The sequence below is a fragment of the Pholis gunnellus genome (genome assembly GCF_910591455.1).
Source record: "Pholis gunnellus genome assembly, chromosome: 23".
NCBI classification, from domain to species: Eukaryota; Metazoa; Chordata; class Actinopteri; order Perciformes; family Pholidae; genus Pholis; species Pholis gunnellus.
Window position 1 is genome coordinate 14,034,382 of NC_136550.1, and position 72,089 is coordinate 14,106,470.

At 42.8% G+C, this 72,089-nt stretch overlaps 3 protein-coding genes across 3 annotated transcripts; 1 reads left to right on the forward strand and 2 right to left on the reverse strand.

Moving 5' to 3' along the window:
• Nucleotides 1–5,471: 5,471 nt before the first annotated feature.
• htra3b (HtrA serine peptidase 3b) lies at nt 5,472–16,508 on the reverse strand (the record flags this gene model as incomplete). The annotated part of the gene is made up of 10 exons (XM_079184477.1): nt 5,472–5,640; nt 5,763–5,858; nt 6,954–7,011; nt 7,101–7,215; nt 7,396–7,428; nt 7,550–7,744; nt 10,465–10,554; nt 11,363–11,495; nt 11,615–11,714; nt 16,094–16,508. The coding sequence occupies 10 exons, from the start codon at nt 16,506–16,508 to the stop codon at nt 5,472–5,474; spliced, it is 1,404 nt and encodes a 467-aa protein (XP_079040603.1).
• Nucleotides 16,509–22,497: 5,989 nt separating this feature from the next.
• Nucleotides 22,498–38,645, reverse strand: sh3tc1 (SH3 domain and tetratricopeptide repeats 1; the record flags this gene model as incomplete). The annotated part of the gene is made up of 19 exons (XM_079184639.1): nt 22,498–22,749; nt 23,253–23,449; nt 24,852–25,002; nt 25,512–25,634; nt 26,107–26,257; nt 26,937–27,117; nt 27,204–27,425; nt 27,837–27,977; nt 28,763–30,118; nt 30,201–30,239; nt 30,949–31,079; nt 31,163–31,358; nt 31,772–31,848; nt 31,941–32,139; nt 32,430–32,570; nt 34,077–34,182; nt 34,384–34,514; nt 37,527–37,598; nt 38,549–38,645. The coding sequence occupies 19 exons, from the start codon at nt 38,643–38,645 to the stop codon at nt 22,498–22,500; spliced, it is 3,963 nt and encodes a 1,320-aa protein (XP_079040765.1).
• A 3,104-nt stretch (nt 38,646–41,749) lies between these two features.
• znf16l (zinc finger protein 16 like) lies at nt 41,750–45,026 on the forward strand (the record flags this gene model as incomplete). The annotated part of the gene is made up of 3 exons (XM_079184423.1): nt 41,750–42,500; nt 42,965–43,201; nt 44,281–45,026. The coding sequence occupies 3 exons, from the start codon at nt 41,750–41,752 to the stop codon at nt 45,024–45,026; spliced, it is 1,734 nt and encodes a 577-aa protein (XP_079040549.1).
• Nucleotides 45,027–72,089: the final 27,063 nt, after the last annotated feature.

Here is a 72,089-nt window from a genome sequence, read left to right on the forward strand (position 1 = left end):
AGCACAGCATTTAGAGGCAGTCAGTTCTGCAGGTTTCAGGATCTTTAATTAAAAAACTCCAAGTAACAGAAAAACAGAAAGACCTAGCTCAGTCCAGAGCTCTAGCAAACAACTAGACAAACTAAAGTGCTTCAGCCGGGACGCTAGCCGGCTTACCGGTCTCAATTCTCTCCAACCCTGGAGACCTTAGGGAGGCGCGACCCTGCTCTCCGCAAGTTCTTTCTGATCAGCTTTCCTGCGTCACCTTTATTCATCTCCCTGATGAGGAGATCAGCTCCAGGTGTGTCCTTTCCCACACCTGATCCCAATGCTCTCCTGAGGGAGTGGGTGGAGCCTTCTAGCTGGAACGTATACGCTTCTAATTACCTTGGACCCTTACAATACCTTGAGATTTAAAAAGAAAATGTTTTTAATTTCTCCTTATATTACTTCTTTATGACTTCAAATATGGCTATGACACATGACAGGTTGCAAGACTATCGCAAGGCTGAGACAGACAACCATTCATGCTCACGTCCACACCTACAGGCAATTTAGAATCATCAACTAACATAAAAATATGAACATAAATCAAATGAATACATTGTTTGTAAGATTTGTCTTGTGAGTACTGAATATATTTAGGATTCCTACTTAAAAGACACGACCTAATGTTCTACATCAGACATTTGGAATAACAAAGACAGTTCTAACATATTAAGTTCAAAAGTTGGTCTTTTTACTTTTATAATGAAACACAACATGTTGGCCACGTCCCTGTGTGAGACTGCTTAACATGAAGTCACGACCTGTCGAGAGCTGGGAAGCAAAGATCGATTATGTCTGAAAACGATCACCGTCTGTCTGCAGAGACTTTATCTCTGAACCCCAAAAAGAGTTTCCTTCGTGTTTTCCCCTCTACATTCCAGCACGGGAGGCTTGTTTCCACTCAGGAATGTTTATGGCTGGCCATGAGGAGAGCTCAGCCTTGTTTCCACACAGCCAGGTATTGTACTACTGTGCTGCAAAGAGAGTCCCACGAGTCGTTGCCTGTGACCTAGATTTGAAGGCTAAATGATGAGAAATTTGGAATTCTGCACCATCAAGACTACAGATTACAGATAATAATAATAAAACACTTTTACTTTGTGAAAACTTTATTTGGTGGAAAAAGCAACTGCCAAAAGCTGATATAGAGAAATGCCTGGTTGGCAACGTACATGTAAACATTTGGTTTGAGTCTATTCATAAAAGCACAAAGAGTTATGAACCAGAGCAGCAGCAGTGGTGAGACTCTGTCAAAAAATGCTCACATTTTCTGCTCTTCATTCCAACAGAGCACATCATTTAAACTGAATCGACACATGTGGTTCACATTTGGTTATGGAAGGACGACGTACAGCAATAAAGAAACATGCCAACCATAAACCATAACATCACAGTGTTTAATATCTGCTTGAACACTCTCTCAAACGTACACGTTGAGTTCACTGTGGTGCCTGAAAACACAATTTGAACGAACTGCACTCAAATGAATATTAATGTTTTACAATTTGGAATTCAACCTACTAAATGTTTACCGTGTGTTTATTATAGAGGCTCAGCAGCTGTGGTACAGTCTTTTGCATGTGACAACGTCATGGAAAATGACCCATTCCCTACTTTTGGTAACATAAGGGGACATGCCTTTGTTGGCCAACAATTAGATAAAAGTTCAATTTCATCTCTGTGTCCAGTACGGAGATAAGTCTGGGATGTTTCTTAGCTTGAGCACAGTCAGTCTTAAGCCAAGCAATGAATGTTAAAGCTATGCTAAAGCAGTCGTTCTATAGTAACATGGATCAAGCGACCTAATTATTTAAATAATGGCTATTCATTTGTTCGTACTGGGCAGTTGGTTTACCTAAAAACGTGACCCTGGAGGCTGAAGCAAGTCAAGCTCACTGGGGGTCAGGTAGGCCCACAACCTTTTGTCCTCTCATCCTCAACCACAGGGGCGAGACATGATGTATCATTCAAATGGGGATAACGGCACAACCAATCCTCAAAGACATCCGAAGTTTTGTCCTCAGTTGTTGAAAAGTGACTCACATATTTAAGTAAAAATGAAGACAGGGGGTTTGAGGGAGAAGTTCAAACCCTGCCAATCCCTATATGAATTGTTCATACTTTTACAGCCCACCTAAATCAGAAATAAAGTTGGGGGAAGATGTTTCAGGCAGAGGTGAGACCAAGTCATTGTCTCACTCACAAGAGTGTCTAGTCTTTACACTCAAGTCCCAAGTCAAGACAGGCAAGTCCTGAGTCAAGTCCAAGACCTAAACTTTGAGTTTTGAGTCCTAAAGAAGTCCTTGTGTGCTCTTCGCCCAATGAAATGCCTTTTTAACAACAGAGTAAATGGCACCAACTGGTGTTGTGTAACGTGTTGTTAGATCTTCATGGTTTTCTCCTGAAACTTGTTGTCGGATTGGTTGAAACAAAGTGGATCTGGGGAATTAGGTGTCAACTTCTGGGAATGAATAGTGTGAACGTTAGTTGATTCAGTAAATGAATTGATTCGTGGTGTAGAGGATGTTCATCCAACAATTTAGTGTTTGAGATTTTTTTTATGGTTAATCCCCCACATCACGCTTCTCTGAGATCAAGTAAAACATTATATCAGAATGCACTCAAATAATCAAGCAGTAATCAGAGCCACAATGCAAAGCTGTACTGGAGGTATAATGTAAAATGTAAAAATGTAAGTCCTAATAATATTCACTAAAAAACGGAGTCTAGAGTTGAGAGTTCTTTTTCAGGGATTTGGCAATACACACAAACATAAGTTTGTTTAGTTATTTCTCCATGACTAAATTATCGTTCTAAACAAATCAAGTAAATTAACCCAACATCTCCAAAGCAGTCACAGTTATCTACCGGTACCGGGAAGTTGATCACTTTCGTGCACACGCTTTTTAAATAACATCGTCTTTCATCTGTGAGCTTGGGGGAAGTTAACCATTTTCAGGTCCGAGTGAAGTCACTTGGAGTCGTTGGTGTTAAAGTCCAAGTCGAGTTGAAAGTCCTTGTTAAGTCATTTTTAAAGTCATCAGATGACTCGAGTCCAAGTCATGTGACTTGAGTCGTCACCTCTGGTTTGGGGACTGTTAGATGATCTGACAAACACAACATACTGATGCCTTAACTTCCAAAGAAGTGTAAACTCAAGTGCCATGATATACAAGTTTACAAGTATGAGTTGTCATACGTTGTCAACATGATGGAGCATTGCCAAAATAAATATTAAATCAAGGACCCTATGCATTGCCTGTCTCACATGTTTTTGTCAGATTATTTCTGTAAAGGTTTTTAGGATTGAGACCTAGAACAAGGAACCCCATTAGAACCAATGTCTTTCAGCGGTGATACAACTTCAGGGCTCGGATTGGATGGACTCCTCTGGGATACACCCTCATCCAGCCATACTCAAGCTGTACTACAGTACTTTGTTTGGGGCTATAGGAACTTATCTTCCAGCAAAAGATACAATGCAAGTCATCGCCATTTACAATAAAGGGTTTTAAAGTTTTGGAATGAAAGCTGCCCATCCTAAATTCATTATCTTTTAATCAAACCATTTTAATACCTAAAATAAATCAGGTTTCATTGCAGGTTTCCCCAACTGTTAAGCAACCCCCCCCCGCAACACTCTGGAATGGTTCCTCTGATTATACAACTGACATACAGTACAAATAATACAAATAATAAACACAACACTCACTCGTTGAGGTCAGGGGCCGTCCATCATATCTGCAGTGGACCACACTGGCTGATGATTAAAGGCCAATATTAACAAAAGTAAAACCCTTTCTTCCTTTTTTTTTGTGAATAAATGGTGCAAAGTGTAGTCCACTGTGCAAGACACAAGACACTTTGGTACACTGTTAAGAATCATCTCTAGTCTATGTGGGAACTCAAATGATAAGTGATAAAAGCAGAGTCGATGAAGGTGACTGAATTGTTAAGATTACACGACGTTTTTAATGGATAATGACTTGAATGTTTTGACGAACACAGACTTGATCTTATTAACCTCTTTATCATTCAATACAATTCTGTTTGTTCATTTGAAATTGAAGTTGGCATGGGTGCATTTATTTTTGGGTCAGACTGGCAATCACAAGCCACACCCAGTGACTCTCAGTATCCATCCATCCAGTCAGCAAAGTAGCCGATACATTTGGTTCCCCAGGCACGTCCTCCTAGTCAACCGAGGGAAGCGCAATTTGTACCAGGCCAGATGGGATATATAATCCTTCCAGTGTATTCTCCTTCTGCCCCCTTTTATCTCCTCTCAATTGGACAGGGCCAGAACCGCTCAAAAGAGAGGCATCCTGGAGATGGCCTCATCAGATGCCTTAACCACCTCAACTAACTCCTTTCAACAAGAAGAAGCAGCGGTTCTCCTCTGAGCTCCTAACCCTGCCCAGACACCTTCCAAAGGAAACTCATTTTAGATGCTTGTGCCCACAATTCTTTTACTCATCATCCAAAGCTCACGACGTAAGATGATGGTTTGAATGTAGATCGACTAGTAAATCAAGAGCTTTGCTTATTCCAGCTCAGTTCCTTTTGGAGGCAAATTGAGAAGCAACCTACCTCACATGGATTTGGATTAGGGAGAACGGGGGTCCTGCCTTGCAAATGCTGGCCCCACTTGAACATAAGGGTCAAGTGCAGGCTGTCGCCATGGCCGTATACATGAATCTTTGTTGCTTCTCTCACTCAGGTGAAGGTCAGGTGAATTGCCAAATGGGTGGCATGTGAGGCTGGGGGCCTCGGCGTACTGACCACAGGCCACGAAAACCAGTTCTAGTGGGAAGCAACGCAGATTCTGGATGGATACTAGAGGGGTCATGGGAGTTTTGTCGACTTATTTATGGAAGCTTTTGACCATGTCTACCACTCAGAAAACTGCTTTAGAGCAATTTCACCATAATCACCATCGTTTTTAAAATAAAATTATGGGAAATTATCAATTCAACTGTACATTCATCAACATTGCTTTTATCTTTTTGTGATGTGAATGATGTGAATGTGAGCCATGATTGCCTCATATCAACATCAGATTTCTGAGATACTTGTACAGCAAATGTGTCTACTGGTTAAAAAATGTATAATCAAAGTGAAACATAACATAGTATAGGGTTTGGGTTTATGCAATTCTGTAGGGTGTACATGTATGGACCTGTTCCAACGTTGACCTGGTCTGAGCAGATGGAAGGCACAGCTGTACATCCTGGGTACCAAAACTGCATTGCACCATGTCGCCCATGGGCTTCTTTTACTTTGGTACTGTTAATAGCCAGTTCCCAAAGTACCAGAAGAAGTGTGCGCTTGACAAAAAGTTCCACTGCACTGATGCAGAGCTTCCACCATCCACCGTGTTCTTTCACAAAAATAAGGCCTTACATGTTGATCTAACTCCACATGAGAGAGGCGCTTCCCGATGTCTACTGCATGATAACGTCAGGTTCGATGTTGAAGAGCAGATCGTCATTGTCCCTCCTGACCTCCAGCAGAAGGGCTGTCTCCTCCTGCAGTGCCCCCTGCAGGTCGGCCGTGGCCATCAGCGGTTTGCCATTCAGTTTCACAATAATGTCGCCATCTTTGATCCCGCCTCTGGAGACAAAGAGAGGAGTGAATAGAGCCTGTTAGAGGTCAAGCATTCATTTCACTTCAGAAATGAGGAACACACTGGATACTGCTTTGGTTTGAGGAATGAATCAATAATAAAAACCTACTTCTGTGCAGGTGAGTGAGGAACAACTTCATGAACATAAATCCCACTGGTAACATCGGGGAAGTCTGGGTTCTGTTGTTTAAGCTCTGCAATCAACCTAGAACCAACAAATATTGTCCTTATCATTATCATTCATTATCATCTAAACAAAGTTCAGGAACCACAAGGTGTATAAATACTAATACATACTGTATCTTTATTTAACCTTTAATTTAATTTGAGCCTCATTGCCTTGTTTTCAAGAGTCAGTGTCCTGACTTAGACCGCAAAAAGTTAGTCATAAAGCAAAAGACAGATAACACAAAATATGCCACAAAATCTGAATTTGACAATTTAATTTTCAAATTCAACACATAAAAGATTGTCCTATCTAAAGTCATAAACCAATGAAGAGCACTCGTCTAAAACACACACAATTCAATGTACACAGAGAGAGAAAATGTTGCAATTTAAGATAACTTCTAAACACAGAGGGTTTCGGGGAGAGGCAGCGGTATACATGAAGCTTTTACCAAGTTTACAATACACAGAATCAAAGGCATGTCAGCACTGATGAGATGCGTGTAGAGCGCATCCTCATGGTCACACAAAGACGAACACAATGTCTGAAACAAGCTACCATTAAGCTGAGATAAGCCTTGTTTCAAAAATAAAAACTGAATTGCCTATAAAAGTAGAAACATTCCTAATAGTTAGCCACGGCCTGCTACAGTAGTTGGGTGGTCCAATAACTTCTTCTTCGAATGTGTAAATAACATAACGCAGCAATACAAGCTTCAAGTCTTTTTTAGTCACTGTTAAAAGAAAATTCATGCTGCAAGAGAGACGATACAATAAATAATTGTGTCAACAGCATAGAAAGGTGCACTTCAATGAGGCTAAATAAGGAGGGAAGGGATATTATTTAGGGAATTGTTTTCAGTACAATGTGAACAGAAGAGGACCGAAAATAGATCCTTGTGGGACACATTTGCTACTTTCAAGAGCTGTGGATTTAGATGTTGCTTTGAGCTGGACACCTGGTTTATTATGTAACATGCTTTGAATAAGTGCAGCAGGTGAGTATTTTGACAACATTGATAATTGATTATTCAATTAACAACATAAGATGCCATCACTCTATATTGTTATCTCTTTTCTCTATTTACTATATTTCCTATTCACACAATGATTGTCATTAGTTTAGACTTACGCCGGTGTGATGGTCAGCATCCTGATTCCAATGAAACGTTTCTTCATTGACCTTACATCTGAAAGAGACTCCAGTTAGTTTCTGTCTATTCAGCGGGACACTTGAAGAGGTTTAATCCCGGCCCAGTGACATCGCTGTCAGACACACCTTTGCTGTGCTTGTCGAGTGAATCGTTGAGGAAGCGAGTGATCCTGTCGGAGGGAATGGCAAATGAGATTCCTGCTGCAACCTTCAGGGTGTTGATGCCAATCACCTCCCCATCCTCAAATACAGACACAGCAGGACAAAGTCAACGGCTAGTTACATTTTCAGAATCTTAGGGTTACTTTTAGCCAAATGCAGTGGTTGTGCAATTTGTATTTGAAGTGAACAACCAGACCCAGGAGAGAGAGAAAGGTGTTTTACAGCAAACAAGCTCTGAGGTAGGAAACCAAAAGCTCACCAAATTGACAAGAGGTCCTCCTGAATTCCCGTACTGTGAAGGACAACACAAAATAACAGTACTGTGGTGTAAAAACTGGACAATCTCACAACGTACAATATGGCATTTTTACAACCTGCTGCACCGCTAAACAATAACTTTGCTGTATTCTCACGTTGATTATAGCGTCCGTCTGGATGTAGTCCATGTCGGAGTCCCTGAGGCCCAGCTCCTTGCCGTCTCTCTGGGCGGTGCTGACGATGCCTGTGGTGACGGTGTTCTGGAGGGCGAAGGGGCTGCCGATGGCAACCACGAACTCCCCGGGCCTCAGGTCTGCACTGTGGCCCAGAAACAATATCGGCAGTTTCATCTGGGAAGAGGCACAGAGGGCAAGATAACGCTATAGGATATTTGTTTCAAACCTTAAAACTAGCCAGGACCATCCTGCTGCACATAAAACAGCGGTGTGCACCGTGTTGAACCCAGAGGTCAAAACCAGAGGTACTGCAATGTAAAAGACAATCATAACACATTATTGAGGTAATAACTTTTAATGTTCACCTCCATACACAGGTGTGTTTTGTTTTTTTTCGTTTCCAGAGGAGCGAGTCTCTTCAACATTATTGGTCATAAAATGTGCACGCTTATAGAGCAAAGGTACACAAATGTAATTCTGGTTGTGAGAAGTTGAACTTTCCGTTACTCTGTGCTGCATTCCTCCTCATCAAACCTCTTTCACAGCTGTGAAGCTGCTGCTCCTCTGCTCATGAATCTTCCATACGCACAATGGCCTCGTGCCAGAAGCCTGTACATTTACACGTGTCACACTCAGGAAATATCACCCAATGTGTGTTCAAACAAAAACGGCAATGTCGATGACTTCAGTTTGTGACACACACAAGTTTTAACTGCTAATGTAACAGTTCCAAGAACCCAGTGTGCAAGTACAGCAAATAGAGCTTATAAAACAACAATCTGTCTGGAACATGAAGGCAAATTAAATCAAGAATGGAAAACCATGAATAACAGCCTGATGATGATGATAACGGCTGTAAAACATACACAGTCAATAAAAGTACATCTGTAAAGTCTAACATGACCTTAAGTATCACTATGCAGCATTAGACTGTGCAATATATACCAAAACAGGAGACACAAGGAAAGAGGGAGGGGATATGACGAGAAGACGGGAAAGGGAGAGAAAGAATGGAGCTGAGTAGAAACACATGCTCAGCAGACAGATGGTGTGACTGAAGGAGAGGAGGAATGGGCAGGAAGGCTTTCTTTAAGGTGGAGCACTTTTGGATCGTGTTTCTCTCTCTCTCTCTCTCCTCCCTGTGTTGGTCCCGATCCAGCTCGCTCAGCTCCAATGCAGAGACGTCAACTGAGGTTCAACTGATATTGGTTTTCGAAAGCAGATATTTTTGTACTGGATAACCCACCCATCGGTGTCAGAACCTCTACAAACACATCTTGTGTGGCGAAGAATTGGCCAATGATTGTTCAGTGGTGTATATATATATATATATATATATATATATATATATATATACACATTATAGATACAAGTTTCCAAAGATACCAAATCAGGCTCTCCCGTTGAGCTTTGGGGAAATATTAAAAAAATGATTCTCAAGGCATTTAGAATATTTCTATTTGATGAAACGTGAAAGTCATATAAAAAATGTCTTGATTCCAAACATACTTTCACTAAACTACTGGAACAAGATAATAGGGTGATCAAGGGTGAACTGGTCAGAATGTGGTGGTCAAAGTAACTGTGACTGCACGTCCGTCCCATTCTGGTGGACGTGATAGCTCAGGAACGCCTCCAGGGAATTTCTTCAAATTTGGCACAAACTTCCACTTGGACTTAAGAAGGAAATGATTTTGGTGAATTTGGTGGTCAAAGTTCAAGATCACTGTGACCCCACAAAACAAGGTGGTGGCCATGACTCAAGAATTCTTATGCAGGTACAAGTGCCAAGAGCCAAACGGTGCCATCTTTTACAGCACAGGCATTCCATGCTCCAAAACCTTGAATGATACACTGCCTGGCCAAAAAAAAGTCGCCACCTGGATTTAACTAAGCAAATAGGTAGGAGCCTAGGTTCAGCAACAGTATGTGCTCAAAGAATGAGGTCAGCTCACTACCTGAATATACTGAATGACCAGGTTATTCCATCAATGGATTTTTTCTTCCCTGATGGCACGGGCATATTCCAAGATGACAATGCCAGGATTCATCGGGCTCAAAATGTGAAAGAGTGGTTCAGGGAGCATGAGACATCATTTTCACACATGGATTGGCCACCACAGAGTCCAGACCTTCACCCCATTGAGAATCTTTGGGATGTGCTGGAGAAGGCTTTGCGCAGCGGTCAGACTCTACCATCATCAATACAAGAGAAATTAATGCAACACTGGATGGAAATAAATGTTGTGACATTGCAGAAGCTTATCGAAACAATGCCACAGCGAATGCGTGCCGTAATCAAAGCTAAAGGCGGTCCAACGAAATATTAGAGTGTGTGACCTTTTTTTTGGCCAGGCAGTGTATTAAGTAGGAGAAGACAAGGAGCACCACCCAATCTCTGAACAAATGTCCAAGGTCATGACTGCACCTCTGGCTTCCTGGGATAGGGATTTACTTCTTCAATATTCAACCAAAACTTGAATTATTTTTTACAGCAAAACTATACGCAGGATGCAATCTTCAAAAATATTATTGGACAATTAAATAAATATCTAACATGAGCATAAAATGCATGGTTTATCCGCTCAGTAAATCAGCAAACTAATACAACTTGGGAATTGATGTAGGAGCAGCACACGTGATCGACACCTGTATCTTTTCATCTATATATCCCTTATTGGACATTCATCACCCTATAACGTCTATGCTGTGGAACATTCACCCCGATGCATATCCCCACTTTACCTCCACAAGTACTTTCTTAGTTGAAGGTTCTGTGTTGCTTGTTTATTCTCATGTGACTAGAACGGTCTGGCTCAGAGTGGCAGCAAAACTCTTTAATTCTATTCTTATCTATTGCTAGTTGAGAACATCCCATAAAGCTGTGCACTTACCTGTGAATTGATTTTGATGGTAGCAATGTCTGACTTTTTGTCAATGTCTTTGATGTTGGCTTCATATACATCACCATTATGCATCTGGACCTGCAAGGAAGAATGGAAGAAACATCTCAAATGAAATCTAATTCATATTTGTATTTTTGAAGTTAGCTTTGTATTGGATATAGTATATCCAGCAGTGCCCTATGCATCTTCTAAATAACCTAGCTAAGTTGTGTTTGAGCCAATGGTGGTTCAACCAGATATCATGTTTTAAGGTCATTGCCAATATCTTGAATTTGCAAACAGCCAGTATTTGGTGTCAATGTTAAACGCTGATATATTTGTCCATTTGAGTGCCAAACATTGAAAGTATTGAGGATTTAACATCAAATTCTTAATCCTGTTACAGTGGATGAATCCACGAAAGAAACCCGAATAACAATTAACAAAACGTGCATTCTCATAATTGTTTTCTTTCTGAGAGTAAGAGGAGAAGATCCATAGGACGTGGTTAGCCTAGCATAGCATAAGAAGTGGAAGTAGAGGGAAACTGCTGGCCACTAAGATAAACTGATGTTTTTTCAGAAAACAGCGTGTAACTCCTCCTTAAACCAAAATGTGTCGTTTTTACATTCCTGTTTGTGTGCAGATTACATGCAAGATAAACCATGTTCATCAGTGAGCCTTAGAGGTATGGGTAGGTGTATCTTTTAACTTTGGATGGAGTCAGGCAAGGCCGACCACGTCCTTACTCCAGCTCTGTTTCTTTAAATTCATCCTCTCAGCCTCCTGAGGATAATATTGGCAAATCAATTTCAACACAACTTGAGTTGGCTTAGTAAGGATTAAGCATGTGGGAAATGTGAGCATTTAAAGTGAAGCATAAATTATGAAAACAGTATTTCATTACCTTGAGGTGCTGTTGACCGGACACTGGTGTGGTGCTGGATACTACGTGGGCGTTGGTAACAATCAGTCCGTTGTCTGACATCACAAACCCAGATCCACTAGAAAGAGGGATGTTCCGACCGAAGAGAGGATGCCTGGGGTGTGAATAAAACAACCGTTTAAACTAATCTACCTCATAAAAACCATTTGATAAACCTAAAAGCAAAGTTATACAAAGTTATAACCCTCAAACACACGTCCACACAGTCAGTACCTGAGGAAGAGTTCGATGTGGACCACAGCAGGGGCGATTTTCTCCACCACGTCGGCTATGAAGTTGAACTTGTAACGAGGACTGGCAGCATGTGAAGGACCTATACTGGCAAGAAGAATTATGTATTTCAACACTTTGATAGAGGTATAATCAAATAACATGAAGACTGATACAAGCAAGAAGAAAGCCTGTTCCAGTAATCTAACCGGGGAAAGTCCAAATGGAGTCCCAAATTCTTTTACGTCAGCATTAGACGGTTAGATAAGAGAATGTTTTGACAATAACAGTAGAACGATTAGCAAAGATGAATAAACACTTGACTGGAGGATGTTTAGGTTCATCCAGTCTACTAAAATGATTCGGATTAAAAGAAAGGCACACCTCCAATATTAGCATGGGAATCAAGGATTGAACCCTGCGCTACTCCATAAAACACTGAGTGTAGGAATATCACCAATCAGAAACCCTCATGTCAGGAAGGTATGAAGTACACCGTGTACGAGCAGAACCACAGCACTGACCCACAGCACATCCCCGAATGCTGCATCCATCGGACTGTCATAGTGGCACAAAGCAGTGTTGCTCGTGTTGTACTGTGATGTTGCCAGACTGAGGTTTTGAAATGAATTGTTTGATTGTGTGTGGTTCCTAAGGAGCTGCTCAGAGAGAGCTGCAATAGTCGGGGGCCGATTCAGACCAATCGTAATAACTTCCGTTGATAAAGTGTATTGGCAGAATCCACACAAGATGATACAAACTAGGCCGCTCGCTCATTTTGACCCTTTAGGGCCTCCATACTTGACCTCTGATGGTGGCAACTAAACCCTTTCTCACAGAGTTCTCTGACTGACTTCCTGATGTGCAGTGAACACAGTCGAATGTAAGGAGAGCTAATCTAGGTCAGGACGTTGCAAAGCAGTCCCCTCTGTTCCACTACCCAGACATTAACAAACCCACCTGGTGGCACAAACCTGGCAGCACTGATGGAAAACCAAGTTAGCTTTGCCAGGATCATAACCTCCTTCACTGCTCCAGCAGTAATAATGAGGTACACGTTCCTAAAGCTGCGCTGTACACCGCTGAGCCAAGTCGGCTTTCAGGGTTTGTGAGTTTAGACTGAAACAAGATTCTCAAATGACAGACACAATCTGTCTGTAGCCAGCGGGTTTACGTTTATGACATAACTGGTCTTTATCATTCAATCACCATTCAAATATTTCCTTCAAAGGGAAAAACCTAATCAATTAATACATCTCTGCAGAGCTGAACGGCAGTCTGCGATTATTTCGCTCCAGGCCTTTCACCTCACACGCAGTCTGTTCATCCACTGGTATTAAGTGCAGCTTCAATTTCCAAATTGCCGTGGATCACCATAGCAGAGTAAAGCTCTGCCCCAAGTCAAAATGTTTCTTTGTTTCCATTAATAAGGTAATGTTCACTTTCATAAGAAAGAGAGAAAACACTGCTGTTGCTGCTGGTAGAGTTCAAATACACGAGCAGAAGGGCGGGTGTTTAAAACAACACATGTGGAAACTGTCATGACATGACATGGAGTTGGAATCACTTTACACCAGACATTTGGGAAAGACCCAAGAATAAAACTGTACTAAACACATTTACGTTGATTAATTAGGGTTTTAAAGCTCCGCTACTGATTTGGGGGAGAAACTTTCTTGGTAAAAAGAAAATGATGCTGAATGATTTACCACAAGCGATTTGGGAGTTGGGACTTGCAGGTCAGTCACCCATATATTTTTAGTTAGCCACGCCCGTAAGCATGCAACGCTCCAGTGACATGGTGTGCGTGTGTGTGTGTGTGCCAGCCACATACCCTTTAAAACCTTGACAAAATAAAAGGTTTGTGATCAAAGGGAAATGTAAATAGAGTCTGCCACAACTCTGGGCTGCAGGGACTTCCTGTTTCCTCAGTTGATATCTCCCATTGGTATGTGTGTGTGTGTGTGTGTGTGTGTGTGTGTGTGTGTGTTTCAGATGATTGTAACCCCTTGAGCAGGGGATTGTGGTGATTATTGTAACAGTCAGCAGCAATCTGTTTCATTCATCAGCACCGAACAGACGGTCTCTCCCCGTCTGTCCGTCTAACGCACCGTATCCTGGCCCCACATGTGCTGTGGCTACGTGTTGTCCTTAAAAGGATGCTTTCAAATGTTTTCTCTGACCGTTCCTTTAACATCAGCATCAGGCAAATGTAACAAATGTAACAATTAATTGCAACACATAGCTACGTTTTGAGCAAAAACATAGATTATCGCCTGACATATTGCAGGACTTAGTCAGCTGATGATGATCACAGATAGAAGTTTGATTTTATAACTGCACATGTTACGTTCGTATGTGTATTGCAACGTGTGGAGTCGAACTGTAGAATTCTCTGGGGAATCATTTTAAATGTAAGAAAATACAAGCTTGACGAGTGAAGTTTGCGTTTAGTCTTTTAGCTTCAACACACGAAAGCTCGTAAATGTAAAAGACAACTAAAGTGTCTCACAGTGGACTTTCACAGTGTGCAGAGCTGAACTCAATGGCTGGAGGAGATGCAACGGACCCTCTCCCTTTGTTTGGAACAGCGTGGTGATTTTGTTTAGCTGCAGTCTGTGAAACGCTTCCTCCGAGCAGCCGTCGTGCTCTACTTTTACAAGTTAAGCTCGTGAGAGGGAGAGATGGTGAGAAAGTAAAACAACATGTAGTAAAGGAAGGATGATTATTTAACGGCCAGTAACTTTTCTCCCCGCTATGTTTTGAATGGAGACGGTAGTCTAATAAACTGCAGAGCTGCGGGCAGGAGCATGTATATCAGTGTGACAGAGGAAATGAGGAACATGTGCAGAAGTGTGGACAGGAGAAGGACTGTAAAACAGCAGATGCTGGAATCGGTCCACAAGATACTGGCCATGTGTGTGCTTTGTATGTGTGTGTGTTTCTGCCATCATGCGCACCATATTTATTATCTCTGCCAGGCCGTAAGCCTGTGGGGAGATCATGCGTTCGGTCATGTGTGTGTCTGTCAACAGCTAATCTCCCATACCGCTGGACCCATCAGCCTGATGTATTTTTGTAAGCTCCTTTCAATGGTTGCGGTGATTCACAATGTTTGTGACATTTTATTGACTGTTTAATACCGTCATTGGCTGCTGACTCCTCACTCCTCTTAACCGGCCGGTCGGGGTCGCACGTAATAAACAATCGCTGAGGTAGCAAAAGGCATTTCCTGCAATCAGCTCGGTTAAAAACAACAGTTAGGCACACAATGGTATGTATAATTCTGCAACTTCTCAGTGCTAGTTAATGCTGGGAGATCATCGAATCAGATCAGATCATCTTTAAGGTTCATCCTCTGGGGACAACCAGTGTATGTACAAACGTTATTGGCAATCCGCCCAATAGCTGCCAAGATATTTCACTCTAAACCAAAGTGGTTCGAATGTACCAACTAATATTGCTGTCCGTTATAAACTTCTAGAATGTAGATCTGCCCCCCGCCTTACATGAGGAACGTTGTTTACGGAGAACGGCCTGCACATGAACTCTGTGTCTGGGTTGAGGGAATTATCTAGGTCAGTCTGCAGGACAGAAGAACATCTCTTCACAAGAGGTGTGGTTAATTCCAAATGACTGGTTCTGGGCCGCTTTGACAGGCTGTTAAACCTGCACCTGCCCTCTAACCAGTGTTTACTGCTGCTGTGAATCATTACTCTGGTGACCAAGCCTTATTAATCTGGCTCTAATTAATGTGGAGACAATTGAGAAAAGCCAAAGGGCGGTTTGTTGAGGTGGGGGTTAAGGCCCGGACCGCACACTCTCCCGATGAGTCAACATGATTGTGGGAAACACATTTCGACTCTACTAACAGCAGACTGAGGTTCACTTTTGGCCTTAGAAATAGCAAGTAAAAACAACTGTTATTGGTGTAACTAAAGTTTCTTTTTTCTGGTGTTTTTTGTTACCAAACAGAGGAGGGCCAACCCTGACGTACCACAGAGACATACGTATGTGGCTCAGTGTAAATGAAATGGATTTTATCCGGATACATTTAAGATGACAGATGGATTGGCACATATTGTTTCTTTTAACGGAGACATAACATAATTAGTTATAAAGTCAACCGGTTGTCTACTCTACTGGGAAGGCCAAAGCTCTGCTCTGTTGATGCCCCGATGACTTATTGGCAAACAAGGCAACTGTTGTACTTTGATGCAAACACCGAACCACCTGAGAAGTATTGGAAGAAGCATTTTGGTGCGATAGAAAAAATGTTGATGAAGGTCTGGCTGTTTTTCTACAACATATATTTCTATTTTTATTTTCAGGTTTTGTCTCCTTTTTGAATCAAAATGTTGGCTTATTAATATAGTTTATTTAGTAGTTTTTGGACTCTGCTTAAGGTCTTACAAATATTTGGTCCGGCCCTGTCCAGTGCTTCTGATTCACCAAATGAAGCCACCAATGCATAAATCGTACCTGTGCTGTTCTCACACGGTCCCTTCTGGACCTGGGTGATGCCCGTTAGTCCCTGCTGCAGCGCCTTCCAGCTGGTCGCCTTCAGCTGGCACACGTTGCTGTACGTCTTCCCGTCGCTGCCGCACACGTCCTGGCGGAACCTGCACCGACAGAAGCCCTTGGAGAGCCGCTTGCCCCCCGGGTGTTTGCACTCCAGTCCGTCCCCGCAAGGCAGGTCGTCCTTGCGGCCGCACGATTCTCCCTCTGCCTGGGCGCACACCAGGCAGCAGTTGCAGCGGTCCGGCACGTAGCCGCTGGGGCAGCCGGGGCTCGGACAGGTACTCACATCGCACCGCGTCGGACACTTGTCTTTTGGCTGTGCGCCGGCGGACTCCTTGAGGTACAGGAACACGGCTGTGTACAGGAGGACTTGCATTCTTAATGGAATATTTTCAGCGGATAGAGAGAAAGAGAGGAGAAGTTTACGCGGAGATCACAATCCCTGGCTCCGCACTGCTCATCACTTTCTGGGGACGTTGCAGAAGGAAATCCACACACACGGAAGACAGAAAGATAAACGTCCCCTTAGTTTTGAAAAATACATCAGAATAAAGCGATCCTGATATTTAAAATTGGACAATGAGCTTGTTATTGTTATTTTGCAGCCGTGCGTAATTGCGCGTCCAGGGGCGAACCAGCTGTCGGTAGAAAGCATCCAGTGAAGTGAAGCTGGGTGTTTTCTGTCTGTCCAATGCACATCCACTCAGTTGGCAGGATGAGCGCCTCTAGCAGCGAGGCTGGAGAGAGGGAGGAGATGTGGGAGGGAGCTGCGCTCTTGGAGGGGTGGCGACAGAGCTCAGATGCTGATGTTTGCAACACCGCTGTTACCATGTATGACCTCAGAATCATCCTGCCTTCATACATTTTTGGCAGGTCTAGTGGGTGCAGTAATGAGGGAGGCTGTTAAAGTTCTAGAAATACTGAGGTCCCCTTAATGCATCAAGCATTTTCTATCAATTTTAATAGATTGCATGTGTCTTCTCATTATGAATTACCATAGAACATATTTTTATTGCATTGATTGTTTTATAGTGTTTTGTATTAAAAGTTGTGAGAAACTTTTAACTGGTTATGAATCAGTCTCAGTTTAATTCTGATCCTCTATATGACCTCCATCAGTAAACGAGACCACGGTCTATTTCTATATAGTTATTCTTAATTCTCGTCATCGGTGCCACCGCGTCGGATTCCGCCCAAAATCAAATGAAACCCAGGCCGTATTGCTGGGCCTGCTGGAGGGAAGGGAGGCACTGGGAGAACCAGAACCAGGACTGAGCATGGAACACTGTCAGACATAGTGCAGTAAAATGAGAGTTTTTCTAAAGGGAGTCTGGTGCTCGAAAACACCACCATGGGGACGGACAAAATCATCACAAAAGGAAAGTTTTTCCTTTTCCATAAATGAGGAAATGTAATTTCCAGGTTTATCTTTCCACTGATATTAATACTGGTATTTGGTTGGCGGGTCAATGCACCGACATACATTATTTTCCTTTAACCCCAACTCCAGTCGTTCTTTTGATGGTTCTTCTGTTCGGGAACATTTGAGACATCCTTAAATGTTTGACGTCAGCAGCCCATGTGAGCCAAATTATGGCGTAGAACTGTAAGCCCTCTCAACCAATGAGTCGGCTACACTACACAGACCCTTGAATCCCAGAGACAGAACTCAGCTTCATGAGCTTGCTGCTTTTCCTTTTTCCCCTTTTTTTCCAAAACATGAAGTCATTCTTTGGTGCAGACTGGGGATATGTGGACGTGCTTTCACACTGTCCCCTTGTAAGGGCAATTTAAGACGACCAGACCATGCAGTCACACACAAGCACACACACACACACATTTAAACCTGTCTTTCTACTTTTGGAGGTGCTGGTTGACTCCAGAGGTGATTCCGACTTTTGTTTTTCTACTTCCTGTGACAAGGAATGGTAAGCAAGGAAACCTAGAGCAGCTGTGGCTAAACCTAAAGGTTTTTCATTTACTATTACAGACCGTTATCCCAAGATAACAATGTAGCTATGTTGAGTCAGAGTTTGATGTGGTGTGAAGGTCAGTCCTGCTGCCACTTTGTGGTTTATCACCGTGCTGAGACGAAGAACAAAACAACCTGGGGCCCAAAAAGCATTTTTCCCATAGACCTCCATTATAAAAAAGACATTTGTAAAATTGTTGACAGCAAACCAACAGCAAACAAAAACATTCATATTTATTTGTATTACCATTCAATGTGTGCATCATGAAGGTTTAGTGTCATTCAAAACTTTACAGACGCTAGAAAAACAAGAACCAGGAAGAGAGAAAATCCTTTAGCGTACATATGGACTCGCAACTTCAACTGGAAGAAACGGGCGCCATCTTTGAGTCCATCCAGTTCTCAACATCCACCATGAATATGACCACAGGAAACGTGTGGTCTGGTCAAAGTACAATGTGTTCGACATTTATTCTCATATCAAAGCCGGCAGGGGAGAGGCCAGCTCAAATAAAACAAGGCCATGTCACTCGTTACGGCCAGGTGAAGAAACATTCACCGGGGTCACGCAATACTTCCTTTTTAACAAAAGAAAGGTATAATCTTAATCTTAATAATCTTAATTCCTATGTTGAGTTACATTGATGGTAGCAGAACATCGAAAACCGCAAAAGTGATGTTTGTTACAGGAATAGTTTGACTTTTGGGAAATATATTTTCAATACTTTCTTTCTTGTTGAGAGTTAGATGAGAAGATTGATGTCACTCGTCAAATACGGTAGCTTGGTCGGTAGCCCTACGATTCAAACTGTGATGCTCTACGTACCGCTCTAGCATCAGTTTTTCACCTTCAATTGACGCTTGTTGCATGCAAAATAACGAACCTTTCAAAAAAAACTTCCAAGAAACAGCTTTGTTAATGTACATAATGTAACGTAACGTGACTTGAACGTCGACTTCAATTTAGTGACGTTTCATATAAGACACCAACAGCGGTCTACTGGGTTCACGTGTTTCCTTTTCAAACTATTTCTTCAAAGGAAAAAGTGTTCTCAGCAGAGCGGAGAGTATGACCTGACTGTTGTACTGATGGAATTAAGTGTTGTGGAAATGTACCAATGGGCAGAATAAGGCTGGAGCAGCAAAACCCCTGAGTGGATCACATTTAGTAAGGGTGTGTTTTATTGCTTATATTCACAAGAGAAATAGTGTTCGTTCTATTTTCAAAAGTTTAGTCAAACGTTTCACTTTAAGATGGTTTAGATATGTTTAAACTGTTTTTTCAATTGCCACGTGCACTCTGCCTCACAGAGTCATTGCGTAAATGAAGGTAAATGAAGCTGATGTTATCGTAGCAGCCGAGAACGACGGTCAAATCTACAAAAACAATACTTGGGTTATAAAAAAGATGAATTTCCCTTGTTCCAAAATGACCTCACTTAGCAAAAATGTTGTTTCTCTCTGGGACTTTAAGCTGCTTCTCACATGGATAGCAGCATATTGTCCGAACCCTCCCACCGACACGCTCTCTACAGATGTGAGGCTGTTTTTAATTCTTGCTTCCCTCCGACAGGCTGACGGTCACGGAGGGGAGGCTGGCTGTGGACGGCTCATATATACAGAGAGATGACCGTCCAAGTTTGTTTGGACAGACAAGAGGGGTGTCGATGGAGACATGTGTTTCTCACCCAGCCGTGGGTGTGTTTATTTGAAGCAGTCACCTGAGAGAACACTGAGCTCCTTGTTCAGCAGAAACACACAGTTTATGAAGGTCATGGAGGGATGCAGACAGCACTTGGTAATATTTATCCGGCTATTTGACACATTATGACTCATTAACGAAGCACTTCAGCTGATCCTTAAGTGATCATACCAAACCAATACCTATATGATTCAATACTAAATAATAAAATAGTTAAAAGATAAACAAAAACTTAAGCCAAGTCTTCTGGTATATTTTTTGAATCATTGTCACGACTCGTGGAATCACAGGGAAAAACAAACGCACGACCCAGACAGCAGGCTAAGGCTACTGTCTCCATTTTAATACGCATAACCTTTGCTGCGTTTACACCGAGCATCCACACTACTCCGGAGCTTTAACCCCCAAAAACAGAGGGGTTTGGAAATTCAATTGATGCTAAGTTAGTTTGATAACTCCAGGGTGTACCCGTAGTGTGGACCGTGGAAACGTAGACCTTCAAAAAAACAATGGTGTGGAGTGTTTGCTACTTGATTTGGTGTCAGCAGTCATAACGTGTCCTTCACTGATTTGTCACGGCGCCGGAAGAAAAGAAACAATAGCCTTGATTATCAACATGGAAAACAGATTACAGGCGTTGCTGATCTTGTTGTCTGTACAAGCAGCTAAATTCTATATTTTTTAAATCTACTACTGCCAGCATGCAGAGGAAGCCTGTTGTTGGAGCAACGTCTGAAGTCACGGGTTTCTTCCTTTTCTTATTTATTGTGAAATCCAGAAAGAAACAAATGCTTTCAAGTACAACAGGGACTTCAGCCAGCAGCAGATCTACGCGTGTGAGAACAAACAACGAAACCCAGGAAGTGTTAATTTTAGAGTGAATTTAATGTGTGTGTGAGTGAGAGAGATTGAACAATACCTGCAGCTTTATAACCAAGTTTGAAAACTAAAACTTGTTTTTTTTGTTCCACGGAATTTGTCCGTTTGAGTATATAGAGGAAGATTATAGAGGAAGATCTTAAGTATCGAGCACAACCTTTTAATATGAAATAAAACTACAACACTCTGTAACTAAGCAACCAATCTACTTCCTGCTTACACCAGCACCCGCATGCCCAGTGTACGTGAATAGTCATGTGATATTGGTTGTCAGGAGTGCTGGTATGGATGGAAATCATGTCGTAAATGATGGTCAAATGGCCGTGTGGACGAAGATGGTTTTCGTTTTAAAACCCTGTTGATGAACATGTTCAGTGGTTCAGCTGTCAAATGTAGTTGTAGTTATGGTCATTAAGTAACAGTCTGTCATTAGCGTTGCATAATCCTGTAATGATTTTGCCGTCCTCTTTCAAGAGAGTAGACCCACATCTGGTCTTATGCTCGTTTATGATCTTGTCTACAACCTAGAGCAGAGACCTGTTTGTTCAGATGGTTCATGGTGCTGAGACAGAAACAGACTAACATAGACAGCAGGTATCATTCTGTGTGTTGTTATTCAAAGGCAGCAGTGAAGAAACAGCATTGTTGCTCTTACAGACTTATTCCATAACTGCAGCTCAGAATAACATGAACATTTGCGATGGCCTTTTGATGAGAAAAACTCCAACACACTGTTAATCAGCTGCAGGTAACTTAGAAACTTTCTGAAAAAAAGACCATTTCAATTATTAACTCGTCTTCTCCTCCTGCAATGGCAAGAGGAACAATCTTATCAAACTAAATAGCAAAAAATACTCAAACTATATATTAGAGAAGTAATAACTTATTTTAACTTTACATTTTATTAAGCGGATAAAACCCGGATGAACGAATCTGCTCCTCACGGTTTGCGTATTCAATATATTAAAGGTGTCACAAAAGTGTCTGAAGACCTCTTTTGAACACTATAGTCATTGAACTCAACACTATAAGAGGGACACCACCAGAAATCATGAAGCATTTGACTGTATGGTGTGGGAGTACTAACGATGCAAGGATTTGCTTTGGGAATATTTCCACTGATTGAGTCAAGTTACATTCTGGTTTTATTGCCGAATGGTTGTCATGTCGCGCATTTCCAACAGTAGAACAGAACAGGGTCGTGTCTCTTACTTTTTGCTTTGATTCAAGCCTCAGAATAAATAATCAGCTAAAGGGAATTCAGACAAGTACCAGAACATAAGATTTCATTCTATGCAGATGGTGTACTATTGTTTATGAGTGATCAGTTGTAATCAGCAGTTTTTTTTCTTGTTTAAAGAATTACAAAAAGAAACTGAAAAAGTAGAAATCATCAATGACACATCTATCCAATTTTTAAAGACAGTAACTGTTTTCTGGTTTAGTATATTTATCTTTTCCCTGTGAATATTCAGAGGCCTGAGTAAAGTTGAATCGTGAATTCTGAACACACAGTTTCACAATGCAATAGATGAGTTGATTGGACATCTTGGGCACCCTGGTCCCTTAATTATCAAAGTAAAGTCTTAAAGATGGGTTTTCTGGGAACAGTTGAATCAGTTCTGTAGTCTTATTGCTTAAGGCATAATAATTCACAAGGCTTCTCATGAAACATACATTTCTGTACCAAAAAAAGATTCATCCTGCCATTCAAACATTCATCCAGCCATCTGCTGAAGTTTTTGTTGCACTAAGAAAAAGAATATTTTTTCTTGTAAAACAAATACTTGACTTCCCAAAGTGTATGTCCTATTATCCGGTGGTCTTGTACTGTGGGGTGCTGCTATACTGCTGATCCGGTGAGATATTTATCCTCCTCACGTTCAGCTCTGCAGCAAAGGCCCGAGCCTTCTGGTAAAAGAAGAGAGAGAGCTCCCGGTCTATTAGGAAGTTGTGGTAGATGGTGGCAAGGCGGGTGCACAGCTGAAGCTGAGACTTCTTGTTGCCCAGATCCATGGCTGCAGCCAGAGCCAGGTGGTAGTAGCCTGCAGCATCAAATGGGTCCTGTAGAGATAACAGCAACATGTTAGCTAGCTTTCAAGCTAACAAGACAATAGTCCCCTTTACTACAGCAGCTCATCTCAGGAACTAAACTAGTAGTCCTCTTTGTGCGTTCCTACGTTCAGCACCGAGCGTTCCCTGATCCTTGGCCATCAGAAAGCACAAACCCCACAACAGGTATTCTTGGGGACAAGGAACCACGGCTGATGAACTATAATAAGACCATGTTTCCTTTAATGGAAACTAACTAGAACATCTAATAGAGCTCTAATCCAGGTAAAAATAACAAATAAGAAATGTCACATATTTGCAAGGATTGAAAATGAAACGTTAAGAAGCTCAAGAGCAACTATTTTCAACTGATATTCTAAGATATATATATATATATCTTTTTTTTTTTAAATGTTTCACATAATGAGAGCACTACCTCTGAACTTCTGTCTGTGCGTGTCACATTGTGCTAGTAGTAATTAACAGATTAACATATCTATAATTTAATCCCTTACCTTCAGGTCATAGAATATGATGTCCCCCAGCGTCTGGTACACCCGAACATAGTACAGTGTTTCCTCATCAAACAGCAGAGGTGTTGGACAGAGGGTCAGGGTTTTCAGGTAATAGTGTTCAGCCAGTTCATACTGGTCCAGACAGTGGTACAGAGAGGCTAGACGATGGTAAGCCACACGCTCATTCAGGTACTCACCTGTATGTACAACCACACACAAAGATAGACACAGTTATTCTGTTATGGCACATGACTTCAAACTCTTCAGGATATCTGGAAGTTCAGTTATCAATTTGCCTGTGCACCACTGGTTTAGAGCAACACATACCAACAACTACTAGCCAGAATAGCATGACATTTCATACTGATGTTTGTGGTTCAGAGAGGAAGATTTCTAAAGGCCCAAATGCACAGAAAGCATCTGAAGTGCACGTTTTGAAATACACATATTGTTTTAAATGGGCAAACACGCACCGAAAGCTAGCTGGTTGTGGTTGGCAAATTTTTATTTTACGAAACTAAATGTAATCTAATGGACAGGAAATTTGCAAAGCATGGTCCCTAGAGGATGAACCAGTCATGAACTTTCCTTTTGCATAAGATATCTTATAATTTTGTTTATGAATTGCCATTCAACCTGTTGATCACATTCAGGGCCCCAAAGGACTGACCCTTTAGATTTTCTTTTTGCCCCACCAGCAGGATAAACTTGACATTTTAAGTTCCACTGTTGGCAATTAGCTAAATCATCAGTATGTTGTTTATTCCTGAAAACGTAACTGTTGTGGACTGTTAGTGGATTTTATTGGTGATTTAGTGGACATTTGAATAGGTCCCCCCGACATGGAAACAACATAGGATTGAAAAATAAAAATAAAATTCATATTTTTATGAAACTTCGTTAAAGGATGTAGCATTAGCGGAGGAAGAACTCATTAAATGTTAGAGCAGAACCAAGTCACAGGGCGGATACATGCATTATTTTTTACTCACAGACACAACCTTAGCAGGGATCTGCGCTTGCCGAGTGTCCTTCTAGTTCATTAATACTTTTAGGGGCACGTTCACAAGCCAAAAGTCCATTCGGCTAGACCGTAACAGCGTGCAATTGATACATTTGGTTAATTTTCTATTTATTCTGGTTCGGTTTCACAGTGCAAAATTTGAATCAGACTAAATAAGAAAATAATTTGCCACTTTCTACGCAGGGAATCAGGGACTATAAAACACTGCTGTCAAAGTTGGTTCACTTTGACGCGTCACTGATCTACTTTGCACATGTTTCCCTCTCCAGATTTATGTCCAATGACTTTATACACCTCACCAACTTTGTGGACTTTATTTAGCATATTCTGTATGTTCTCTTTGACCCAGATGTCAAGCAAACATCAGACTTTTGCAGAAGTGAACCACACCACAGTTCCATTAAAATCGACTAAATGTCGGCTTGTGAAAGCGCTTAAAGTAGGTCTTTCTACAGATAATCAATGTAGTACTGATGGATGACAGTAATTGGACCATGTCTTCCTTTAAATAAAGGGTAAATACAACCTTAAAATAATATAGAAAAATCTAATCTTTGTGTTGGAGGTTTCCGTACCCAGAGTGATACTGATGTCCAGTGCAGTCTGAGCAAACTCCACAGCTTCCTCATAAAGCTTGAGACTGAGCATCAGTTCCGTCAACTTATTGCACAACCTCAGCCTGGAACGTACATTGCTGCTCTTCACTGCGATGGGCAGAGCACGGTCCTACATGGTGGATAAACAAAGATGCACAGAATATTTTAGCAGGCTTCTTATTTTCTTAGTTTTGATCATCATACCAAACAATAATAGTAATACTGTGATAGCACAAAAAGGCTATAGAGTGTATGTAAGAAGTGGACGTAGTCACGATGATATTGGTTTGTTGAATGCCATTTTGAAGCCTCGAGTTCGGCATTTTGTATAAGGCCAACTTGGTTTTTGGTTGTCGCCATCTTGTTTCTTTGCAACCAGAAGTGATATGAGAGTATCATAATTTTATCTTCCATTCAATTATAATTCTTTTTGGACCCCTGCTCTAAAACATGGATAAATAGTACAAACCTACATCCGAACTAACTTGGATTGTGATAAAGGATGCTGTATTATGCCGCCACTGGAAGATGAGACCAGTAGTAGTGATTGTAAATTGTAAGGTAAGGTAAATTGTAAGGTAACGATAAAGTAACATGTTTAAATATTTGTGTCGACTCAGTGTTTTATCCAGTCCATACCCTGTAGAAGGTGATAGCCTTGTCCCGGTCCTGGCTACTGTTGAAGAAAATGTCTCCTGCAGCTTCCAGAAGCTTCAGGATGAACCCAGTGTCTCCTGTACTCAGAGCGACATCCTGAGCTACCTGACAATGAAATCGACAAAAACACAGTTTTAGTTTATCCGTCAAAGACAGCACAAAACTGAAACTAACTGAGCAGCCACTTCAATAGGACACCAAAAACACAAATTACAACCGTGACAATCTCTTCGGGCGGTCGCTGAGACTAGAAAAGTGCTATATTAATTTAGGAAGCGTTTATCTACTCACGGACAAGAGGCTCTTGCTCGTGACGTAAACATTAATGGTGTCATCCTCAGCTGTGTTGTAACGTTAGCTAGCTCAGTGTGCTAGTTGAGCTAGCCTCATCGAGTATAGATGCATGCTTCCTTCTGCACGGTGATATGGTGAGTGTCATTTGATAGAAAGAAAATAGTTCCTAGATGAAACTGCTAACAACCAGGTTTACGATTGAGTTATAAAGGTTTCGTAGATTGTGCCTCAACTGATAGACACGATCACAATAGTTGCAATGCCTACACAGCTGCTCTCAGACCTGAACGTAAAGGTCCACAAGTTCAGTCTGGTCCACCAGGCGGTAGATGTTTCCCGCTTGCAGCCAGCCGTACGCTTCCTTCTCCCTGCAGCCCAGGTCGATGAAAATACCCAGACTGGTCTTGGTGTAGTCGAGAGCCGCCCTGTATGCCCTGAAAACAGTCAGAGACTTAGATTAGTCCTGTAGGAGCCAATATGAGTCTATTTTTCTTTTTCTTTTACATTTGTCGCCTATATCAAGTGTGACCACAGGTGGCAGTGCAGATTAGTGTGGCAGGTGAAGTGTAAAATGGTAAACTCAAGTTTAAACTCATCATTAACAATGTCAAACTAACAGCTGAGGTTCATTTTCATAATGATTGCAATTTGAAAACACAGTCTATTAAAAGATAGTGGCTTAAATGCTTACACTTTTGTATACTCTCATCTGAAAAAACAACAGCATTGTATTTAGCTGTTTTATCGGAAAAACCCTCTTTGACAGGGGCAAATAAGAGCATAAGTACATTTTGTATTGGATCTATTCCAGCTACACACACACAAACACACACACAACCCTATACTTCAATCTTTGTGAGGAAACTCATTGACATAATGCATTCCATAGCCCCTTACCCTAACCTAATCTGAACCTTAAAACCCTTTGAGGTAGTGAGGACTGACCAAAACGTCCTCTCTATAAAAAATGTCCTCACTCTGAGGGTCTCAAACGCACACTGGTCCTCACAAAGATAGTTGTACAGGTACACACACACACACACACACACACACACACACACACACACACACACACACACACACACACACACACACACACACACACACACCCACCTTTCTGTGCCCAGAGTGAGATAGAGCTGACTGATGGCTACCAGTGCTTCTCCCTCCTGTCCTCTGTCTCCTGTGTGTCTCAGCAGCTGGACCTGGTGCTGGCTGTAGACGATAAACTGGGCCTGGTCTGGACTCTCACACCCATACAGATGGCACAGGTGTCTGGTTGCAGTGAGCTGGCCTGGCAATGAGTGAAAGTCCAGTCCAGTTCATTGAGAGGAGCTCAAGTAATAAAAAAGACGCACAGTGTGGGACTTACATACTTACAGTCTAACAGGTTGGCATTGATGGCCAGCAGCAGAGCCCATTCGTAGCATCCTTTCCCAAAGTCCAGCTGGTGCTGCTTCACATAGTGCTGACCCAGCTCCAGCAGCACTGTGATGAAGTTCGCCTCGTGACCTTCTTTGTCCAGCTCAGAGAAGAGCTGCACGGCCTCAGTCAGGTGTCTCTGTGCCAGTCCTTTAGCTCCAGCCTTTAGACATAACAGCCCTTCACAAGGAGGAAGCAGAGTCATTTCAGAGAACTGAAGTTCATTGGAAGAATCATGAGTTAAGGGGAGATACTACAGGTGAAAAAGGTAAAAAAACAACAACTAATAGATGAAACTTCTCCAGTTGATTACTTGCATTCAGACAATATTTTTTGTATTACAATTTTTCTAAAATGTTATCTTTAAATATGCAAATGAGGCATTATCTAAAATTAACTTTTTGGTGAATTTAGAAGAAATTTACTGACGCAAATAGACAAAGTAGTAAAATAAACACCAAACTGTGTGTTTTTGATGTTTTCTTTCCACTAGTCTTAAAGAAGACATGTTATGGAAGCAAAATTGACCAGTGCTTGAAAAACAATGTTTTGCCGGTAGTGTCTCCCTTGAAGAAGCATTTACTTTCTTACCCAGGTTAGCCTGAGCTTCAGCCCAGTTTGGTATGTCCTCATACTCTTGGCAGATGTCCACAGCAGCCTGGTAGCTCTCTGCCGCCCTCCGGAGGTCACCCATGCACCGAAATGCCACGCCACGCATGTTGAGGACCACGCCTTTGTGTTAAATCAAACACATTTACTTTAAGCGTAATGAAATCAGTTGTTGCCTGCCGATCGACACTGATTATTTTATTTCAATCAATCATATGTTTACATCTTCAAAAAAGTTGGCCAATTTCTTCCGTTCAAACATTGTCCTACCGCAGCCTATATTAGAGTCAAAATAATACCAGGGGCACCAGTCATAATATGTTGAGCGTTGAATTAGGAAGTAGTTCAATTAACATTAATAACAGGCAGTTAGGTAACAACTTTAATGTTTGAATTATTTACTTTCAAATTAGTAGTTTAATTTCTTAAAACAGATTACTCCTGTGGTTGTCTAGTGCACTCTTATTTCCACTAACTTTTCCAGACACCTTGTCTCGGACTGGCTTAGTTTGCTAGCTTATCAGTGAACATGAAAAACCAAACATATGTATTTCAGTCGGTCAAATACAGTTACGTTCTAAATGAATAACAATAAAACAGCCGCACTGCAGTTCGGAGACAGACGAAAGTTTTCAGTGCCCTTTTCCAACTCTGCATGTCTCTTTTAACGCTCAACAGTAAGTACAAAAAATGCACATGACGTGTTGAAAATTGCGCGTCAAACTACATTTTTTGCTTAACTGTCAAATTCCTAGATTGTTGTCACGGAAATGCAACCAGGAATGGCCAAATTAAACTTGTCGAGTATCTGACTTTAGTTCCTGTGGCTTATGATTAGTTCTTGGAAATATTTGCTTTTAAAACACACTGTAACTGTTAATTTTTTAAAAACAATTAAGCCCACCGACCTTCCTGAGGGGTAGTGCAGTGTTCGGGCATGGAGGCGAGGACTGAGTCCAGGATATCCAAAGCAACATCCGGCTGCTTGTTGTCAATGTGAAGCCATGCCAGCCAGATGAGGGTACCGTTTCTCTCTGGGACTGAGATGGGGGATCTCTGCGACGGTGGATTGCTGTCGATGAGAGTATGCATGTGGCCGATAGCGTGCCCGACCATTCTGTGCTTGCAAAAGAGTTGGCAGAGACAAACAGTAAGCTGGTGGCTCAAAACATGGTGCTGATCACTTGCTCCTCCTTGAACTTTGTTAGAAGAGAGGGCTTGGTGTAAATAGGGAGCCACTTGAGGTGGGATAGTGGCTTCCTGTTCTGTGATCCCATTCAGTCTGTTGACATTGTCCAAAAATAGAACCATGCTGCTAAGGCAGTCTGTCAGTGTGGCAGAGGGCTGCTGAGAAGCTCTCCTGGCTGAACTGACACTGAGGTGGGGAAGTTGGAGTTCGGTGTAGAGCCTTCCCAGGGCGAGGTATTCATGACTGGGTGAGAGGCCCCATGTTCTTTGCTCTTCAGCGCAAAGAACAAGCAGTCTCTCAAGATAAGGAACAACTCGTACCCCTTCAGCACGAGTCCAGTGGTGCTTCGCCAATAGATGACAAGCCCGGGCCTCAGCCATCTTGTTGTGAGACAGAACAGCTTTCTTGAGGATGTATTTAAGAGCAGAGTTGTCCTCTAAGCATTCCAGGCAGTCTGGGATGCCCAATAGCAAAGCAACAAGTCGCTCTGTCAGAGCAAAGAAACTCTCTGTATTTTTCTGCAAAAGGTATATGGTGACCAGGTTGGAGTAGATGCTGGCCAACAGCCTGAGGTCCACGAAGCCTTCTCGTGGCACGCTGAGGGCTTCTTCAAAGTAGACCCGGGCCTGGCTGAACTTTGACCTTCCAACACAGAGCTTACCCAGCAGAAAGCACAAACGAGTATGTGACCAAAAGAGTCGCTTCTTCCTGGCTGTTTCCCTGGCAACACCCAGGAAGGCAATCAGCTCGTCCTCGTCCGAGTGACCGGTGAAGGTGGAGGAGGCCAGGAGTTCAGAACTCAATCCATACAGGGTGCCAAACTCTATTTTGTAGTCTTGTCCCTCCAAGAAAGAGAAAAGCACAATGAAGATTTCAGTGTTGTTTTCTCCTTCTACAACCGGGTGAACAGTAAAACAGGGAGGACTGTTTGCTTCTGGAGCCAGGACAGAGTCCTCTAGAGTCCCATTCACGGTCCGTATGGAAGGTGGCAATGTGTCTTTTCCTTGATCAAGAAACCTCTGAATATTTCTCTTCAAGTCAGTCTGCTGGGGATCAACTTTGCTTGAAGAGCTGACTGTAAAAGAATAATTGCAGGAAAAAAGTTATGAAATAGATAACACAGTTATTTGATAATTACCATAGGTGCCAATACTTACGTGATGTTTCTTTCTCAGAGTCTTGGTAACTGATCATATCTGAGATTGAACAACACAAAGTGCAAGACAGTGAATGAGAAAATCTCAACAATTGGTAATTAAAGCATGTCGATGTCAATCTGAACACTGTGCAAGTCGTTCATGCTGTAAGCTTTAGATGCATGGTATTAATTCAAGCTACTTTTCTCCAGTTAGACTGCAGCATTAAGTGTTGAATCGTAATTTGGTTATATCTTGACTATTTATTTAGCACCAACAGGTCAAAGTTTTCACTTATTCACTTGACTATCTCAACCACTTCCGGATGGATTGCCATGAAATTTGGCGCACACATTTATGTCCCCCACAGGATGGATTGTAATAACTTTGGTGACCCTCTGACTGATCATCTAGCGCCATCATCTGGTCAAATGTCAGTTTGTCAAATACTGTTTTATGACCAAATACCTGCAAAACTAGTGACATTCCCATCAGCCTCAGCTGAGTTTAGTGCTAATTAGCAAAGTTAGCGTGCTAACACGCTAAACTAAAATGGTGACCATGATACAAATAATACTCATCACATGTTAACATTGTTCTTGTTAGCATGTTAGCATGTTGACATTAACATCTAGCTCAAGGCACCACTGTCTCTAAGTCGAGCCTAACAGAGCAGCAACAGAATATTTTGGTTAACTTGTTGGATTTTTTGGACACATGACACAAATATGTATAAATCAGTGTGACCTATGAGTCCTTTCTGTCTCACCAAGTTTGTAGTTATGACCAATATCATTTTGAGATTTCTTCTTCAATAAGGCATTTGTTTCCTCTATGACTTTGTCTTCTTGCAGACTGAAGAACGTCCCTTCCTCCCCGTCCAAAAAAATATCTGCTGAGCTGGAAGGGTGACGAGTAGAATAAGATACAGTAATTACATTTACTCTATTGTATACACACAGTACTATTGGTGATACACTCACTCATAAATGTCAGCGGACGGTTTCACCAGGCTTGTCTTGACCAGACCCACTTCTCCTGTCGCCTCCTTCCTCCCTGTGAACCAATCAAAACAAGATACCAGAAGTCCCACGATGATGATGCGATCACCGGATGCCACGCTGAGCTCATCTGGGCCCTCAGCATCATACTCCACTGTGACCAGACAGGTTCCTCTGGCTGAACAGAGGAAAAGGATAATATGAGACAAGATGTCCCACAACTTTCAGTAAACACTGACCACAAAATATCACTGGGGACCTTAAAGGGGTGTTTACAATAATAAAAGTGGTTGAGATGTCAGCTGGATTGTAATTACTGAAAGCAGATAACCTCTCAGTTGAATAATAAGATGTAGTGTACATGCTGAAAACTGTTTTGCAGTAATTTAAAGAGATAGATATCAAAACAGTTGAAACGTCATTTTGCATCTAACCACTGAAAGCAGTTGAATGGTTAGTTGAAGAGTGAACGTTGACAGAGTGAATTTCACCATAATCATTTCACCACTTCTTAACATTTTGCCAGAATTGTATATGTTTCTGAAATTCTTTCTGGGTGAAACTATCCTCAATAGATTTTACTGCACTTACCAAACTGCAGAGGGAATCCACAGGAGGGTTTGCCATCACCAACTAAAATGCTCTCTGCACAGGATTTGAGAAACCATCTGTGGACAGATGGGATCATGTGAGCACCTCATATCGTCTACCGTAGGGTCTCGGATCAGAGACACCAGACCTGTGTGTGGATGGGACTTACTGATGAAAAGGGACAACTGGCTCTAGAACAGGTTTGGGGGCAGTGCCTCGGGCGCCATCGGCCAGGCAGAGGACGGTCCACCCTGAGCCCAGGAAGGGAGGCTCAAACTGGGCTATGTCTCCCTGTTCCAGGTACAGGTCACCTCCAGAGGTGGAGCTGTCAAACATCTGGTTGGTACTACAACTAGCAAACAATGAACCTGAGGACAGAGAGAGAGAGAGAGAGAGAGAGAGAGAGAGAGAGAGAGAGAGAGAGAGAGAGAGAGAGAGAGAGAGAGAGAGAGAGAGAGAGTGTGCATGTGAAATGTCAGCATGTCAAGTATTCTAAAATGTATAGTTTTTCAGTTATTTACTAGATCATTTTGAGGTAATCATCGGCAGAGGTGGGTTGTAGCGAGTTAAAATTACTCCGTTACATGTATTTAAGTAACCTTTTTGAGTACATTTCTACTACTCTACTGCGTTCTGTCGTAACGGTCTGTCTTCACACCTTCCTGCATGAGGATGCCTTTGTAGATCAGGTTGAGAGTGTCCTCCTGAATGGAAACCTCGATTGCGATGTCCTCCTCCAAAGAGCTGAGCCAAAACTTCTGGTCCCACAACAGATTCTCCATGCACTGACCCAGGAAACCTGGAGGAGAGGAGAGGAGATGTGAGTGAATCCACTCATATTCTGAACTGTAACCACTGGCATCATCTTTACAACAGCAGCACAAGCAGTAGTAGCAGCAGCAGACCTGTCCAGTGCGCCATAGCTCACAAAGTACATTCCTGCATTCCTTCCTGCAGAAGTTAGCTACAATGCCCAAGAAAAAAACATGTCAAAGCTATTTAAATATACCATAATATCACTAGAAATGTGCACTCAGTAGAGTGCAGATCTCCGCCAGGTGTGACTGCCACGACCACTGCTGTATTGTCCATACAAAATATGGACGCAGTCTCTGCAACGCGCTTTTGGAGCCAGCGTCAAGTGGCCATTTGAAGGACTGCTGGCTTCATTTCTCAGCACTGGTAATTGTGTGATTGAATGAATACAACCCATAATTGGTAGCTGGAGGTCAACGATGCACTAAGCCAGGGGTGGCCAACCAGTCAGAGACCAAGAGCCACATTTTTTACTGTGTTACCGCAAAGAGCCACATCATACACATGGGCACACATGAACATCACCCTATCCCTTCCTCACACACACACATACCTTTGCTCAGCCAGATTTATTGTAAATGTCACACACCAATATGATAATGACAGAAATTGACTCCTAAGACCACAGGCCAGTCATTTTCAACAATGAACATTGTGTACACCAGGGGTGTCAAACTCATTGTCGCTCTGGGGCCACATCAGCATCATGGTTGCCCCCAAAGGGCCGGTTGTCGGCGGGGGGGGGGGGTGCTGCTGCTCCTTCTTCGTCGGTGGGGAGGGGGGCTGCTGCTGCTGCTGTCACATACGCTGGTGGAGGTGTGCGCGGCGCGTGCGGATCGGGGAGGAGCTCCGCCTTGCGCGATACAACGGATATTTGTAAATTGTCCGACTTTTACATTTTTACTTAAAGCGGGGCTTTCAAACAGTCCGTCTCGGCGTTAAATGGGTCGACGAGGAACGTAATCTGTGGCCGCACATGCGCGTTTGACGAAAATACCGTATTTAACTCAAGCGAAGCGAACACGAACATTAAAAAAACACAAATACAAACTTCGATATGAACGTAAGAGCCGCATGAAACCGGGCAAAGAGCCGCATGCGGCTCGCGAGCCGCGGGTTGGCCACCCCTGCACTAAGCTGTGTTATCACCAGCGGCCCCTATTGGCCGAGGGCCGGTTAAGAGTGGTGGGTGGGAAGTCAGTAGTTAATGGCAGTATAAAACAGTTTTGAGAAAGTGTTAGTCACCACACAGCATGTGGCTGGCCACTCAAAATAGTTTGCAGTTTGCTGCAGCACAATGTGAGATACACACAGACACACAGGCGCACACTCACTCACAGACACACACACACTGTGTGATCACATAATCCTCCTGGCAGAAATAATTATACAATTATTTTATTTTGCCTTTTTGCCTTATTGCAAATACTTAAGTTCAAATCCCACTGTTAGTGACAACTACAACTATACTACTGTGATCCAAACCTACCTATTGTGTAGTATGTGGTGAACTTCCATATTTCCTCAAATGTTTTGAATGTCACAAGAATAACTTTCTCTTCACTGTTGATGGAGATGAGATGAGTAGACAGCTCCTACAAACAGAGAACAGAAAAGAGTTTCATAAATTATACTTCTAAAATGAACGTTTCAAGCTTTCATTCTTATAACATCTTTGTATGATTTGTATTTCCAGGCTGAATTTAGGCCTGGTCGCCAGGTGTGTGTGTGTGTGTGTGTGTGTGTGTGTGTGTGTGTGTGTGTGTGTGTGTGTGTGAGTGTGTCATGAGCCGTACCGCGAACAGAGCGTTGACCTCGGTGCCGTCAGCTTGCAGAATGCGCAGTTTCCCTCTCAGCATTTCCTGCAACTCCTCGTCTGCAGGAAGACGCTCCGGACCCCCGACCACATCGAGCAGCAGCGGCAGGGCTGAACACACGCAACACCATCACCGTGTGGAATGTACCATGTTTGTCCTCTGGTCAGTTTGAATTGCATGACAAGTCACATCACATAGTGTGTAAAGGTGTCTATGTGAAAACAACGGTAATTTTGGAGGATTTGGGGCGTTATAACGATGTCAGAAACTTTATCATAACTCTCTTTAATTTGAACTGACTTTACTTCCACTTAATGTAAACACATAATATGTCATTGTCTGCTGCTAGGGGTCTCTCAATCAAAACAGAAAGTTTGGTGATGTGGTGAAGTATAGCGTCATGGATCATGGGAGTTGTTGTCTTTGGTGCAGTCAGCTTCTCCCGGTTAGCATTCCTTTGGATTCAGTAGATTATTTTACCACAGAGGTCTCCGCTCCAAAACAAACAGACCCGCTGATTAAAACCAGTAAAAACACTGAATAAAGCAGCTTCACGTTTAAAAATGTGTGTTGCTCAAATGCTGTGCGAGCCGAACATTTGCTCGGCTTGTTTCTCTGATAGATCAAAACGTGCAACGTCTAAAATCCTTAATCTGCTTAAAATATAAAGTTAAAAACCACCACGATCTACAAAGTGAATGGTAACAATGCGGCTTAAACCTAATTAAAAAGTCAATTTATGATCATCTTCTCACATGACTAAAGGGGATATGGGGGACCGGATGAATCTCACCGTTACCGTCATTCAAATGACAGATTTCTCTAGTTTGAGAAGTGTTGGAATCATTTGGGACAATGTAAGCGCACAACTCAACAAAATATAGAAGGTCCAGTCTTTTTCAGACATTTGAATGTGTTACACATTAAACCTTTAACTCGCAGCAGCCTATAATATAGATTGATTTCTTATACAGGGGCAACTGCAGCATCCTTTACTCCATGAGTAGAGTCATTTACTATTTTCCTAACATCACTGGCCGTTAGAGGACACTACCTCTCTACCTCTCTTTGTTAATGTTTCTGCTGCTGTGGTGAAAACACTTAACTAGTGTTGGAAGAAAAGAAAGTTCTGGTATTTGTAGAACTGAGTTTTGACACCAGGTGGTCCTTCATCCCATAAGATACAGTAGAGCTTGAGGACAGAAAGTAGGACATTATTTTATAAAAGAGAAATAAATGCATCACACTGACAATGAACATCATTATGTGGTGAGTTTGATGACTGCTGGGACGGATGTTGGGGTTTGACACTGAGCTCCTTCTGATCATCTAGTAATCACAGTCGATGACGGCAGTGCGACTGACTCACAGATTAATAAGTGACTTCAGAGGAATTTACAGGTTCAAGGTATAAAAAAAATGTCCCACATGACTTTCCACTGAGGTCAAGTCATGTGACGGTGCAACGAAAAGCAATATTTTACGAGGCATTTCTTTATTCTTGTTATTTCCTCTCCAAAATACCACGAAGGGGCAGCTAGCAGGACTTCAGTTTGTTCTATGATAAACGTGAAATGTTAAATATTTAGTAATAACCATAGACTGTGTAAATTATAAATAAATCTTCATCTTGACAGCTTAACTACCGGCTGGTCCAACAATAGGCAAAGCGGTGGATCGTTGGTGGAGCTGAGGCGGGACCAGAGGACTCAGCAGACTCCTAGCTACCTGAGACGACAGCTACCATGCTCTTAATTATCCAAAACTATAAATCCTTAATATTTAACGGGTGAATTACATGAAAATTACCACCCACCCTATAAAGTTGTCATGAATGAAATGACCTATAGAGACCAAAACCTTTTTTATAAACTAGGCCATAAACATGTTTATTCCTGCTGTAAAGTTGGGCATGTTTGCCATAGACAGTGTATAAAAAGTGGACGTAGTTGTCGTGACGTCGCCCATTGGTTTGTAGAGTGTGGTTTTGAAGCCTCAAGTTTGGCATTTTGACCAGCGGCATCTTGGATTTTTGCAACCAGTGATCATATTTGGAATGCAGAGAAGTGACGTAGGGACGCCGTATAAGGCACAGCTACCTGTCAATCACAAGGAAGTCACGCTCTAAAGCATGCTTTACTCTAAATGGACCATAATTTGCCATGCTGTATTGAAGAAGACTTGAAACTAGAGATTGAGACCATAAACTCATGTTTACTTTCAAATGGGGGTCTATTGGTTTGACTCGTTTTGAAGCCAGCCTGAAGCAGCCATTGGCTTCTCAACACCGGAGGTTGCTGCATGGTAGTAACATTAAAAATAATATTTTTGGCACTAAGAGGCTCAGATTGTTATAAGTGTCTGACAACATTATGGAAGGAACCCTACAGAGAAATAAAACCTCTTAGTTTGACATTTGGCTTGATCCTGTCTATTAGTTATTGTGTGTCTTGCTGGTAGAAGTCTCATTCTGAATTCTTGCTCGAGGCTTAGGCCTCATTCCCATTGTCAATATCTGCTAAATATTTAGCCATAACATGGAAAATCTTTTAGGTAACACTAAGCTATGCTTTCTGAACCCCAACACAACAAACCCTGACAACACCAGCAAAAAACAAAGTTTCCCTTTAGGAGTCTACAGCTGTGCTGGCAGCTCTGTGAGGCTGCACATAAGCACAGTGGTGATTTGAGCTAAATGCTAACATTAGCATACAAACATGCCGATATTTATCAGGTATAATGTTTACCATCTCAGTTTAGCATGTTAGCATGCTCACATTTGCTAATCCTCACACTGGTTCAGCTGAGGCTGATAGGAACGCTATTAGTTTTGAAGGTTTTGAGCTGATGGCCAAATGCAAATATAGGAGTTGACCAAAGTCATTGGGATTTATTCTCTCAGCACCATGGACATATGTACCAAATTGTACGTCAATGCCGAATGGTTACAGGCCCAACCACATAACCGCAACGTCGCCGGTCCGATTCCATCTCCAGGGCCTTTGTTGCATGTCTTACCCCTCTCACCCCACGTTCCCAGTCTGCCTTTACACTTCCATCCGTCCAATAAAGGCCAAAAAATACATTATTTTAAACTCATCTCAAGCAGAAGAACAAGTTACCTGTTGGGACGTTTTCCTCACACGTTGACACAGTTCTCCTCAGACTTGAAGAATCTCTGGCGAAACCACGCACTGTTAACAACATGAAGGAGCATACTTTCATTTAAAGCACGATTACAGATCCCACTTTAGGAGATCTCATAACAGTTAGGTGAGATCTTGCACAACTTTTCCCCCCTCCGTGTCCCCTCCGGGTCTCCATAAGTTAGCTCATTGATAATGATGTAATGTAGATATTCTAATGGGGTTTGAATTGGTTTGTTTTCACATTCATCTGCTGAAGGAAAAAACCTCAAATCACTAAATCATAAATCACAAATTTGCCTCAGAGGTGTTTATAGTCTGTGCACATGCGCCGTCCTCTGTCCCGGGACATCATATTGGAAGACATAGGGAACATCACAACTGGTTTGGAGCCAACTACAGTCCAGTATGCAGCTGTGGAACCTTGAAGCCTCTAATGACACACTATATCTTGTGGCCAGTAAAACCAAAAAAATAAATATTCATTAATTCTGGATTTGTCAATGAGGGAGTATTGGAGGGGATGACATTTTTTGATTTTGAGAACAGGGTCATTTAAACCTATTACACTTTTATATTGTACAGAATATATTTGTCTTAAAGAATGTCTAGAGGGGATCTTTAAGATATTATAACAAATAAAAAAAGTAATTAGCGTGGACATTCAGGGATGGCTTTCATGCTAATTTGGTGCATTTGTTACCATAAAAGCTCCTGAAGCAGAGGACATAGTCCATCAATCTATATGACCCTTTTCAAACAAAACAAGATTATACAGATACTTTTTTATAGAATAATATATTATATAGTAATAATAAGTTATTATATTCTATCATAATATAGTTGGGTTTTTTTATCCACAAAATACTTTCATACAAATATTAGGCCATGGCTTCATAACGACTTTTATAATTGTATTTATTGAGACAATGATTTCATTTCACTGTGGCTCTGAAGTTCCTATTGTAGAAGTATTATATTATTAGTAGCCTCCATACCTCTTCTGCTGTGTCGGTTGGATTTCTCCGCCACCTGCCGGTGCTGCTGTCCGTCTGTAGAGATCTTTCTCCGGTACCCGCCGTCTCGGTCCGACATCTCCAAAACAACCGTGGAGTCTCCCCCAATCCCCGGTGACCAGTCAACACCTCACCATCACATGCTCACTGCGCGGTGCGGCCCACAGAAGTCCGCTCCAAGTACGAGAGACAGGAGCGTCAAGCTGACCACAGTACTGTCCCGGAGTTTCTTTTCAAAGTAAAAGTCCCTTTGATTACAAAAAACCGACCTCGACTGAGCTACAAGCCAGAACGTTTGAGTCCGAGGTTTCTAAAGAAACGAATTGCATGAGATCAAAATTGAAACACCTGTCTTTGGTGAAGGATTTTATCAAATTAACAAGTTTAAAAAATAGATTGTTTTCATATATTCTCTATATTTACACAATGGAAGAAACAAACACATGAATAATAGGCCACCTCTTCAAAACACTGTGAACCTGGAGATTCAGTTTATTAAAATGTGACCAATAATTATTATTTTGTATCACATTTTTGTTATTTTCTATGTATTCATATTATTATTAATTCAGTCTAACAAAGTTCTTGTATCTGTATTTATGAAATTGCTGTATTTTGTTAATTCACACTGTTAACTGTCTATTGGGGTTTGCATTGGTGGAAGTTGATATTTGGCCTTTTTTATTCACCTAATTAGTTGCTAATTTATTTACTTATTTGTATCTTTATGTATTTGTTCTTTTATTGATGAGTATGTATTTGCTGGCTATGAACTTAAGTTGCACACAGATGTTTGGCAGCAGCAGTTTAGTGTGTGACGGAGCGGGAAGTTGCATTCACTGAATTTCCTGTAATACTCCGGTTAACTTGACTCAAACTCTTTACTGTGACATCTAAAGCACTACAGGCCTCAACACTTATCAAATACAATCTGTTAGTGCTATTTCTTCTGTTGGTGTGTTTTTAATTCATAGTCATGATGCAGGTTGTATATTTGCACATCCCTTCAAATAACAAGATCCATTCTTTACTTTTAGGTAGATTCAAGTAGGAAACAGTTCCTACGATCCCTCCTCCAAATCCAAGTGTGCAGCTTTCAAGTTAATAATCACTCACTGAACAAATAAAGCTCAACCTCTAAATGGGACTGTGGGGGACACGGGGCTACTCTTTATTCATGCTCATACATAAAGGCCAGCTAGAATCATTTCCTACACATAACCTTGTATTTACCTTATTCTTTCTATCCTAAAAGTTCCCCCCAAAGTGTGTGTGTGTGTGTGTGTGGGGGGGGGGGGGGGGGGGGGGGGGGGGGGGTTTAATCCAGAGTGTGTGTGTGTGTTATTCCCTTAAACATCCCAGGAACAGACTCAGCATTTCCTTTCCTCCGGTCAGTTCCTCTGTCAGCTCAGCAATGCAGCCGAGCAGCAGCGGCGTTGCTCTAAAACTGGAGCGTTTATAACAGCAGACAACAGACAATCACAGGGACGGAGTCACAAGATACACCATGGCTCAGCAATTAAGTCATACGCATTCTGCAAGGCGTCATATAATACTTACTCCTTTTATTATTTTACTCCACACACAGTAGTTGTCAGATGACTAAGTGGTGTAAAGTGCAGCAGTCTTTAGTGTTATACGTGAGTGTAAATCCCTCAACGAATGATCTCTGCTTCACTTTTTAGACACCATGCAATAAGGTGAACTTTCACTGACTTCACAAATTGATCATTTACTTAAAGCTGCATCATCATATTTTCCAGCCATGGAGAACATGTCAGCAAACGGCTGCCAGCAGACACAGAGCAACATTAGCATGCATTTAGAGTCATTTTTGTGTCCAGCTGATGCATTTAAGGGAAATATTCTCTCTTTTTGCTCTGTTTTTAGTCTCCACTAACTCCAGAGAGAAATGTCCGTCTCTTTAGCTACTAAATGCTCCACGATGTTCACCAGCTATCCTCCAAAGCTGAAGTTATACTTTCTACATCTGCGAGTACGTGATGGTCCGCTAGGAGTATAGCTGAGGCTTAACTGTGTCTGCTGTTTGCTCAGCCTGGTCTCCTAAAAAGTATCATCCCATAGAACAAAACTGTATTGCCAATTATTTCAAGGGAATAAACAAATACTTTTCTAATCAAAGTCTGCATAAGTCCATGTAGGGAGGTGGTCGCGGTGGACGGGCGGGTCAAACAAACACATGACCTTCACTCAGGAGACCGCTGTTTGTGTCCCGTGTGGAAGCAGAAGTCAAAGTTGACTTATTTAGATGAACATTGCAAACTTAAATGTAACAAACGTAGGCAAGCCATGACGTTTTACTAAACCTAACTAAGTAGTGCTGTTTATAAAGGTGTATCAGTTGTAATGGGTTCATCAATGCTTAATTCAAGGATTGATTTATTAGTTATACCCCAATAAGAAAACAAAAACTTTCAGTTGCCAGGTATTTAAAAATGGACTGGTTAGACCTGCACCTGCAGCCATTTTCTGCTGAGCAATCAGGAAAGTGTATTTCTTTAGAACAAATTAGCTTTTTTTTGTTCATCATTGATTTTAACAGATAGACAAATTGTCCTTTGTTTTCCTGATAGTAGTTTAGTTGTCTGTGTAGGTCTTTGTGTTACTTCTTTTGAGTCTACAATGGTATATATATATATATATATTTCCATTTGTGTTCAGTTTATGAGGTTTGGTCTGTTCAGTTCCATTCAGTTTATGATCAGCTGTCATGACCTGAGTTCAGTTCTGTGTAGTTGACCTCTGTTATAGGCTCCAAACTTTTTGTTGCTAATTTATAACTCATCTTTAAACAATGTAATAACATTTACAGCTGCAAAATTGATGGTTCAAACCCACATTTGGTTTCCTACTGTATACTTTAGGGGGCGCTACCTATAAGAACCGATGCAGCATCACTGCAACTGTGTATATGTCAAGTAAATCGGTATCAAAAACGCTACTTCCATTTACGGCTTTCAAAATAAAAGTCTAATTGGCCAAGCTACGTCTGGTCAGTTGTTTGACATAGCAACGTTTTTATTTTGAAGTCGAGTTTCTCCTACATCCGGTGCTACTCTGACAAAAATAACTACTGTCTTTCAGCATCATCCAAACATTAGCTTGTAGAGTAGCTTTTAGCTAACCAAACTCAGAAAATAGAGCTCCTAGCCAAGCTAATTTATGAGTCGCAAACGAAACCACAGTTTCGTCGAAACCGGCCTGTCCCCTGAGCTCCACGGCGCCTTCATGGAGCCCCCCGGGTCAGCGAGCCGAGCCGAGGGCGATTTCCTGGAGCTGGAGCACGACGAGGAGCTGCTCTGCTCGGTCAGCGACATCACCGAGCACCTCGGCAGAAACATCGCCGCGGTGCTGGAGACGGCGCTGTCGGAGATCCGCAAAATGGTCAGCATCAGGATACGAGTCCTGAAGATGGAGCTGCGCGAGAAAACCGAGGAAATCGAGGTGTTAAAGGTGAGACTGGATACAGTCCAGAGGGACGGCAGGGACCCTTTCCCCGGGGTTGCGACCATGGAGCCGTCTGCAGATGTTGCCTTCAAAAAACACGACTTCGGCTCCGGCAACAAACACAATAGTGTCGATCCGAGGAGAGCCAAGGCTGTCATGCCTGGTGTGAAGAAGGAGAATATAGATGCTATCTGCGACTATCTGATGAAAGACAAGAACTCGAGGGGGGGCGCTGACATGGACGGAGACCAGAGCAGCCAAGCCAGCGGCGACAGGGAGGCTCGCCCAGATCCGGATCCGCACTCCCTCCACCTGTGGCCGGACGGCGGCATGGCCGGCTCTGGGCCTGGGCACGGAGACTCCGAGTCCGCCACCGATGACCTCTTCAGTATGCTCCCCTCCGGCAGCAAGCGGATGTACGACTACGAGTGGATAGCACCGATGGAGTATTCTTCAGACCTGAAGGGTGAACACAGTGTTACTACACTCTGAACACATACACTGTTTATAGTCTTCCACAAACTTTAGAACGTGGATTATGTTTTTACAGTTTAAATCATTAACGCTTTTCTAATTGGTTTTACACAAAATAGTTCACTCAGGATATTGATATCCGGCATTTACTTACATGTACCAGGTGAAAGGATGTGTTCCCATGTAGACTAACACAACTTTATAGGTTACATATTCATGAGATACTATCTACTTTTGATATACATATTTTTTGTGCTCATTACTTCATAATTTGGACTGGTATTTTGGGAATTTTGAGTCAGTATCTCAGAATTTTTGTTTATCACACACACACACACACACACACACACACACACACACACACATATATTGTTTTGCTAGTGTAAGTGGCCTCCATAAAGTTCCACGAAGAGTAAATTCATGCAGTATAATTTTCATGTGATCATTTATCCTCAGTCATGAAGGAGCCCGACTGTGAGGACACCCCGACCGGGGAGATGGAGGATGATGAGGAGGAGGAGGACGAGGAGGAGGAGGAGGAGGAGGGAGAGGTGTCGCCGAGGAGGGAGGGGGGTGGACTGGAGCAGGCCCCGCTGTCACACGTCCAGCCCTCTGAGTTCAGCATGGGGCCCCAGAGCTCTCCAGGGGAGGGAGGGAGTCCACTGGAGGGCAACACAGACCGGCCTGTGGCAGGTTGGTAAGAACACGAGCGAATGAATGTGTTATAAACGCAGGGTTGGAAATACAATGGTTTCCATCTCCCGCTGGATTCCAAAGTCTACCAGCCACTCAATAGGTCAACCATCGTTTATTTTGTCTGGTGATTGAAGGGAAACTAAAAAAGCTTTTTATAAATGTCCATTTACACTTTTAGCTGAACTCAAAAGAAACTCTTTGTAAGAGTTCATATGTCGCCAGCTAAAAGAGATTTTATCCTCCAGACCCCCCGTGGCTTTAAGGTCAAGGAGACGTTTAGTGAGGATGCTGCATGAAGCCCTCGACCTAAATACTGTAACTATGGAAACCAACTCAGCGAAGCCACAAGGTCGTAGTTTCCAAACCCTTTGGTTGATCAAAAGTCATTCTCAAACATTGTCTGTCTAAACACAAGCAGCTGTTATTAACCTCTTTGCCTCAATACAGTTTATAAAATCAAGAACTGTGTGATGCTAGAAGAAGTCAGTCAGTAACTGGTCACAGTAATAATCACACACGAGCTCTATGAAGGCGCTCAGACCCACTCAGTCAAAAGCTTCTTTTATTGCTCACATCCCTCCTATAGTACGCTCTACCCTACACCTTTATTCTACATAGACATTCTTCTTTTACTGAGCATGTACTATTGTATTGTACTGTTATTTAAAAAATCAACTCCAAAAGAACATTCCTTGTTGTAACATTAACAAATATGAAAGAATAACATCATCAAATTAGAATAACTATGTCAAAAGTGTCGTCAGTTTTATTCAGTTTTGATATATATGAATACTTTTGATATATACATCTCTTCTTAAATACACCATGCTTTATTTACGCCTGTATTCATTCGGAGGTCCTGTTATATGTTGTTAAATTATTATTAAATTATATTAATGCTCTATCTCGTGTCTATCTATAAGTCACGTGATTGATTGATCGACTGTATGTAAGAAATCAGACTCAGCCTCAGACTCCGCTCTGAAGACCAGGATGAAGCGGTGGACTGGAGGAGATGTGTGATTTATAGTTTAGCTTTTATCAGCTGATGAAATAATGTTTGTTTGTGTTTTCAGGCCAGCAGTTCCCCGGCCACACCTATATCTGCTCTCTCTGCGGAACCTTCTGCCCCGACTCCGTGTTCCTAGAGGAACACGTCAAACTGATACACTCGGACTCCGCCGGCGCCCAGGCCCTCCAGGCCCTGCAGTCCACCTGCTCGGCCGCGCCCGCCATGGAAGACGGAGGCCGTGACTCCAGAAGGAGCGGAGGGGACCAGGACCAGGACCAGGACCAGGACCAGGACCGGGACGCAGCAGTAGGGGCTGGTGCGGGAATAGGGGCTGGCGTGGGCCTCGGGCGGGGAGGGGGCGTGGTGAAAAAGGAGATTAAAATCGAGGGCGGGTACGAGTGCGGGGACTGCGGCCGCCACTTCAACTACCTTGGCAACCTGCGGCAGCACCAGCGTATCCACACGGGAGAGAAGCCCTTCATGTGTCCGGAGTGCGGGGAGCGGTTCCGCCACGCGGCCCGCTTAAAAAGCCACAGGCTGGTGCACAGCGGGGCCCAGAGCCCCTTCCCCTGCCCCCAGTGCGGGAAAGGTTTCTCGGTGCTATCGGGACTCAAGAGACACCAGCGGGTGCACACCGGCGAGAGCCCGTACGCCTGCCCGCAGTGCGGCAGGCGCTTCAAGGAGCTGGGCAACCTGTACACCCACCAGAGGATCCACAGCGGGGCCACGCCGTACTGCTGCCAGCAGTGCGGACGCAGCTTCCGCCACCTGGGGACTTACAAGAGCCACCGCTGCACCCCGCCGCAGTAACGCCGCCTCGCTTCCTTCGCTCTCTGATACCAAGAAACGTTTGTCAAAGACAGGACATGGTGGACATGAGGAGGTGGTCTCCACCGCGGCTCGTGTTCGTGTTCTGTCACATTCATGGCATTTCACACCCGCATCAAGAAAAGCTCCTTAATCGAACTTCAGTTCATTCTTGACCTTCGGAAACGGCAGTTTGACGAAACAATGTCAACTCGAAGTCTACAGCACATCGACTCCTTGATAGTTGCTCTGATACCAATATCACAAATGCCTCCGGTACAGCCGGGAACGCTGGATCGGGTATCGGCGAGTACATGCAGCAATCCGATATTAACGAGTACTGTTAGTAGCTAACGAGTGCGCCATCTCGCTTCTTTCCCATCTCTGTCGAGAGTTGCACATGCTCAGTACAGATCGGGCAGGCGCCAGAGCAAACGGGCGATACATTACATATTTTAAAAAGGCGTGTTGTCTAAACACACTGGTATCAGATTGGTACAAGCAATCGTCCGATACGCAAGTTCAGGTATCGGTATCGTAAAAGAAAGAAATGGTGTCGGAGCATCTCTGCTGCTCATTGGCAGATGGAATTTTCTCCGTCGTCATGCCTGCAGTCATGCACGTCACACTTTCCATTTTTTCAGAAGACTTTTAGGACTTCTTGTCAATGTTGGTAGAAAGTTAGCAACTTTTTCTTGACATTGGAAACTTGGGAAAGAACAAAGCCACCTACAGTCCCATGACAACAGAGCAAACTCCATCCGCTGACGGAGACTTGGTGGTTTTGTAAAGAGCGGTATCAGAGGCCACCAGGCACCACATGGGACATGTGAGAGGTGACGTCTGACTGGATGGCATCAGTGTGCAGAGGCTGGTTAAAGGACCAGCGGTCCAAAGGGACATTCATGTTTATTACGACCTGGGTTTGTAGTTTACAGACACACGTTGACCTGCTGCACCTACTGTTGTGTTCACAGTTTCAATTATTAGTGCCGTTTCCTTTGCACTGTTTTCAGAAGCAGCTTATTTCAGTGTGAAGCTCCGAATAGACATGAAGCTGGCTTTAGCAGATATGTGATCAGTTAACGGAAAACATCACCGGTTTAACTGCATCGTCAGTGGAGTGATGCCGCTGAGATCAGCACAGTGTGAGACTCAAATGTCGGCTTGAGTAGCAGCTGTGAAGGTTCTTCATGAAGAACTGCAGTTCCAGCCAACCAGTACATTGTTTCACCGCAGGGCTGATCTGGTCTGGTCTGAACCAGTCAGGGATGGGAATCCAGAACCAGTTCCAAATTGTCCGATCATCTGAAATGGTATTCCCTCAGAGGTTTCATTCCCCTCCATTGATGCTGGCTTTCTCCTCTGCCAGTTGTGCGTTGCTGCATCTCGTCCGTCAGCATGTTGATCTCTGCGCTTAGAATGATGGAAACTTGCAACAAGAAGGAGTAGGGTTTCCCATTCATATTGAACCCCCCCCCCCCTCGCAGGAAGCATTTCCTGCGTGTCTAGCAGGTCGGCTTGGAAAGGCCCTGGGGGAGCGTGGCTTTAAAGCACACCTCACCTGAACCTCGCCGCTTCCTGGGGCCGTGGGCTCTTCCTGCGGGGAGGGAGGGACTGTCTATACTCTGATCAGACTCACAGAGCATAACACGGCAACAGTGAAGCTGGAAACCTTTGTAGGCCTACTTTTTCAGGAATCGATAAAGAACCAGGCCGATTGGCTGAATCCATAATGACATTTGGTGTCAATAAGATGTTCTGGAATCCCATCCCTAATCCATCCCATAATTACCATATTAGCCGTTAGTTTGTACTGGAACTGACATGAAAGAAGCCGACCGTACCTGCAGCTCTTTGTGAAAGAACTAAAGCCATATTTGAGCTTTCATAAAGGTTTATTTATGAATTCATCATAGTTTAGTAACTTCACTAAAAGTAACACTGAGCGTAATGCTGACAGAACGATCTCAAATAAAAGTTAGACATAATAAGGAAGTAGGAGTTACATTAATGTTAGGGCGCGACTTGACTTGTGAAACAATGAAAGTGCTGACAACGTGTACGAGTTTGAACCCATTCATTCATTCATCCATCCATCCATTCATTCATTTGCGCCTTAACCTGCCAGCCTCCTGCCGTCACCTCGCTCTGTGGTGGGACACCAGCGCCCACCTGTGGACCGACTGTGTAACTACGACAAAGTAGATCCTTGGTCACGCTGTCTTTGATCACGGCACCGCGTGGTGCTGTGTGTAGAGCAGGAACGTCCGTCGTATCATTTGGAACCAGTGTAATGTAGGTTACAGAATATATATTGGTTATTTTATACATTTGCCTGTATGACCATTAAAAATTGTGTACTGACAGAAAGATAACATCCTGTGCGTCCGGTGTGATCACTGAATTGATCCGATCCAGTGAAAGCCCGTTAGAGGAATCGACCTCAAGCTTGTCTGTAAAATGACTTTGAGCTCTTAGCACCGTGTGCAAGACTAGAAGCCAGAAGACAACTAATCCACACCTGTGAAATTGAAACGCTAAGCATTGATAATCTGCTCTCTAATAAACAGTTGTCTTAATGTCATGAACGAGTGTGTGTGTGTGTTTCTTTTTAATGAATAACAGCGGTGGAATTCAATCAAGTACATCAAGTACTGCACAATACCATTTTATGCCACTCAATACTCAATGTTGCACCTGTACTGTGTACCCATCTGTATATAAACTGATTGGTACTACAATAAATGCTAAGACATCTGTAATGATAATCACATTGTATCATATATACTTGAATAACTGGTCATTCTACCAAATGGCTAGTATAACTTTACATGATGAGTACATTTGTCTTACAATAACTCCATACCTTTATTTATTCACAATTAATCGCATTAATATTTGCTTGGAAAAGCTCCCAAATGAAGATATTTTCACTCAAACTCATCATCGTGACCCAAGTAAAGCAATGAATAGAAATATCAAAAGGGGAATTAGAAATCAATAAATTGTTTAAATTTCAATATATGTCTTATTAATTAAACATATGCTTATCAGTCAGCCTAACATGTGGCCAGAGGAGTATTGTTTTGAACTATCTGACATGTAATTAATGAACTGACCGGTTGGAATTGTTAACAAATCAATTTATTTAACATTAAATAATATATGTGTTAATTTGCATTAAGGCATTCTTTCTATAATTAACAGAAACTAATGCATTATTGTTGACAGTCCTAACAGGAGGTTTTGCATGATTTCACCCTTTTGCTGCAAATCACAAAGACTTTAGATCGCTGAACAAACCGTGCTGCTGTCAGCATCCATTGGCTTCCACACAGTGTGAGACTTGCTTACGTTGTATAAATCACCATAGAGAACATCAAGTCTGCATTATTTTGTATTACATAGTCAGATATTGCAGTGTAGACTGCATTGCCACATAAACATGTTCAACGTATCCTCATACTACGGTCCGTATGATACCTTACGAAAACATTACTCCTCATTTTCCTCCATAAGCAGCCACACGGGGCAGTTCCTGCTCACGCATGCAGCCTTTTCAAAATAAACCTCCGTCCTCACAGGAAACAACTCTGTTAGGTCTGGGCAACGATCGTAAGCTACTTGCATAGGTTGGGCAACAAAACTACGTAGTTAGGTTTCGGAAAAGATCGTTGTTTGGGTTCAAATAACTACAGAAGTGCTGTTACTGAAGTACCCAAGTTACGGGACAAATAAACCAACGCTGACTTCTGGGTTTAAGCGGGAAACAAACTGCGGCCTCCTGGCTGACAGATCGGTTTTTGTTTGACCCCTCTACCGCCCTGTGTGGGCTTTTACAGTCTGGTTCATGATTACGTGGATTACATACCAATTGAACAGATTAATGCACATTATGTTTCACAGATCTAGCTACGAATGCTGCATGAGAACAGCCAAAAACAGACACAAACTTTGTCCAAAAAGGAACGCAGACTTGATGTCGGCCGCAATGTATCACACGACGCTGGCAAGTGTGATACATTGATCCTGCAGGACCGTTGGTGCTGGCTTGGGTTGCTGCACGACTATGGAGATGAATCAGAATCCGAGCGTATGGAAAGCTTTAACTTGAAACTGTAATATGTCAAAGACAGGATATATACTATACATTTTCCTAATCCAAATATTTCCCCCAGTTTAAGTACAGAATCCTCTTCCTGTTGACATACTTGCACTACAATATAGACAGAGATGGGCAAAAATACATCAAAATGTATTTTGATACAAAATACAAAATACCCCCAAATAAATGTATTACAACAAAATACAAAATACAAAATACTGGTGCCAGAAAATGTAACAAAATACATGTATTTTGTATTTAAAATATAGGAAATACTTTTTTCTGGATTTTCTGTTTTCTCACAATGTGGTATAGCAGAGCATTCAGGTTTGGGCTATAATGTACACAAAGCTCTGGTGAACCCCACAAAAAGGAAGAACAGTCACAGAATGTCAGTGTAACTAAGCAAAGCTATTACAAGACAACAACTTGATTGATTATGTATATATATATTTGTATTAATGGGACTTAACAGCCCATAAACTTTGGCGTTGTATCAACAAGAAAATATTCATCACATATGACATACAAGCTCCCAATCTCCCTCTTCTTAAATGATTCTGGCAGTCCCTTCAAAATCATTGCTACTAACAGCCCGTCACTCAATGTCTCACCTGCGTTTCTCAATGCTGTGATGGCGGTCTCTGCGCGTATAACATACTCCGTCACACTCTCACTGCTCGACTTTTGAAGCAAAGTCAGTTCTGTATACACACTAATTACGTGTGGCTTCCCTTTGCCAGCATAATAGTCTCTCAGAATCGTCAGTACTTTCCGCCCATCGTCTGCCACTTCTCTCATTACTAGCGACAAACTTTTATCATCCAGAAACTGGATTAGCTCCGCGTATGCTTTGGCATTTTTTGTCTCGTAGGCTGCCGGTTCTTCATCCTCGGTGGGCTCATTTAAAATAGTATCCTTTAGCCCTTGCAACCGAAGATGGCCCAAAAATTTCGTCTCCCACAGTTCATAATTTCGCCTACTCATGGTGCTAGCATAGTATGCGAACTCTCACTGGACACGCGGTACGTTGCGACTTTTCTCTCGGTGGTACTTCGCTGGATAATTTTCTCTGGGTGACCCTGGGTAGCTCTGGATAACTCTGGGCCCATAACCTGTTAGCAGATGTAGATTGTACAGCGATGCTGGCGTGTATACCCAGTGCTAACCCGAATGTAATTACGGAGGAATAAAACAACGTGGGGCATCACTTCTGTTCAGTGGAACTCTTTTTTCAAAGTAAAACTTTATTGACACGTCACCTTCAGCACCTCTTATTGGCTGTTCTCTTTGTCCATCACACAGTATCTGAATTAACTCTATAAAGCCTGCATATGACAATACAAATAGATAACATATAATTGAGAACACATTTCTACGTGCAATGCCTACCCTGTGAACATTGGTTCCAGTGGCGGCTGGTCAATAGGGGGCCATGGGGCCTGACCCCACCTTGAGCCCCAAAAAAAAAGAAGAAAAGAAAATCCTGTGTTTTTATTTTGAAGGGGATTTTGTATGCAGCCTGTCTGCTCATCATCTCCGCTTGTGTGCACGGCTCAAAACGCGCAGCTAGTGGGGCTGGCCCCACCGAGGCGGGTCTATGAAGCAGTTTAGCCAATTGCTGATTAAAGATAGAAAGGAGTGACATACAATTTACCCAATCAGCGTCCTCAAATAGATTCAGAGTGGGGCCAAAATGATTTGGCCCCAAGCTGCGCGTTCTCGTCAGGAGAAGTCTCCACAGGCGAGCGCGAGCGCTACTCCCCCAAGACCCGTTTGAGAGGAGAAGTTTTAGGAGAAACTACAGGCCAAAGAGCTGACCCCAGATAAGCCTGACCTCACAATCAGACAGCAGACTAGCGGGAAAAGGAAGCAGTACATGAAGCTTCTCTACTAGCTGTACCAGACAGGTTTGGCTAGCTGGATGCAGTCATGCTAATAACTTAAAACAACGGGAACAGATCCAGCACGGACAGTTACGGGAGTGCGGGATGAGGAGGTAAGGAAACATGAAAAAACCAGGTTTGGGAGTGAGGGATGAGGAGGTAAGGAAACATGAGAACACCAGGGCACACATGAGAACTCTGTCAAGCTACATATTAGGCAAAGTGAACATCTTTTCTTCTACATAGTTGTCCTCAGTCTCATCTGCTTAACTTGGTCATGGAGGCATCAATATTTAATTGAGATGGTAAATTAACAGTGAAAACTCATCATAGCTTATATCTATATATGCATTTTATATTAATATATATATATATATATATATATATATATATATATATTGAATTGCCTGTGAGGGTGACAAAAATAAGATGTTATTTACTGCTTTTTTTCGTGTTGGAATAAATGTTAAATATTTAACTGCAAAGTAGTAATGCGTGTTTGATACCTTAATTTGTTTGCATTAAACCATACTGGGATTTTCCACCAGCCGCCACTGATGTCACAGTTCCGTTGTTCTCATACTGCACACTCACTAAGATAGCAAGCCTGCAGTTTAAGTACTTCAGAGATCCTACAGCATCGTCCTCCTTTACTGGGACCCCAAAAAGAGGAATTTTAGGAAGCTTTCAATTAAAAATGAATATTTATACTAAGATGAGAGTCCACAATACCTTTTACATTTTAAATATTAAGCAGAACATCCTTTGTCGCAAAATAATATGGACCAAGTCAAAGAAAAGTCATATTACAGTATGTCTAAAAAGTTTAAGTATTGTATATTGAAAAAAGTCATATAAAGTATGTCCAAAACGTTTTTGCCAAATCCATGCAGCATAGCTAAATTGCAGCTAGCTGGCTAACCTTAGCTTGCTTGCTCGCTAACGTTGTAGCTAGAAAAATATGAATTACTTCACAAGCTAAAAAAGTCATAGTTTAGCTTTAGCATGTCGAATAAAGTAATAAATAAGTCACAGTATAGCATATTGAATAAAGTCATAGTAGGCCTATATTATGTCAAAAAAAGTCATAGTAGTAAAATGTAAATTGGGTAATAGAAAGACTTATTATTATTATTTGTCTTAATAACTATTAAACACCAAATACTTCAGTTCAAAACAGTTTTAAGGTCTTAAATCCATCAACTGACTAATTCCCAAACTCAGGAGCAGGTGAGATTGGATGTTGCTATAGTTACCATCAAGTACACGGGATGCAATATATTAGCATTTGAATATGAATTTGCAAACATAGACAGCTTAACAATGTTAAAAGGAGAATTTGTTGAGTTACTTGCAACAGCTTAAACTTTTGTTCTGACTTGTGACTCTGCAAAGCAATAGACACATTTTATTTGTAATATACAGTGTTATTTCATTACTGCTAACTGGTCATAATGTGTGGAGTTTTGTGAAAACTGTGCCATGGAAAACATAGTGAACGCTGGACTAGCAAATAGTGAATTCATAAAAGAAGACATTATCTGCCCTTGAGAATAGAATAGAATGCTGGATGGAACACGCACTGTTCTCTGACTCGAATAAATTAGAATGTTGACGTGTCATCTTATGTATGAAGCCAGGTTAATATGCAAATTAAACTCAGTATCTTCCAAAACTTTACAGAGGACAGCCGGACAGCTCTGAGGCTCTGAGGCTCTGAGGTAGGCCGTGGGAAAACAACTGCTCATAATTTATAGTACAGTTTTATTTTATTTGACTGTGGTCAGGCTTCCTGGGGGGCTCCCTGTTGACGTGAAGGTCTATCATCCGGCTAGTTGGCTGAGGCTTTTCAACCTATTACAGTCGGGTGTTGCCCTTTCATGTAAGCAGATTCATGCTCACTGTGTTGAGCTGTTTGGAGAGTGTCCTGCAGTATATGTTAACAACTACATTCTGGTTAGTAGCCCATGGCTTCTCGGAACCAAAGGTGACGGTGAGCGTTCGAACTGTGGGGAAGACTCGGTAGCGCTCTGCCAACTGCAGTTGTAGAAATGTTGTATAGTATGGAAAAAAAACAACTCCACAGAGGACAGCTGGACAGCTCTGAGGTAGGCCGCAGCATATTTTCAGAACTGCCCCCAGGTAGTAGCTGGCTTCTCGGAGCCAATGCTGACGGTGAGTGTTTGAACTGGGGGGAAGACTCAGTCGCGCTCTTGAGTCCTGCCAATGATAGGTCACTGTGTGGCTTACTTCGCTGGGTGGGGCAAGCCGCAGGCTGCCGTCAGCAGAGTGTATAGATGGTCGGCCAGTTTTCAGTGCTACCTGGGGGCAGGAAGTCTTTGTGCCAGTCTGCCTCAGAGCTCACTTCAAGCTTCCCGTGGGTCTGATGTAGGATGCTGTGGTAAGATACTTGCACCAAACTCCTGTCGTGTAAACCAGTAGCATATCTGACCTGTAACTTTGGATTCAGAATAGACTTTGACTGCTACCACTTTTTGTTATTTGGCTCAGGATGTTTGGTGCCACCAGACTGATTTTAGGATTACCAAATCCCTCCTTGAATATCAAATTGTTCACATTGATTATTAACTTAGTAGAATAAAAAAGAGCTTAGCTTACAGGAGAGAAAGGGAAATGTAGACATCTTTATTTAAAAAATATAATGAAATTAAATGTATTATAGTCGTCATTATATACATATGAAGTTCAAGCTCTGCATTTAACCAATCCCTAGCATATTGAGAGCAGTGGGCTGGGTTTAGTGTCTTGCTCAGGTATACTTCGGCACAGGACATGTAGCAGCCAAGGATGAAACCGCCGCCCTTGCGGTTACCGGACGACCCCCTCTACCCAATGAGCCACGGTATTTATAATCACACAGTTGTAGAAATGTTGTATAGTATGGAAAAAAACAACTCCACAGAGGACAGCTGGATAGCTCTGAGGTAGGCTGCAGCATATTTTCAGAACTGCCCCTAGGTAGTAGCTGGCTTCTCGGAGCCAATGCTGACGGTGAGTGTTTGAACTGGGGGGAAGACTCAGTCGCGCTCTTGAGTCCTGCCAATGATAGGTCACTGTGTGGCTTACTTTGCTGCGTGGGGCAAGCCGCAGGCTGCCGTCAGCAGAGTGTAAAGATGGTCGGCCAGTTTTCAGTGCTACCTGGCGGCAGGAAGTCTTTGTGCCAGTCTGCCTCAGAGCTCACTTCAAGCTTCCCGTGGGTCTGATGTAGGATGCTGTGGTAAGATACTTGCACCAAACTCCTGTCGTGTAAACCAGTAGCATATCTGACCTGTAACTTTGGATTCAGAATAGACTTTGACTGCTACCACTTTTTGTTATTTGGCTCAGGATGTTTGGTGCCACCAGACTGATTTTAGGATTACCAAATCCCTCCTTGAATATCAAATTGTTCACATTGATTATTAACTTAGTAGAATAAAAAAGAGCTTAGCTTACAGGAGAGAAAGGGAAATGTAGACATCTTTATTTAAAAAATATAGTGAAATTAAATGTATTATAGTTGTCATTATATACATATGAAATTCAAGCTCTGCATTTAACCAATCCCTAGCATATTGGGAGCAGTGGGCTGGGTTTAGTGTCTTGCTCAGGTATACTTCGGCACAGGACATGTAGCAGCCAAGGATGAAACCGCCGCCCTTGCGGTTACCGGACGACCCCCTCTACCCAATGAGCCACGGTATTTATAATCACACAGTTGTAGAAATGTTGTATAGTATGGAAAAAAAACAACTCCACAGAGGACAGCTGGACAGCTCTGAGGTAGGCCGCAGCATATTTTCAGAACTACCCCCAGGTAGTAGCTGGCTTCTCGGAGCCAATGCTGACGGTGAGTGTTTGAACTGGGGGGAAGACTCAGTCGCGCTCTTGAGTCCTGCCAATGATAGGTCACTGTGTGGCTTACTTCGCTGGGTGGGGCAAGCCGCAGGCTGCCGTCAGCAGAGTGTATAGATGGTCGGCCAGTTTTCAGTGCTACCTGGCGGCAGGAAGTCTTTGCGCCAGTCTGCCTCAGAGCTCACTTCAAGCTTCCCGTGGGTCTGATGTAGGATGCTGTGGTAAGATACTTGCACCAAACTCCTGTCGTGTAAACCAGTAGCATATCTGACCTGTAACTTTGGATTCAGAATAGACTTTGACTGCTACCACTTTTTGTTATTTGGCTCAGGATGTTTGGTGCCACCAGACTGATTTTAGGATTACCAAATCCCTCCTTGAATATCAAATTGTTCACATTGATTATTAACTTAGTAGAATAAAAAAGAGCTTAGCTTACAGGAGAGAAAGGGAAATGTAGACATCTTTATTTAAAAAATATAATGAAATTAAATGTATTATAGTCGTCATTATATACATATGAAGTTCAAGCTCTGCATTTAACCAATCCCTAGCATATTGAGAGCAGTGGGCTGGGTTTAGTGTCTTGCTCAGGTATACTTCGGCACAGGACATGTAGCAGCCAAGGATGAAACCGCCGCCCTTGCGGTTACCGGACGACCCCCTCTACCCAATGAGCCACGGTATTTATAATCACACAGTTGTAGAAATGTTGTATAGTATGGAAAAAAACAACTCCACAGAGGACAGCTGGATAGCTCTGAGGTAGGCTGCAGCATATTTTCAGAACTGCCCCCAGGTAGTAGCTGGCTTCTCGGAGCCAATGCTGACGGTGAGTGTTTGAACTGGGGGGAAGACTCAGTCGCGCTCTTGAGTCCTGCCAATGATAGGTCACTGTGTGGCTTACTTTGCTGCGTGGGGCAAGCCGCAGGCTGCCGTCAGCAGAGTGTAAAGATGGTCGGCCAGTTTTCAGTGCTACCTGGCGGCAGGAAGTCTTTGTGCCAGTCTGCCTCAGAGCTCACTTCAAGCTTCCCGTGGGTCTGATGTAGGATGCTGTGGTAAGATACTTGCACCAAACTCCTGTCGTGTAAACCAGTAGCATATCTGACCTGTAACTTTGGATTCAGAATAGACTTTGACTGCTACCACTTTTTGTTATTTGGCTCAGGATGTTTGGTGCCACCAGACTGATTTTAGGATTACCAAATCCCTCCTTGAATATCAAATTGTTGACATTGATTATTAACTTAGTAGAATAAAAAAGAGCTTAGCTTACAGGAGAGAAAGGGAAATGTAGACATCTTTATTTAAAAAATATAGTGAAATTAAATGTATTATAGTCGTCAATATATACATATGAAATTCAAGCTCTGCATTTAACCAATCCCTAGCATATTGGGAGCAGTGGGCTGGGTTTAGTGTCTTGCTCAGGTATACTTCGGCACAGGACATGTAGCAGCCAAGGATGAAACCGCCGCCCTTGCGGTTACCGGACGACCCCCTCTACCCAATGAGCCACGGTATTTATAATCACACAGTTGTAGAAATGTTGTATAGTATGGAAAAAAAACAACTCCACAGAGGACAGCTGGACAGCTCTGAGGTAGGCCGCAGCATATTTTCAGAACTACCCCCAGGTAGTAGCTGGCTTCTCGGAGCCAATGCTGACGGTGAGTGTTTGAACTGGGGGGAAGACTCAGTCGCGCTCTTGAGTCCTGCCAATGATAGGTCACTGTGTGGCTTACTTCGCTGGGTGGGGCAAGCCGCAGGCTGCCGTCAGCAGAGTGTATAGATGGTCGGCCAGTTTTCAGTGCTACCTGGCGGCAGGAAGTCTTTGCGCCAGTCTGCCTCAGAGCTCACTTCAAGCTTCCCGTGGGTCTGATGTAGGATGCTGTGGTAAGATACTTGCACCAAACTCCTGTCGTGTAAACCAGTAGCATATCTGACCTGTAACTTTGGATTCAGAATAGACTTTGACTGCTACCACTTTTTGTTATTTGGCTCAGGATGTTTGGTGCCACCAGACTGATTTTAGGATTACCAAATCCCTCCTTGAATATCAAATTGTTCACATTGATTATTAACTTAGTAGAATAAAAAAGAGCTTAGCTTACAGGAGAGAAAGGGAAATGTAGACATCTTTATTTAAAAAATATAGTGAAATTAAATGTATTATAGTCGTCATTATATACATATGAAATTCAAGCTCTGCATTTAACCAATCCCTAGCATATTGGGAGCAGTGGGCTGGGTTTAGTGTCTTGCTCAGGTATACTTCGGCACAGGACATGTAGCAGCCAAGGATGAAACCGCCGCCCTTGCGGTTACCGGACGACCCCCTCTACCCAATGAGCCACGGTATTTATAATCACACAGTTGTAGAAATGTTGTATAGTATGGAAAAAAAACAACTCCACAGAGGACAGCTGGACAGCTCTGAGGTAGGCCGCAGCATATTTTCAGAACTGCCCCCAGGTAGTAGCTGGCTTCTCGGAGCCAATGCTGACGGTGAGTGTTTGAACTGGGGGGAAGACTCAGTCGCGCTCTTGAGTCCTGCCAATGATAGGTCACTGTGTGGCTTACTTCGGTGGGTGGGGCAAGCCGCAGGCTGCCGTCAGCAGAGTGTAAAGATGGTCGGCCAGTTTTCAGTGCTACCTGGCGGCAGGAAGTCTTTGCGCCAGTCTGCCTCAGAGCTCACTTCAAGCTTCCCGTGGGTCTGATGTAGGATGCTGTGGTAAGATACTTGCACCAAACTCCTGTCGTGTAAACCAGTAGCATATCTGACCTGTAACTTTGGATTCAGAATAGACTTTGACTGCTACCACTTTTTGTTATTTGGCTCAGGATGTTTGGTGCCACCAGACTGATTTTAGGATTACCAAATCCCTCCTTGAATATCAAATTGTTCACATTGATTATTAACTTAGTAGAATAAAAAAGAGCTTAGCTTACAGGAGAAAAAGGGAAATGTAGACATCTTTATTTAAAAAATATAGTGAAATTAAATGTATTATAGTCGTCATTATATACATATGAAATTCAAGCTCTGCATTTAACCAATCCCTAGCATATTGAGAGCAGTGGGCTGGGTTTAGTGTCTTGCTCAGGTATACTTCGGCACAGGACATGTAGCAGCCAAGGATGAAACCGCCGCCCTTGCGGTTACCGGACGACCCCCTCTACCCAATGAGCCACGGTATTTATAATCACACAGTTGTAGAAATGTTGTATAGTATGGAAAAAAAACAACTCCACAGAGGACAGCTGGACAGCTCTGAGGTAGGCCGCAGCATATTTTCAGAACTGCCCCCAGGTAGTAGCTGGCTTCTCGGAGCCAATGCTGACGGTGAGTGTTTGAACTGGGGGGAAGACTCAGTCGCGCTCTTGAGTCCTGCCAATGATAGGTCACTGTGTGGCTTACTTCGCTGGGTGGGGCAAGCCGCAGGCTGCCGTCAGCAGAGTGTAAAGATGGTCGGCCAGTTTTCAGTGCTACCTGGCGGCAGGAAGTCTTTGCGCCAGTCTGCCTCAGAGCTCACTTCAAGCTTCCCGTGGGTCTGATGTAGGATGCTGTGGTCAGATACTTGCACCAAACTCCTGTCGTGTAAACCAGTAGCATATCTGACCTGTAACTTTGGATTCAGAATAGACTTTGACTGCTACCACTTTTTGTTATTTGGCTCAGGATGTTTGGTGCCACCAGACTGATTTTAGGATTACCAAATCCCTCCTTGAATATCAAATTGTTCACATTGATTATTAACTTAGTAGAATAAAAAAGAGCTTAGCTTACAGGAGAGAAAGGGAAATGTAGACATCTTTATTTAAAAAATATAGTGAAATTAAATGTATTATAGTCGTCATTATATACATATGAAATTCAAGCTCTGCATTTAACCAATCCCTAGCATATTGGGAGCAGTGGGCTGGGTTTAGTGTCTTGCTCAGGTATACTTCGGCACAGGACATGTAGCAGCCAAGGATGAAACCGCCGCCCTTGCGGTTACCGGACGACCCCCTCTACCCAATGAGCCACGGTATTTATAATCACACAGTTGTAGAAATGTTGTATAGTATGGAAAAAAAACAACTCCACAGAGGACAGCTCTGAGGTAGGCCGCAGCATATTTTCAGAACTGCCCCCAGGTAGTAGCTGGCTTCTCGGAGCCAATGCTGACGGTGAGTGTTTGAACTGGGGGGAAGACTCAGTCGCGCTCTTGAGTCCTGCCAATGATAGGTCACTGTGTGGCTTACTTCGCTGGGTGGGGCAAGCCGCAGGCTGCCGTCAGCAGAGTGTAAAGATGGACGGCCAGTTTTCAGTGCTACCTGGGGGCAGGAAGTCTTTGTGCCAGTCTGCCTCAGAGCTCACTTAAAGCTTCCCGTGGGTCTGATGTAGGATGCTGTGGTAAGATACTTGCACCAAACTCCTGTCGTGTAAACCAGTAGCATATCTGACCTGTAACTTTGGATTCAGAATAGACTTTGACTGCTACCACTTTTTGTTATTTGGCTCAGGATGTTTGGTGCCAGACTGATTTTAGGATTACCAAATCCCTCCTTGAATATCAAATTGTTCACATTGATTATTAACTTAGTAGAATAAAAAAGAGCTTAGCTTACAGGAGAGAAAGGGAAATGTAGACATCTTTATTTAAAAAATATAATGAAATTAAATGTATTATAGTCGTTATTATTATTATATATATATATATTGAATTGCCTGTGAGGGTGACAAAAATAAGATGTTATTTACTGCTTTTTCTCGTGTTGGAATAATGTTAAATATTTAACTGCAAGGTAGTAATGCATGTTTGATACCTTAATTTGTTTGCATTAAATCATACTGGGAAGTTTGCTGAAATTGATTGGATGGCCCTACCTAGAACAGACGGCGGAGCAGAGCCTTGAGCCTTGACTGCGAAGCCTTGTGCCTTGACGCTGGAGCCTGAGTGTAGACGGCGAAGCCTTGAGCCTAGACGGCGGCCGCTTGAGCCTTGACGCCGGGAGCTTTGCCTTCATGGCTCCGCCGAGCCTGCTCGGCAGAGCAGCTCCACCAATCCGACAGGTTCCGTCGAGCATCAGGCTCGGCGGAGCGGCACCGCCGATCCGACAGTATCCGCGAGCGTCCGACTAGCGGCTCTGCTGATCCGACAGGTTCTGCCAAGCGTTAGCCTTGGCGGAGCAGCACCGCCGATCCGACAGTCTCCTGAGACTGTCGGATCGGTGGAGCTTGTCGGCATTGGCGGAGCCTGTCGGCATCGGAGGAGCCTGTCGGCATCGGCGGAGTTTGTCGGATTCGGCGGAGTTTGTTGGCATTGGCAGAGGCCTGTCGGTTCAGTGGAGCTTGTGTGCCAGGCGGAGCTTGTGGCTCGGCGGAGCTTGTCGGCATGCCTGTCGGCCTAGACGGCGGAGCGGAGCCCGTCGAGCCTGTCTGCACTTGACGGCGGAGCGGGGCAGGGTGGGGCGGAGCAAGATGGGGCGGGGCGGAGCCTGTCGGCAGTTGACGGCAGAGCGAGCCTTGACTTGACGGCGAATGGTTTACACATTTGCTGTGTTGTGCTTTTTAGAGTGTATATTGCTCTTCTAATTGTGATATGTAGAAGTGCTTGACGTGTTAAAACCTGGCCACAGCTCACAAATATATATATATATATATATATGTAGCCAGGCGAAGTGGGGGTAGGAAGGTTTTTGTACTGTCACTTTAAGAACCGTGAAGCGTGAGCTACGCGAGAGGACTGAGTTCACGCGACATGTGTAAGTAAAGAGCAGGAATCAGAGGCTGCTGAGGACTGAGCTGATTAGAAATACCTGAACTACGGGTCAGCGTAAGTTACGAATAAATGCCGAATCACCTTGAAATTGGGGTTAACTGTTTGTTGTTAACTGGTGTTAAGTTGTACGCATCTGGTGTTGAGTTGTGTACATCTGCCTCGTTTAGAGGGGAGACGGAAGCTGCCATCAGTTCCATGGGTGTGGATCAGAGCGCACAGGTCGATTGCTGATGAGGGAGGGATAAATTGTGTTCCTGTGTAAATGAATGTTATCTGCATATCTTGGAGAGTTGAACAGCATGGCCCAGATGCCGAGGTTCTTTGTTTCTGTTTGGCAGGAGGAAGCCACTACTGTTGTGTTTTATATGTAGCTATATGTATATCGTAACCTTAAATTCAGTAAAAAGCAATGGTTTAGGTTTGCTGTAAATTGTAAAGTGCCTTAAAATCTGACTAATTAACGCTGTACTCTGTGAGTGCAGTCGGGGGGAAATAAAAGACCTGTTATGTAAATACACTTAATCAGAGCGTTATGTGCTAATTAGCGGAGTTGCGAGTTACAGGTTATGAAGGGTTTAAAACTCCAGGCGGGGCGCTCTAGCACTCGCCTGTACAAAGGAATGAGAAAACTGTAACTCTGAAGGACACGCTTGGGCAACTATACACTGATATCAAATCTTGGAGTAAACTGCCAGCTGAGAACAGTACGTACCACAGCTTGGGATAGCAAAACGTAGACGTCACACTTTGGAGCCTGTTAGGCTAGGCTTTCACAACATACACACACACTGAAGACGCATCGAAGGAGGATCCCGGACGAGAGCCAGTGTGAGCGGATATGCTCAGTGCTCCAACCAGGCCGTCGCTCTGCTAAAATCGATCCCGCCTGCAACTTGACTTTGACCAATAGGCTCCTCTAAGGAGAACCTACAAAACTTACCGCGCTGCCGTGTCCAAGTGCCTTTTCACGTTGCTCTCACTCGGAGAGGAACTGTTAGGACCGTGCACGTTTAACTGCTCGGCTAATATCTCTGTGATAAATAAAACTATTGATTGAATCTAAGTAAACGCCTCGAACTCAATTCGTTAACTTGTCTACACGACAGACCCACATAAAATCTAAATGTATCTGAGTGTTTGGTCTCATCCTTTTAATTAGGCCACATATATACAGAGGGGACGAGTCAGGGTGCAGGACCCTGGTAAATAACATTCTTGTCTACGGAGAAGAGAACAACCTCATCCTCAACACAGACAAAACCAAAGAAATAATAATAGACTTCAGGAAGAATCCTCCCCCTCTACAGCCTCTTATCATCAAGGGGACCGAGGTGGAGAGGACCGACGGCTACAGATTCTTGGGAATGCAGGTTACTTCGGACCTGAGCTGGACTCCTAACACCACAGCCACAGTAAAGAAAGCCCAGAAAAGGCTTTATTTCATCAGGCTGCTCAGGAAAGCTGGTCTGAGCCGTCGCCCTCTCACCCAGGCCTACAGAGGACTGGTAGAGAGCACCCTCACCACAGGCATCACTGTCTGGTATGGCATGATGACTTCCTGTACGAGCTCTATCGATTCTGCCGACACGGAATCATTTATTTACAAGACCTTCTCAAGCCATACATTTAACACCACACGCCGCATATGAAGGCAAATCACTGTCAAAATCCGAGAGCGCAAATGAGATCCATGCGCGCGCGAAAATCAAACAGCCGCGAGCGTATTTTACTTTGACGAGCAATTTTATATCACTCCGCGAGCAAAAGTCCGTCTCGCGCGAGCAAAATTCACTCTCGTGAAACTTTAATCTGCTTGCTCGCGAGTCTTTTTCTTGCTCGCTCGTGAGTAGTTTTTCTTTTTGACAGTAAGTGGGCGGACCCAGTCTCACTTGTATCTCTACATATAATTGGTTAAATTCCTCGTCTTTGGATAAACCGGATATCACTCTGACGCAGATGCTAGGTCTGATAGAGGTGGTTTTCAATTCAATTTAATCGCGTTATTAAATACAAAATGTGTTAAAGTCAAGTTGCTCAGATTGGTTTAAATTCACTCCATCATTCTATTACAGACAATGTGTGTTTGATAGTCAAACCTCTTGTGACACTTTTTGATCTTAATTGATTAAAACATGATGATCATATTTAATCATACTGTTATGTTTACAGAAGTTAAGAGATATAATATGAGCAACAATTTGGACCCGCTCAAGGATCTGGAGCCGAGATTAGGGACCACTATTTGTATATTAACTGTTTGCCCAACTTAAATCACTGACAAGTAATTAGTGGATGAAAAAGTATTCAGATCCTCACTGCAGTAAACGTACTAATAACATACTGATGAAACAATAATCCACTACGAGTAAAATACCTGCAATCAAAACCTTAGTCAAGTATGTTATTATCAGCAAAATGTACTTTATGTGCAGAAAGTAAAAGTACCCGTGCAGTAAAATGTACATTATTTGCCCCTGACCTGTAGTGCAATCTGAAAATCTGAAAAGTCAGAGTGATATCCAGTTTATCCAAATAACTTAGCTCCAAACACTAAGAGAGCCCTAAAGCTCTCTCATTCATTGTAATGTTATTTAGTTATTTCACATCTGAAAGTCTGTGACACATTCCCCTGCACCTCAGACAACAGTATGTTGGTTGATATATCTTCTCCTAAAGACATCTAACCAACATGTTTCATTACAACGGCTTACTGACACTATACTCATCTCTACATTTCAGGTTCTTTGGACTTTAGTTGGTGTTAATGAAAGAGGACACAGACAAGACTGAACTCAAAATACTTAAAATCGAACAAAGTGTTTATTCATAACAGGAGTATTCTGACGCAGCAGATCAATACGAGCTCGGACCTCATCAAAACTATCTGTGACAGCAAAGAAAAAGGCGCTCCCCAAGGGGGAGTCACAATGATTTATATGTCCTTAAGGGCATTTTGTGATTGGTTGACTATTGGTGGAGGCGGCTCTTGGTTTAAACTTTCTGAGGGCCTCATTGGTGCACAGGATGTCCGTCTCCACCGGCACACGGATAGCCAGCCGCTCCAGCGATGAGTCAGATCAGTGTGTGTGTGTGTGTGTGTTTGAGAGTTCATTCTAAAGCCAAGGTCGCTTAACTACTTCTTAGTCGAAACTGTTATTTTGTACCAGGCAGTGGCAAGACCGGGGAGTACCTGGTTCCTGTTTTGTATTAGATAATGAGGGGGCCCTGCGCAGGTGGAATACACTGCCTCACTCTGTGACTTTACACTTAGAGACATATTATGATTACTGCACATAGCATATGGTTTAAGCTTCACTAAATGTGTATACGAATATATAGCAGTGTTTACAAATATATAGCAGTGTGTGTTTACAAATATATAACATATTTGTTTAAGCTTATTCTTAATGTTTACATTGGCCAAGACTAATATTTAAAGGCAGTTTAAGATTTTATTGTCATGAACACTTGTATACTAAAAGAAGAAAAGTTCTAAACAAGTTAACAAAAAGAAACATGTTTAATAAAAATAATTTGATGTAGATTAGTTCAGTAGACACATCATATGTTCTACAATAAGAACATTTCATATCATTATGCCTTCAACACAGAAGCAGATCCACTCTGCTCAGTTTCTGGAGATTCTCCACGTGAAGTTGCTTTGCTTAAATAGCTAGCTACTCGACTGATAAGTTAACTTGCTAAACACTGGCTATGCACTAGCCTAGACAGCATGCTAGCGTCATTAGCATATTAGCATCGATCGCTCGCATGTTAGCATCGATCGCTAGCTTGATATTATAACCATCACCATGTATATAGATCTGAAGACTGAACTCGTGAACTGTTTTTTGTTTCGTGGAGAAAGTATTTTGAGTATTTTAAATACAAAATTACTCCACTCTAAAGTATTTTGTTACAAATTATGTTAGATTTTTAATCGGCCCTATCAAATACAAATTACAAAATACTCAAAAGTAATTGAAATACGTATTTCAATTACAAGTAATAGAAATACTGCCCATCTCTGAATATAGAGAGAGACACATTTATTTGGATGTTTGCAGGTACATCGTGGTCCTTTCACGTCTACTCTGTCAAACCTTGAGGAACATCAGCTGGATTCCTGAGGGACGCTGTTGCATTTTCCACGCACGCATTTAATTATATTCTTTGAGCCAAGATGGATGGCCAGAGGCCGAGGGGTGTAAAGAATGTATTCTCTCCCAAGTTCACTTTCTGTGTGGATCCAGAGCGCTGTGTGAGCAGACAGTGTCTAAGAAAAGGGAGTCATAATTCATGTTGTTATCCTTCTATAGCTGTTCTTTATGATTAATTGCTCGTCACACTGCTGGCAGTTCTTTACATTTGCAACTCAAGTTCTTAGAGAAAATGTGTATTTGTGTGTGTGCAGGTTTCCTCACGAGTATCAATGTACACCACAGTTCAGGATGCCCAGGTAAGATTTATGAGTTTCTAGTAATGAAGAATATTTCTTTGTATTACGTATAGTTTAAGTTTAATCTTGTGGCCCGTCCCTCATGGGCAGGGTGAGGTTCTGTGAGGAGGGGGAGCCCATTGTTCAATGTGGCTTCAACAGACCACACTGTCCCATTTTCAAAGGGACTATTTCCTCAGCAGAAAGTAGTTCCACTGAAAACTTCTTAGACGGTGTGTCGTGTGGATGTGGATTGTCTGAAGGAACACTAACTGTAGATGGACACTCAGATTCCATTACTATTCTAAATATTACAATACTCCTGATTTGATAAGACTCATGTAAACATCATATTGCGTTTGGATTTTTTCGCTTTTCAGATTAAATTATGGGATATGCATTCTTTGGACGTGTATACAGCACATTCAGAATACCACCAGCTCTGCACGCCCAAAAGAAAAGCCCACATTGCTGGTCAGAAGGAAAAACAAACTTTTAAACATTACGAAGGACTTTATCCACCGTTTCTGGAGATATGAGAGAATATCGCTCAACCTTTTTAAGAAGGTGGTTGAAGGAATGAAATAGGGCGGCTGTGTTTGCACGGTCCATCTAGTCCTGGGGGGTCAGCTCCAGCCCCAAAGACCCGAGCTAATAAATGGATGGATGGAATAGATATGGTCCATGCTGTCAGTTTACATGTGGAGTCAGTAAGTTCAGCAGTTGAGTGCATGAGTGGAAAAGTGTGTATGCAATTTTGTATGGTGCAGATACAGAAACCACAATGTCAACCAAAACCCACTTTACTGATTAAACCTCTACCAAACGCACCGCCAAGACCTGCAAGGAAAGCAGCCACACAACCCAAGTAACAGGCCCCATAAGGTGGGGGCCCCACAAGATCTTATGTGGAACGGGAATAACAGGATATAAGCAGATACTTTTCAATTACTCTAAAACCGGAGCTGGCGAGAGTGCATCCGCAACCACATTGTCTCTGCCTTTAATGTGTCCATTCCATTTAGAGAACCCTCGAGCAACTGATTCTCCTCTAGAGTCGTGTGATTGTCCAGGAAATGGGATTTTGACTTTTGCTCATAATGTAAATGTGCAGAGAGCTTTGATGGTGTTGGACTCATCCGAAGCATCGGCCGCTTTGTCATTTCAAGGTATAAACTTCTGAGAAAACGTGTTTCTCTCCCTCTGCTGCATGACGGCCACAGCTACTAACTAAAGTCAAAGATAAAGACCATACATTCCACATTTGTTTGGTCCACATGCTTCGGCAGGCTAGACCCCTGGTCATGAGATTATAAAACTTCATTCAGGTTTTTCTCCTGGAGGGTTAATCCAGGCTGGACGGTGATGCTTTAATTCGTGGCTCCATGATTTCCCGCTCCTTCATCCAGCATTTGTAACAAAGCAACACAGATGCATCGGTCCAGTCATTTTCCTTTTCCGGCATTTATTATGATATTGTATATTTCTATGTTTGTAATTTCTAACATTTATAGCACAGAGGCCCTTTTCTTGTACTCTTGATTTATTGCTTGTGTGACGGCCCCACTTACAAGTGTACAAGTGTGGCTTCTCCAGGTATTTGCCCCTGAAGGTGTCCCAGGAATGCGGTTGTGACAGAGTACTGGATGCAGAGCACCTGGTCCGGGAGCTCGTAGGGAATAAAAGCTCTACTCCAGTGCCGCTCTAGTCTCTCCTGCTCAAATGGACTCATCATCCCTGCCAGTGTCTGCCGGTTCATGCCTTGGTTTGGTCTTCATCATGCTCACGCATTCACGTCTGCATTACTGATGTTACTGACTGACACACTTCACAATTGCAGCTATTTCTTTACTTCATTATAATCGATGCTTTTGATTTACCATCATCCATTGTGTCCTTTTCCGTATTTGTCACAGCCTAGGAGCCGGGTTATGACTCTTCCTGCTTCCTGGCTGGAGGATGGGTGAAGTAGACAGAGTCTGAATACACACAACTCTCTAGATTAAAGACGATGAGCAGTGAACATTTTCTCTGTGGTGTTATTGATTTTGTTTTGTGTGGACATCCTTTAGATACACTTCATGCACTCAGCCTGTAGGAGGCGCTGGTCCTCTGCAGACCAGCCTGGGATCAGCTCTGTGTGCGGATATGAATCCTTTAGATACAGTCCATCACTGTGGTGTTCAGGTTTAAAGACACTCTGTTGTTAAAAAAAAATAACTTGATTCTTAAAGGCTTCATGTGAGAGCAGCTTAACAAGCAACAGACAAAAAGGCCCACATGAGATCTCACAATGACACAAAACAAACTGAATGGGATATTTAGATTTATTCCTTTCTGTGATGAGAAAATGGGACAAATGTAAAGTAGATGATGATGATGATGATGATGATGATGGGTGCCAGTGAATTTGATTGCACATCTAATTAAAGCGTATTGTAGCTCAATGAACACATAAAATGATTAAATGTTTTATTCAGAGGGGATGATGTAAAGATCACATGAACATAATGTTGAATCATTACGGACATGAATCCCCAGTTGGAACTGAACAGGAGCAAATCAGCTGATTGTGACTTCATGCGGCGTAACGAGCTAAAACACAGCCGGGAAACTGATCAGTGTGCTCCGTCATGGTGACATGAGAACAGGAAGTTTAAAGAAAACTGTTTCCTGTCTGATATGAATGTAAGATAATAAGTACCACCAGGTATACAGTAGAACACTCTGGAGTGTATACAAGTGTACTATATATAAATGTTTGTACAAATAGCATACCAACAGGGCAGTTTCCTGACATCCTCGAGCAAGGTGAAGGTATATATATGTATACCTGAAATATATTAGACACATATCTGGAATATGAAAACAATATAAGAAAAGTTACAGAAGCTGTATCGGAGCCACGGGAGGATCCGGAGGGAGGACGGTGACTCATGAGAGCTCCTGATTGAAACCACCTCTAACAGAATGCTAATCAGGTTCCCTGTTGATGCCTGCATGTATGGGTTATTATGAGTCATGCATGGATATGAGTGTCTTTCATTGTACCTGTTCCGTTATGCAGATTAAATGAGAAGCTCCAGCTGCTGAACATATTACAGTTGAATTTGAAGGCATTGTGAATGGCGCTGATACAAAGGCCAACTGAAGCTGGTAACAAACCTGAAACCTCTGAAACACTGGACCACACATACCGATGTTGTCTCCTACAAAATCACGTTCCCACACAGCTGAACTCTAAGGTCTAAGGAACTGAGGTTCTCAAGGTTTTGAGGGAAATATTTCCTCCTGGATTGCTGTCGCGAGTTTAGAACACGTGGTTAAGGTTGTAAATGGAAACAAAACTAAACAGAAATGCAACAAAACTACTCAACTGTGTTCAGTCAAACAGCATGGTTTATGTATGTTAAAGTATGCTCGTTACGTTATTTAAGTTGCGTGCGAAAAATTGAAATAAGTCAACATTGACTTTTAGTTTCAAACAGGACGAGAACAGCAGTCTCCTGGGGGACAGAGCCGTGTTTGTCCACCCAACCTCTTCCCACACACACTAGAGTTTGAAACTCTTTTGTTGAAGGCGAACGTAATATTTAGGGGACCATGCTGCAAATAAAAATTGTTTCCATCAACTTGCACAAACTTTTTTTTACCTGCAAATCCAGCATAATCATCACGTGTTCTTGTGGCAAAACAAACGTGGACGACAACCGGCAGCTTGCACTGTTTATATGCAGTGACATTTGTCCTGAAAAGGCCAAACAAAGGAGGAGGGTAGCTCAGTTCGGGTCCTGCATGGAGAGGCATGAGGGCCACGGGGCTTACAGAGGGAACTGGGAGTGAGTGAAATAACTGCAGGTAAAGCTTCTTATCTACCATTATGTCTCCCATGGCGACACAGTAATCTTTATTAGAAAGAAGTGGCAGCACTGGATGAGAAGACTTCACATCAGACGACACCAAGTCATTCCATGTGCCGACTGTCTACAGTAGGCCAGTAAGAGATCAGGGATTATTTGTTAACGTGACAAACGTTCCCACTTTAAGCCAAAGGATGATGTTTTACTGAACCTAACCGAGTGGCTTGGTTTTGTTTCAATAGACCTGGTGTTTAAAGATGCGGTTTAGTTGTCTGGGATTGTTATTTTGTGGGAGACAGGGCTGCTCTGCGTGAGGCAAAGTTTAGGGAAGTGGTTCTACATACACTGCACTTCTATATATATAGACGACTATCTGACAAACCAACCGCCATGTCTTGTAAAACGCTAACCTATTTGAAAACGCTCTGATCGAGCATTCATCTCTTATTGGCCCCACTAATGTTCACTTCCCCACCTCCATTAGTGCAATGCACACCCGCTTCCCGGAGCTTTTTCAATAGGAAACATCCAGGACAGTGTAAGAGGACAGAGAGCCTGGAGGCACAGACCATAGCTGTATACTGGTCGAAAGGAAATTGACAATAAAGTCCAATCTTTTGATAAAGCAAACAGGAAATGCAGGATAATAAGGAACATGCATATGTGACCCTGTGACCAATCATACACAAATTAAGGCTGGGGAGAATCGGCGACGGCATCAACTTTAGCAATTACAGAAATATGTAGATTTGCACAAAGTGCATCGTACGAATAAATGTGGCCGGTCAAAGCACACACTCCCCCCGAAGACAAGCTGCCTCTAAAATAATTGCCGTCCTTTAAGTGTGGCAGTGTTTCAGACAGAGATCCAACAATGCGGTGCTCCCTGGAGTACTAAGTCAAGACAGCAGTTTCCTTTTTTGTCCCCACCACAACACGACACATGTTAGTAGTAGACACTTAAAAATGTTTATTCATTGCCCCCATGTTAAAAGTCCTTTATGCATCTCTGCTGTCATGGTAACAATGTTGCACCAATGCGTCATCTAATGTTTTAATTTCTGTTTACTTTATCGGCCACGAGTGAGTGAGAAAATGGCTTTAACCAACCTTAGACTGTTGTTACTGTCTGTAAATCCTTTTGTTCTTGATGCAACCGTCTAGTCACAGCAGACACACCCCCTCTACGAATGTAGCTGCACATTGCACACCTGACATATTCCAAACCTATTTTCCATATGTTTACTATTGATTTCCTGTCTGCTGTTCACCCTTCTCAGTGCACTATTAATATCAGTGTGCAAGAGACTTTCTCTGGATGGGTAATCTATCATGCTGACCTTTTCATTGCATTGGTACACAATAGGGAGCAAGGACTGATTTGAAAGCTACTGGTGCATTCAGGAATACTCTGAAATTTGAGCGTTAAGAGTCAGCTGCTGGACTGTGACCTTTTTAAAGCAAAGAAAGGCCAAACCTTCAGCAGCTACCGTCTCATAGACTGTCAGCGCCTAAATGAACCAGTGGCTTTGCATGGGAGTGTTCTCCAGGTGGTAAATCAAAGGCAACATTTCTTGCTGTGCGTGTATCGGAATCTCTCCACTCATCCACTACTTCTGCCCTCCAGTTTGTCATCGCTAGAGTAGATGTGCTCGTTCTCTCCCGTCTCCCATCCAGCCGTAACCATTTGTAACAGCTTGGGTTGGGTTGCGCACTGGTGGGCGGTAAACAAGCAGAGCTTGATCCAGTCTGTTTCCGTGTGGTTGGTCATGACACGCGCAGGACAATCGCTGCCATCGATTTCTGCCACGTATGGATTTGCCAGCCTGCTGGTACCGTGGTAAGTGCTACACAACAGAGGATGTGCGACAGGGCTGATGTTGACGACTGCTAGTCAACAAGCTCTTGAATCCACTCAAGGACTATATTGCTGATGTACTGTAACAAAAACCCCATTAACACTTGACATTTCAAGTGTCTCGTGTCCAGACTCAAGAGCCCAACACTTTGATTGACGCGTGTCTCATACAGTACATGCGCCTCCATGAGCTGGATAAGAAAGCCGTGGGCCCGATCCCAACGTCCTCCTTAAGGCTTAAACCTCGAACCTTTATGGACTTAACTGACATCACGTGGTAAGCAGGTGAGACGGAGAGGCTGCAAGGGCTCGAAATAAAAATGTGACAGCGCTTTGCATCATATGACGTTAAGAAACATGTTACGTACAATTTTGACGTCGTCTTCCAGGCTCTTCCGTCGCATTCCTGTTCTACTTAAAACTACTGATCTACGTAGGTGTGACAGGAACTCATGGCTTCAAAACTAGTCCACAAACCAATGGGTGACGTCACGGTGCCTACTTCTGCTCTTTACATAATAGATCTCGAGCACTGACCATGAACATCAACCACCCGTCTCTGCTTCTGTCGGTCCACCTTCGCTCGTCCGCGAGACGAACTGAGCATGAAGCCCAGATGCAGGACTTCAGCATAGGTCAAAAAACACAAGTGAGGTCTGAGGACTGAGCTGAATAAACATCTGTACAGATGTGCCATTAACCTGAAAGTGCCAGGTGCGTCCCTCTACTGTTGGCAATTATTGCCATGGTAACAGCCATGCCAAACCATTATATATAAGCTGCCACACACACACACACACACACATGCTGCAGTTTTTACCATAGGAAACGAGTATGATGCCACCTCGTGACTGTCAGCCAGACTGTTACTGTGAACCTGTGCTCATTATTATCACATTAATAATCATTCACACCTCCCACTGCGCAGACGCCGCCTGACCCTGGAGGTTTGATTTAGCTTTCAATATGAATCACCAGTGACATGGCTGTTGTGCCTGCATGGTATTATTATTAAAGTATTTATGAGAGAGCAAAAGGTCATTCACAGTGGAGGTTGTAAACAAGCACAAGCTGGTGTCATAAGAGGAATTATTCCATCAGGTGACAGATGGCTGATGTGAGATCAGTCTCAGAGCTTGAGCTCAATATGCAACGCTAGTATTTAAATAAATACAATGTTCTACAATATACCGTGCCTGGATCTTTATTGGGATTAGATTTTATTTTAATAAAAAATGTGGATTTGTGTTTGATTAAAAAAAAGGTCCACTAATAGCTTTTTCTGGACCT